We start from the raw sequence: 67,393 nt of genomic DNA, 5'->3' as shown, positions 1-67,393 counted from the left end.
TTTTTGAGAATTAATTAGATTAAATTAGATTAATCTTGTAACGATTCAAGGGCGGGGATGACGCACATGCAGATATTCAAATATTTATTAGAAGAACAGGAAACTAAACACAGAACAATGAGGGCTAATGAGTGATATGGTAAGTAGACAAGGAAAACATAAACTAGACTAAACGGCTAACAAAACCATAAGGAAACCTAACATGAGCCGGGCAGAAAACTATGAGACACTAAACTGAAACAGAGAGAGCAAACAAGGCGAGGGAGACACATATACAACGCACGTAGAAAAACCCGGGAAGTAACAACGGGGAGGACGGCAACTAAAAGGAAGGAGATACTTACAGGGCAAGGAATAAAATAAACAGCTACACGAGACTACTATGAAGAAACTAGGGATAAGTACAGAGACAGAGAGACTAGCAAACAATACAACCTACGTGGAGCTGGGAGGCTGGGTAACAAGGAGAACTATGACAGTAGATTAACACTAGGAGGGAGGTAGACAACAAGAACATGAACACGAAAGCAGGGAAATACAAAAACCATGAACAGGCAGACAGGGAGGTACTCACAAAACCACAATGACCGACATGGGAATGAAACACCACAGGGATTATATACACTGGACAAGACAGAGAAACAAGACTCAGGTGTGCGAGACTAACGAAGAGGGCGTGACGGACAGACGGAGGGACGAATGGGAGCGGGGAGCTAGGCGGGACCAGGGAGGAGGGAGGGGCTGGACGTGACAAATCTGATCAGCTTCATAAAACATAATGGAAAAATGGATACAAATTTTTGCTTAAATCAGTCTGTATTGAGTCACTTCTGTTAGTAGATTTTTTGTATGTGTGGTTGGTGTGTGTGTGTGTGTGTGTGTGTGTGTGTGTGTGTGTGTGTGTGTGTGTGTGTGTGTGTGTGCATGGTGGAAGGTGGGGCGTGGGTGTTAAATGATGAAGCATTTTAAACCTTTTTTTTCCACACAGGTCTAGCAAATATTCAATGTTCAAATGATTCGGTTGAACCAGAGGATAATTTTAATAGATCCACATTAATTATTGATTATTCTAATTAAATAAGGATAGAAATGTCTGCACAAGCATGACTAAATAAGCTTTTCAATATAAGTTTCTTAATGAGGAGAGCCTGTTAATGTCTTTATACTCTCTAAAACAACTTTCTACATAATTGTACTTGGGACTTTTTGACCCTTTTTACATATTAAACTCACTTTTCAAGGTGCCTTTCGAAGGTAGTATCAGTGAATAATGAGTTTGGAAATAAGCTTGTTAATTGACTCTTGGTAAATTTAGATTTTCTAGACCGACATATACATTTTCTTGGCTTTTAGAAGTGAACTATTCCAGATAATAAAGTTATTAATCTTGCCCATATAGTAATTATCTCTGTAATTATGGTGTAATTGCACATACATCAAGGACACTTGCACATACAGAGTAGTTCATCGCGATTAGACAGAGAGCGCACCAAGCATGGCTCTTTATGTTCTTTACGCTGCTATACGCAGCTGCACTGTGATGCACTGACTCCCAAGCCCCCACGTCCGGGCCCGTAAACCTGCTAACAGGATAATGCTGGTTTAATTACCCTTGGTCAGCCCACTTACAAAGCCATCAGTGCTGCAGTCAATATCCCAGAAGATCCATTCATGCTCGGGCTGATGGTTAGCGTGGGAGCATTTTCTGTGCGCTTTAGCCTAATTGATATCCTTATTTAGCAGGGGGCCATGGGGAGAGAAATGGAGTTCAATGGAGCAGTTTACAGTACAGACAGTGGATCCCAAGACTACAGCTCACTCATAGCCAGTGTCACTTAGCTCAACCATTTGATACTGATACCAAATGATACTCATTTGATACTGTTTCGCAGCAAATTCAGTAAAGTCTACCTGAATAAGACCTGAAACAGTTCACCTCCAGACATCTCCTTCAGTTGTGTCCACATCTGATCCGATGTCCACATCTGCAGTGTTTTCATCTGATCTGATGTCCCCATCTGCAGTGTCCTCATCTGATCAATTGTCCACATCTGATCTGATGCCCCCATCTGCAGTGTCCTCTGCTAAAATTTACTGCACATGCCTCATGTATTAGAGTTAATCAAAGAGAACCACATAATGCTATCTTGCACCATAAATGACTGCCGTTAAATTTAACTGGGCTGGATTTTCAGACACAGATAAAGCAGTTTGGGGCTTAATTACACAGTAGAGATTCTCCACTGAAAACCTGACAATCATTTTAGCCTATATTTGAAAGCCCCACACAGTGTGCTCATTGTAAAAGCCACTGTCTTTACACATACTTAACTGATTACAGCTCTTATTTGCATTTATTTATCTATTATTAATTAGCTCACATATTATTATCATCTAAATTGCTGTTGTTATTGTTATTGTTGTTGTAAACATTACATCAAATCAGTCTTTGATCTTCCTGTTGCCAAGATGCTGTAACCTACATTAGAGACATGTGATAGTGACTTACCAGGTCATAGGTAATCATATAAACAGGATTTGATGTCCAAGACAGAGGCGTGTGGGCTGAATATGAATATGGATTTTGTTTTTAGGCCTTGTAGGATGAATTCAGATATCTAATTTTTGGTCAGCATTAATAAGACTGGACAATACACCAAATGTGATGAGCCAAACATAAATTCATTCTCATGCTACATCATATTAAGTGTCAGAGCTGCTGAGCTCCATACATTTATACGTTTGTTACTTGAGTCTTTGAGATTCAAAATGTCTTATTTAGCAACTCAGGCAAAGTGAGTCTGTACTGTGACGGTATTACTATAATAAGTGACATTATGGTAATTAACTCACACCATAAGTATAATTTAAAATGAAAAACAAATTAAAAGTAAAGTCAATAAGTTTAAAAATAATTTATAGTAACACACAAAAAGTTGCACATTTATCTCTATGTTTCAGATTTCCTATGAGTGATATCACACATTCCACACCTCCAGGCCTGCCTATTTATCACAAGTTTGAGAGCCAAACAGCCACAAATGGCTTCCAATTTCCACAGAGTGCAGGCAGGCCATTTGTTTTACTGTCAGGATGAAGAAGAGCCCAAAATCGGAGTCGATAGTCATGTTTGATATGACCATTCGGAGACTGATTAAGAGTTCAATCTGGATGCAGACCCAGGAAGTATGGGTGGGCCCTGGTCCTCACACATGTCATTAGCAGTAACTTTTGAACTGCATTAAGGTAGACAATAATTTACTACTGAATTGACAACATGCTTATAACGCTTTGGGCCAGTTTACTGGAAGCCAATTGTGTCCTAGACATTATTTTTTTTGTCTCGGTTCCCACTGACAATGTAATTTACGCTCACAGTCACTTTGTTCGAAACACAACTTCATTAGAAGCACCTCGTAGGCCCATCTGTTGCCGGGCACAGCTTGTGTGAGCTATCCCGTAGACTGCCATGAGTGGGCATGTTCTGACCACAGCCTTGCTGGTACCTGGATATTTTGGTGTGACGGTCCACTCACGCCTCAGCACTGACACTGACTGGCAACAGCTGAACTCCCACAAGCATGCTGTGTCCCTCCCCAGGTGAAGGCTGCGTTTAGAGTGGTCGCTCCCTAAACGCTGTCCAGAGAGCAGTGCTCCTATGCTCAGAAACCATAGCTAGAGGGCAGACAAATAGTTAATCATGAACTATAGCCAATAATTGCCCAAAATATGTCTATTAGATATGTGTACCTCATGAAGAATCCAGTGCTGTCTATTAGACAGGCGTACCTCACAAAGATTCCAGTCCTGTCTATTAGACAGGTGTACCTCAGAAAGAATCCAGTGCTGTCTATTAGACAGGTGTACCTCAGAAAGAATCCAGTGCTGTCTATTACACTGGTGTATCTCACATGGAATCCAGTGCTGTCTATTAGACAGGTATACCTCACAAAGAATCCAGTGCTGTCTATTAGACAGGTATACCTCACAAAGAATCCAGTGCTGTCTATTAGACAGGCATACCTCACGAAGAATCCAGTGCTATCTATTAGACAGGCGTACTTCACAAAGATTCCAGTGCTGTCTATTAGACAGGTGTACCTCAGAAAGAATCCAGTGCTGTCTATTAGACAGGTATACCTCACAAAGAATCCAGTGCTGTCTATTAGACAGGCATACCTCACGAAGAATCCAGTGCTATCTATTAGACAGGCGTACTTCACAAAGATTCCAGTGCTGTCTATTAGACAGGTGTACCTCAGAAAGAATCCAGTGCTGTCTATTACACCGGTGTATCTCACATAGAATCCAGTGCTGTCTATTAGACAGGTATACCTCACAAAGAATCCAGTGCTGTCTATTAGACAGGCGTACCTCATAGGGCTGGGTATCGATTCGAATTCCAAGAATCGATCCGATTCCGATTCTGAAGATTAAGAATCGATTTATTTCGATTTAATCCGATTTAATCGATTTGATCCAATTCGGGGTTTAGTGTTATTAAAAATGTATTTGAGCTGTTTCCTGACTATGTACAGAAGCAACATGTTAAATCTAGTATTATATCGATATTAATCAGCAAATAGTTACTGGTAGTTGGTAGTTACTGATGGCTGGAAGACTGGTGAAAAGGGTAATCATAAATCTACCTTCAAGAAAGGTAATCCAGGACAATAAACAGAGGACATCTTTGAGGTGTCTATGTCTGCAACAGTGAACTCCTACTGGGACACTAACCAGTGCATTATTATTATGACTGAAATAATTAAGAATTCATCCAAAAGCTGTTGCTACCAAATGCATTTTTATTTTAAAAGTGCTCACACTTAATAAACTGAAAGTATAAAATGTAAACGTGTATTTTTCTTTAAAGTGCGAATATAAGAACAGAACTGTCATGTTACGGTCCCCGACCCCTCCCTTTTGGGCGTGTTAACGTTGTCTGCGTCTACTCGTCTGCGTCTGTAGATCTCCGTGGGTGCGTGTGCGTCTTGTGATAGTTCGTCTCACCTGTGGCTCGTCTCGTCACGTGGGGTTTGTGTGTTTGCGCAGCGTCCTGTGCTCGTCGTTGTTTGAGTCACACACGTTCTATGTAAACGTGTTTTATGTGCGCTGTCTGCGCTTCGGTAAATGTAATAAACGTAACGATTTGGAAAGTGCAAAGGATTCTGTCTCGTCCATCGCATTGCGCCCAACTTACAAGAACATTTTTTACTTTTTTAAACTGTAAAAACACTGGGTAAACTGTCAGTGACATGAATTAACTGTAAATAGTCACTGACACTGGATAAACTGTCCTTCTGCCTTTAGATTGCCGATTTGACTATCGTCGTTACCGTCACTGTCTGACGCCTGCGTGAATTCAGTGACGAGGCGGGGGTAAAAGTTCACAAAAAAATCGATCTTTGGACGTACGAATCGATTATCAGATCATCATATGCGAATCGATTCTGAATCGGAAAATCGATTTTTTCAACACAGGCCTAGTATCTCACGAAGAATCCAGTGCTATCTATTAGACAGGCGTACTTCACAAAGATTCCAGTGCTGTCTGTTAGACAGGTGTACATCAGAAAGAATCCAGTGCTGTCTATTAGACAGGTATACCTCACAAAGATTCCAGTGCTGTCTATTAGACAGGCGTACCTCACAAAGAATCCAGTGCTGTCTGTTAGACAGGTGTACCTCACAAAGATTCCAGTGCTGTCTATTAGACAGCTGTACCTCACAAAGAATCCAGTGCTGTCTGTTAGACAGGTGTACCTAAGAAAGAATCCAGTGCTGTCTATTAGACAGGTGTACCTCACAAAGAATCCAGTGCTGTCTATTAGACAGGTGTACCTCACATAGAATCCAGTGCTGTCTATTAGACAGGTATACCTCTCAAAGATTCCAGTGCTGTCTATTAGACAGGCGTACCTCACAAAGAATCCAGTGCTGTCTGTTAGACAGTTGTACCTCACAAAGATTCCAGTGCTGTCTATTAGACAGGTGTACCTCACAAAGAATCCAGTGCTGTCTGTTAGACAGGTGTACCTCAGAAAGAATCCAGTGCTGTCTATTAGACAGGTGTACCTCCCAAATATTCCAGTGCTGTCTATTAGACAGGTGTACCTCACAAAGTATCCAATGCTGTCTATTAGACAGGTGTACCTCACAAAGAATCCAGTGCTGTCTATTAGACAGAGTGTACCTCACAAAGTATCCAATGCTGTCTATTAGACAGGTGTACCTCACAAAGAATCCAGTGCTGTCTATTAGACAGAGTGTACCTCACAAAGAATCCAGTGCGGGTGCATGGTAGAAATACTGTGAAGAGCTGTATGGTGGATAATATTCTAAATAATTTGAATATGTCAAACACCAACTGACCAGATATTGCTAAATAACTAGAGTTAACCATGATCATTGTTTAGTAATAAGTACATTTGCTTTGTGTAAAACAATGTTGACAGTCTAAATTAAATGACAGTGGTATTTTGATTATTTTGATGTGTGTGTGAGAGTAGAGAGATTCAGAAGTGTCTGACAAGTGTAATAGTGTGGTCTCTGACAGGAGTAATAGTGTGGAATAATAGCATAACTTCAGCTTTTTGCAGTGTTTACAGTGTAAGGATCATAACATGTTTGAAATGTGGTGAATGTGTGGAATGTGTGGAATGTGTGGAATGTTCGGAATGCTTGGATATCACATAACCAATAACAAAAATTATTTTCTATGCATGATCCATCCGATCCGTTTTATGATCCGTCCACTACAAAAAATGGTAAGATATGACAATAGCACTCGTGTTGAATCGATTCATGTATTAAGATCATTCTTCAGTAATTCTTTATATTGTAAATAATTGATCCACTATTTACTTTACTAATTTACCTTACTAATTTATTAGACTAGGGTTTGGTGGTTCTGGTGACCATTAGGCCTATTAAATAATATGAATGTTTTGTTCTGTTTTAATAGACTTTAGATCTGTTAATTTTCAAATTTATGAACAGGCGAGCATTATTAAAAAATAATAATCATAATAAGACTATACCATAAATGATAACATAATGATACCATAAATGGTACCATAAATATTCATTTTTATTACCTTATAAATATAATTATATATAAGCATGTCTAAATACAAAATATATATTGTAAAATGTTAAATGATATTTAAAAACAAAATAGCAGGTAAAAGTTGTATTACATTATAAAACATTTGCAAGTTAACAAAAATAATAATTTTCCATTGATGTCTCTGTAAATAGAATCACTCTGTACTCTTCAACTGTTCCAGGATTTTGAAACCTTTTGACCTTCTCAGTCCCAACTGAGATACAAGGCATAACACCCTAAATACACACAGCAACAGCGGCCTAACAAAGTTACATCTGTCCACATTTTACAAGGACCATATCACAGAGGGCTGCGAATGCAATCAAACATGTAGCCGACACATAATACATAGTAGAAACCTAATGCATTTTTATTGCAGTCAAAAAGATTTATTTTCTTTTGCTGGGTGGATGCAAGGGCTCTCACAGGGGATCACAACATCCAATTTCTGTACATTTCAACAAACATCAGTCATTCTAAGTGGGACCACACAACAAATAATCATATATACACCATTACATCCCATTCTGGTAATCACCATCTGACACTATCAGCCGCTATTTAGAGAAATCAGAGACAAATACACGAGTCATGAGCTTACTGAGTGGTAGACTTGTGTTACATCACTCCATATAAAGAAAGCCTCTCTTATTACTTCAGACTTCAGAAATATATTTGTGAAAGTAATGACCAGGGCTGGGGAGGGTTGTAGCTTAAAGGGAGACTTGCCAGCTCTCAAAACAGCTTTTAGAATTTGCTAGGAGTGACTTCCTGAAGATCATGACATGAAGATTTTTCTTTGTTTAATCTGACAGCCGTTTTACATATAAAAACTTGGCTATGTTTAAATATTTGTTTTCTCTAGGATGTGCTGAGTCCTCATTCAGTATTATTAACTCATGCAGATGACTGTGAGTGCTAGAAGGTCTCAATGAGTGCAGGACATACTGCTGAATACTGTATGGTAGACTTCAGAGGTGTGGAGTATACTCACAAAAACACGACTGTCAAGCATGTAGCGTCCAGAACGAGCATGTTACGTGACTTATATAGTCACACGTGTGTCTGGCCCTATATGTTTATGCGATTGTCAACCACTAAAGAGTTAGAGAATGGAAAAAGTTTGTGTTTTCCTTCAAACCGTCTTTCCTCCCTTAAGGCTAATTGGAAACAGCTAAGACCGGCAGAGGTAAGCTGAGGCAGCGTGGGGGAAAGGCTTGCACTATGAACTTCAGATGCTGGCCATTTTCCTGTGCCTGGGTGAGTCAGCCAGGTTTCTGCGTTTAGCCGTTCGGTGTGCGTTGATCTTCTTAAGTGGCATTTTGTTGGGCTCCATTCTCCTGCAAACAGGGGGTGTGTGAAGACCATGCCTAATTCGCATCGCCACTCAAATTGAAACGGCATTGAGGAGCCAGTCATTCGATTTGCTTTTTTGCTCTGAGGTGGATTTATCAGTGGGGAGATTGCACGAGTGAATGGGGCACCTCAAAGACACCAAACATGGTGTCACCCCCCAGAGGGGATACTGCCATACTCCCGTCCCAAAGTGATGACCTCAGCAAAAGCCACTGACAGCACTGACTGCAGGGACTAAGGCACATGCCACATTTTACAATCATAACACATCTGTGTTTCATTGACCCAAATCCAACTAGAAAAACTGCATGCAGGATGGTTGACTTGCAACCCGAGTGTCTTTACTGCATTTATCTGAAGACCCCTCACAGAAAGCAAAACCAATGATTATGTGTTAAATCATTGATTTCCAAAACTGCTGGGATCAGTGCTTTCACCACAGTCGCTGAGGCATACATATCGGAGCTGAGTTGTATGGGAAGAGGAGAGGCCTCTCTACACCGCGCACAAACACCATGCATACTCACGCGCCTCCCCGTTCAGTCCGTCAGGAGGACCGCTGCTCAGAGCGAGTGTGGGATCCCCAGGATCTCTGTGGACGGTCTGCTAGTCCTGATTAGTGCACTTACCCTGCCATCTGGTGGTGCCGACGCTCCCCGCTCACCCACGTGTCAGATCCCTTTATCTCTTCTTCCTGTTCTCCAGCTCTCTCAGGTCTGGCGTTTCTCACACAGACCACCACCTCCTCTCTTTCCCCCTTCATTCTCTCCCGTGCCGTTTCTCTAAACTGCAGAGAGAAAACGAGAGAGAAAGAGAAACAGAGAGAGAGAAAGAGAGCGATTGTTATAGAAAAATAAGTATGGTGTTTGAAAGCGACTTTAATTGAGGCATTTGTTATATTTGAAAAGGTGAATTCCTCCAGGGCGAATGCAGGAAGCTCGACCCATTTCATAGCCTTAGACATTAATAAAGAATGGCATCTTTTGACTTTAGCTTTCAGACCACAACCTTAAATGGGCTAAATATAGGAGCAGACACGGTAATTCCCTCCACCTTGGGGGATGGGACTTAGGTCAGGACTGTGGAAGAGGGGAGGCCTCCAATTAACAATGCAGAGGATCCCTGTGTTACACTCACAGCCACACTTACACATGTGTAAAGCAACAAGCATGCACATACCCAACACACACACACACACACACGTACACACACGTACACAGACAAACAAGACATGTCCCAAACGGGTCTGTGCACTGCTCTCTTCTGAATATTTGTACCATTAATAATCCAAACAGCTCTTATACTGGCCTAATAGGAGACATCCGGACTGAACGTTTTCCAGCTTATATACAGGAGGAAGTGGGTTTGTTTGTGTCCAGTCGCATGAGAACATGCCACAGAGACTGCTTCCGTTTGGAGCTGCAGGAGTCCTGGTGGCTTTGTGTGTGTGTGTGTGTGTGTGTGTGTGTGTGTGTGTGTGTGTGTGTGTGTGTGTGTGTGTGTGTGTGTGTGTGTGTGTGTGTGTGTGTGTGTGTGTGTGTGTGCTTAATTGTGTTTATTAACTTCTTATTTGACTGGGATAAGTCCAGTAAATGTTGGACCTTTTAAGCATTTTGCATTTTCAGTGAAAGCATCCAGATGTCCAACCCTTTCACCCTTTGTTAAAATGGCAGCTGTAATCATGCCACAATACAACCACTTGAACCACTCGATTAAACTTCTATAACACAGGCTATAACATCAAGGTATTGGAACACAATCAAGTATTGCTCCTGTAATTCTGAGTCCCCTTATTTCCAGAGTGTTTCACTCATTTGTGAGGGAAATCCCCTGTGTGAGACATGTAACCTAACTAAGGATAGGTGTGAATTTATGAGTCAAGCATGTGTCTGAGAAGTGATGTGTGTGTAAAACAGGTCCCTGTGGTATTCAGGACCTGCCAGTTCCTCTTTTTACATGCAGGTATGTTTCAAATGGAACATATTTACTGATAAAACACATGCATAATCCATCTGGTCTTGCTGGTTTGATTACATGATTTATTATACTTTGTCATGAAGGAGGGTGCATTTGTGCATTTGGCTGAGAAAGCTGGACTGCTTATAATGACAAGGTCTTCACAGAGAACATCCGAACCTTCAGTAGAACGGTTGGCTGAGACGGGTTTCTGTGGGAGATATGTAAGTGATTGGGCCCTGGGTCCCGAGTGCCCTCAGAAAGAATGTGAGGTTGCCTTCCATGCCAGGTAAGGCGTGCTTCATCCTCCTCGTGGGGTCGGGGATCACAGAGGCACACAGAAAACCCCTCTACCGCGTTATCCGCATCAGGTCCTGAAGCGTGGCCAATCGTGGCACCTGCAGGGGTCATGTGGGGGTTCAAACTGGTTTTCTCCCACGTGCAGCCGTGTTCGTTGCACGGAGGTGACATTGATGCTAACCTACAGTTGTGTTGGGCACACGCTGCTATACCTGATTGCTGAGAAAGTTGACATTTAACTGTCAAAGAAACAGCGGATAACTTCTGGATCTCCACTGAGTAGGAGCTACGATAACCGCAGCTCATCCTCCCGAGAGATAAGAGAGATATCAGGCTTTATGTGATCCTGACTAAGAGATATTACAAATACAAATATGCCGATAGAGTCATGGCCATCCGTGCCATGAAATGTGTCCACATCGTGCAGACATGAAAAATGACCCTGTTTGCACAACACTATGTCAGTCTCGCGTGAGTGCGGGTAGTGTGTTAAATATGCTTCCTTACACTCCACACCTGCCGGCGTGACTCTCACCTCGGATTTCACTCTGCCTCCAGTATTTCACTACCCGTAGCGTAGTGTGTGTGAGCGTACACTGTTTACATGCGTTAGCATGCGGGTGGCTGAGCACGTGTGCGCGTGTGAGTGTGTGCGTGCGCACTAGGGCGTTCTCGTGTGTGTAAGTGACCAGGTTGAGGTGTGATCTGTTATTCGGACAGGTTCCCTGCACCCTGTGCTGGAGATTTCCCCCGAGGCTGAGTCATTCCTCTCTGTCATGCATTCAAATCCGTACCGCACTGAAGCCCTCAAATCACCGGGCATATATCACGGCAGCAGAGGAAAGCACCTCACCACACGCCCCGCCGGTCAGCAGAGCCAAACCCCACACACCAGCGCATTCGTTCACTCCAACACAGGAGTTTTAATTTTAAAAAGGAAGCATTTCTATTGTTTGCTGTAATCAGAATCTCTCGTGATAGACTGGGGCTCCACAGAGGATACGTCGATTACGCTGTATGGGTTTTGACAGTCAATTCTTCAGAGAAGTCAGAGTTGAGATTCCTTATTCTGTTTATTTATTGTTATATTTATAGCATCTGTTTAACTGATTCATGTTTTATGTTCTCTTGTTATACTGCTACTTATACTGCTGTTTTATTCTTTATTGCATTATTTAATTTTTGACATTTTATGCCATTTCTAAAGTTTCCCAAGCAAAAGAGGGACAGAGTACTAACTGAACACACATTTGCATGTGAACACACACACAAACACACACACACATACACACACACACACACACACACACACACACACACACACACACACAAACACAGAGATACAAAGAGAATGAGAGAAAACACCCATAAATGCTTCCATCGGTTCTTTGTTCCTACCTCATCTTATCAGGATCCATCACGTTTGAGTGACGTTCGGTGAGCTGCAGGTTGCAGGTCAGTGGAGGGAGCAAAACAGAGGAGCACTCGGAGAGATGTTCGTCTTCACACACCTCGTGGAGAAAGCCCCTCCCCTTTCTCTTCACACACCTCGTGGAGACAGCTCCTCCCCTTTCTCTTCACACACCTCGTGGAGAAAGCCCCTCCCCTTTCTCTTCACACACCTCGTGGAGAAATCCCCTCCCCTTTCTCTTCACACACCTCGTGGAGACAGCTCCTCCCCTTTATCTTCACACACCTCACTGAGAGAGCCCCTCCCCTTTCTCTTCACACACCTCGTGGAGAAAGCCCCTCCCCTTTCTCTTCACACACCTCATGGAGAGAGCCCCTCCCCTTTCTCTTCACACACCTCGTGGAGACAGCTCTTCCCCTTTCTCTTCACACACCTCGTGGAGAAAGCCCCTCCCCTTTCTCTTCACACACCTCGTGGAGAAATCCCCTCCCCTTTCTCTTCACACACCTCGTGGAGACAGCTCCTCCCCTTTATCTTCACACACTTCACTGAGAGAGCCCCTCCCCTTTCTCTTCACACACCTCATGGAGAGAGCCCCTCCCCTTTATCTTCACACACCTCATGGAGAGAGCCCCTCCCCTTTCTCTTCACACACCTCGTGGAGACAGCTCTTCCCCTTTCTCTTCACACACCTCGTGGAGAGAGCCCCTCCCCTTTGTGGAGAGAGCCCCTCCCCTTTATTTTCACACACCTCGTGGAGAGAGCCCCTCCCCTTTGTGGAGAGAACCCCTCCCCTTTATTTTCACACACCTCGTGGAGAGAGCCCCTCCCCTTTGTGGAGAGAGCACCTCCCCTTTATTTTCACACACCTCGAGGAGAGAGCCCCTCCCCTTTGTGGAGAGAGCCCCTCCCCTTTATTTTCACACACCTCGTGGAGAGAGCCCCTCCCCTTTGTGGAGAGAGCCCCTCCCCTTTATTTTCACACACCTCGTGGAGAGAGCCCCTCCCCTTTGTGGAGAGAGCCCCTCCCCTTTATTTTCACACACCTCGTGGAGAGAGCCCTTCCCCTTCTCACTTCCACCTATCCTTCAGCTCCAATACACCAAGCATAAATATATTATAATCTCATCATCTGTCCATTTATACAGGTGTCAACCACTGACATGATTTCCAGCGAGTGCGGTCTCTCCGTTAGCAGACAACTGAAGTCGCAACATTATTATCAGAGCAAAATGTATTCATGATAGCAGAAGTCCAAGAGCCTTCTGGGCTTTGTAATATAATACCGGCCTCTTTATCAAATTGAACAGTTTATTGGAAACAGCTTGTACACATGATTTAAAAATGACGGAGGAAGGCTCTGAGGACCTGACGCTTTCTTCCTTTCCTCCCTACCCCTTCCCCCCTTTATCCCCCTGTCTCTCTTTCTCACTTCCTCACTCCTTCTTCCTCTCTCTCTCTTACCCCTTTCTCTTTTTCATTCTGCCTTCATTTCTTTATCTGTCCCCTTCTGCCATTCTCTCTACAGATGTGTGATGTTGGGTTCTGAGGTCTCCATACCAGAACAGTGGGGTGACTGGTCCTGCCGTCACACCAAAGCCACGGTCCTGGTCCTGCCGTCACACCAAAGCCACGGTCCTGGTCCTGCCGTCACACCAAAGCCACGGTCCTGGTCCTGCCGTCACACCAAAGCCACGGTCCTGGTCTTGCGTTCCCACCGAGGCCGCGGTCCCTAGAGCAGTGCCTCAGCTACCACAGGCAGGAGTGTGACATGGCAGTCACTCCTGAATTAGTGCAGAATCTGTCAGCTGAGAACACAGCAGACTTTTGTCTAAGCATCTTCATGTGTTTCTATTTCATGGAGGGGTGCCCCTGACTGAGGAGAGCCAACAGCGCCCCACACTGGCAGTGATGTGTCTGGCCTCAGCGGGGGGGCAGCCTCGGGTGGAGCTTCCGAAAGGGCAGGGGGGTCATGTTCTGTCCATGGTGAGTTTCTCACTTTAGGAATGTGACAAGGGCCGTGTGAATTCCTGGAGATGTGATGTAACCAGACAGACACAGAGAAAGCAATCAGGGGAGAGAGAGAGAGAGAAAGAGAAAGAGAGAGAGAGAGAGAGACAGATGGAGAGAGAGGAGAGGGTGTGAGATAATGTGTCTTCTTGGTGAAAGTCTTCGTCTGGGTGTCAGGTCTCTCTGTGTCACCTCTGTGCTGTGTTATCACCCTTTCCACCCCATGTTTGCCCCCTGCTCCTGGATCGTTCTTCCTCCCACGCGCACTTGGTCTTCACGGTCGGACTCGTGGTGCAGTTACTGGCATCACACCTCTGCCCACGTCACGCCTCTGAAGCACTCGCCATGGCGAAGTCCCTACTGGAGCGCTCTTAGGGCCCGGTGATGAGCTATTGGCACCGATCACATTACAGACTGTTTGGAGAGAGGAAGTAAAGGCAGTTTGGTTGGGCATGTGGAGATGTAACTCTGTCCTTCAGTAGTAAGTCAGGAACCATAATGACTCCTGAGGGGCTGCTAAACACAGCCAGCAGGTGCTTAGCATTGACCCTGCACTGTCCCCCTTCCCTAGCCTCAGCATACACACACACACACACACACACACACACACACACACACACACACACACACACATACACACACACACACACACACACACACACACACACACACACACACACACATACACACACACACACACACACACACACACACACACACACACACACACACACACACACACACACACATACACACACACACACACACACACACATACACACACACACACACACACATACACACACACACACACACACACACACACACACACACACACACACATACACACACACACACACACACACATACACACACACACACACACACACACACACACACACACACACACACATACACACACACACACACACACACACACATACACACACACACACACACACACACACACACACTCCTAATGATTTAAAGTACACAGCAGAGGCCAGAGAACCAGCTATTAATGATCTGCTTTATAGCACACCATACCTATTCCCTCTGTCTCTATCTCTCTATCTCCCTATATCTCAATTTTCTCTCACTTTCTCTCTCTCTCTCTCTCTCTCTCTTTTTCTTTCAAACGGAGTCAGACCCAGCTTTGGGAGTTTACGACTGCAGAAGACCACTGTCTATCTTTATGAGGAAGAGTAAAAACAAGACTGGCTTTAATGTGCTCTCCTGTGAACTCACTCCATCCTTTATGTGTATCACCTCTTGAAAACGAAGGATTGTACTATGACAGTTTGGGATGACATACTGTATAATGATTGGACACACCTGTTTTGCAACTAACAAGGCCCTTATAGCAGCTCAAGTGGCCAAGTCATCCTGCTGTATCCCAGGGCAAGATAAGAGAAATAACGGCACTTGTTCATGTTAATTACGAGACCATGGTAGGCTGTCTGTGACAGAAAAGAGAGATTGGTAGCTGAATCTGCCTCAATCTGCTTTACAATAGGGGAGAGAGTGAGAGAGAGGCAGAAAGAAAGCAAGAGAGAGAGAGAGAGAGAGAGAGAGAGAGAGAAAGGAAAGACTCTGGCAGCGTGATGAAAAGCAGGTGAATGTGCTTGCAGGCATGGTGTTTATCATGCAGGTTTAGCATGCACATGTGGAAATGAACGACTCCGTTATCTGCATAGGCTTGGTGAGCTTAGCTTTGTGTACAGTCATTTGTTGTGTGTAAGTGGCAGGCTGATGGCACCTGCAAGTCCGTGATATATCGGCTCCTGCCTTTCACTTCGGCGGCGAGCGGCCAGCCAGCCGACATGCTCCCCGTCCCCCCCGGAGTCCCCGCACGTTTGGCTCAAACAGGAAAAAGCCGCCATTTGTGTTGCACGTGCTTTGCTATTACAACCAGAATCCCACTGCGATAATCCCCAGGACTGCGCAGAAATATGCTGAATGACAGCTGTTTTGGATACTAACAAGAAATCATGCATTTCTTATTGTCTGCGATATGCCTGCCTTCCCCATTGGTGAGATGTATGCGGGTCCGTGGCATTACTGTCTTCCTTACTGATAGCTACTGTCATGTGTAAATGCATATTTGAGCGATCAGACTGCGGTTGGGAGAGTAGCAGAGTTTCTGTGACTTGTTCTACTGTGACTTGTTCCACTGCACTCTAATGAGGTGGGTCCCACTGTCAAATAAGGGCAGAGAGGGAAAGAGAGCTGATAACTGTCAATCCCATACAAGATTACCCAGTCTGCCAAGCTTGAGGCATTTTAACACAATCACATGTACGCACAAGCACATACTCACAATTGTATTCAGACACATTCACACACACACATACATACACACACAGACACATGCACAGCCCCACACAAAGACATGTGAACTCATATGCACAATCACACAAACCTGCAGACACACACACACACTTGCACACACACACTCACAAAAACATGCACATACACATGCGAAACAGATCCTCATACACCCATACATGCACACATAATAAAGAATGTTTCACATACCTACAAAGAAAACATGTCTCACACACCCCCATCAGGGTGAAGACATCAATGCAAGAATGCTTAATTTAAAAAAAAGTACCATCCTATAGCTCACCTCACCTGTAATTTACGATTGACACCTATAAAAAATGACTTACAATCTACCCCTGTGGTCAACTTACAGTTGATTATAAAAGGTCGATAGTGCAACAGTATAGCTGTTTAGTTACACAAAACATAAAATTTTTTTGGAAAATTCGTTGGATAAAATAATAAAAATTTCCTTGCCTCAAGGTAAAAATCACAAGAACTTTACTGTGACCAATCTCAATTACGAGACCGACAATAAAATGGGGATCTAGACATTATCATATTAGCTAACGGAAATTAATCATTTAATCTGTCTTTCATACCTTTTATTATTTAACATAAAACATTTAACACATTATGACAGAGGAATGATAGGTGTAATGGCTCAGCCCTGAATTTAACACAGCGAAAACTGAGCAAGTCCTCTTCAAACTGTCCATGTCCAATGTAGAGAAACGTAGAGATAGAAAACTGGAGAGAGAGAGAGAAAAAGAGAGAGAGACAGAGAGAGAGAGAGAAAGAGAGAGAGAGAGAGAGAGAGAGCTCATATTTATACTTGCAATGTAATTACAGAATTTTTCATAAAGGTTATGAAAATATAATTTACAATTTCCATAATTTACAACATCATGGAAATGTTCATATGCAGGACATACAGGGCTTCTTTTAAGTCTGTGTATTTGTATAAAGTAAATCTGAAGATATTGTGTATCTAAGCAGACAGTAGGTGAGGCCTGTTGTGAGAAAGACCTTTGGAAATGATGAATGATCATGATTCTCTTTTATATTATTTTGCCTAAAAGAATGATGCTTTACGTCGGTCTTCTGATTTTCTTTTTTGCTCTTGTTCCTCCAGCGGCGGTATGTAAGGCTGTGCAGGTGGGCCTAGTTGGACCCAGGGCTCATGTTAGGGTTCACAGCCCAGCCATCATTCACAAAACAGCCGCCTCCAGCAAACTTAGAGCCGAAAGTTTACAACCAGCAGCCAAGGGTGCGCTATGCTAAGCCGCTAGCGTAAACCCACAATTAATCCTGATTAAGTGTGTTTCAGCACCAAAATAATTAATGATAATGCTACGTGCTACACTCTTGCCATATACTGGATTGCCTGTATAAAAATGTGTTCACACACTAATTAACTTAATTAAGCGCTAAGTGGATATGCTCCTAGCTTAGGACATTTTCTAGACCTTTACTGGTTCACAGATATTTTGTTAGTTGCCAGACTCAACAAAATGGCAGCCACAAGACCACAACCACAAACTTAGTTACTACTTACATAAGGAGGAGGCAAACAAAACAAGACAGTTGTGACAGCCCTGCGCCATAAATTAATTATTAAACTTGGCAAGAGATCAGTTGTTCCAGGGATGTGATTCAATTTCTTCCCAGCATCATATTTAGACACCTACGCAAATATTAACCGTTTACCACAACAGATGAATTATCCCCATGTGTAATTAGTCTATGTATTAATTTATTGTAAATGGGTTCTTTCTAAACAGGCTTAATTATATAGTCACATTTAATTATATTTGGTTTCTTTCAGACTCACAGATGGAAAAACATATTTATTTTGGGATCTGGACGTCCACCAGGGAGCAGGCGGCCTCGGCAGGGCCCAGATCCGTCTGCTAGGAATTTGCCGCATTAGCTCGCTCGCTAAATGTGAGATGAACCGTGTTGTCAATCAGCCTCGGGGTGCAGAGACAGGGGTGGAGCTGTCAATCAACCCGCAGACGTCAAACCTCCTATTTATGTCCTCTCAGCAGGTTCCACTCCCTCTGTCACACACGATCAAAGTTTGTACGTGTTTTCCAAGGTCTTTTATTCTTAAGTAGTAACACCTTCTCTATTTTTTTTAAAAGAAAGAACTACATATTCTTCATGTATGAATACTTAAAAAAAAATCTCTTTCAGGACCATAAAACCAATTTAATTAAATTGTGTATTATGCGATCACACTCTGTGGAATATTTGATCATTTTAATTTTAATCTAATAAACTTTTAACCAAGATTTATTTAGGTATGTGGAATGTATATACGTAACATTTGCCCCAAAGGATCAATAAGTGGTTGCAGACTCATAAAGCATAGCCAAACATGCCCATGGAGGGAATTAACTTACTGTAACGCAGTTCATCAACAATGCACTCAAATCATAAACTTGTTTAGGTGTAAATTCATGGTAATTTTGCAATAAAACAGGGATGGAGGTGGAAGAGGACGAGTGAGCGTACACCGGCTGGTTTGTCATTAGTGCTTCCTCACGCTGATGTGTGTTTGTACATTCCAGGCAGATGCACCATCTTGAATCAGGTACACGCAGTCATTGGTCTTGTGGATCTGTCTGTGACACTTTCTGCCCCCTAGTGTGGTGTGTTTAGCTCCCCTTCTGATCAGCATCTTTATGGCTTATCAGCCCTGGGCTGCAATTTTGGCTGGCTGCTTTTACAAATGAACACAATCTGCAGTGAGCCTCCACTCTCCAATTGCAGGAGGAAACAGTTGAGAAACTTCACTGGATTATCATGCCACTTGAGAACGGAATAAACGCATGCACACACACACTTACACACTCACACACACACACACACACACACACACACACACACACACACACACACACACACACACACACACACACACACAGACAGATGAGAGCTGGCCCGTGGTGTAGCCCTATCCCACTATTGGCACTCTGTGTCTGCACTTTGTCTTATTTCAGTAGAATAATATAATTGTGCCTCATTTTATTGCTTGTAAAGCCATCTCCTTTCTGCAGGCGATGTTGGTGATCAATGTACCATCTAACCGAATCAGTTCTTCCAGGAATACTGTTTGTTTGGAAGATGATCCAGACTGGGAACGATTCTGCTCTGCTTGTATTAGTTTAGTGAGTTGGGTCGCCATGTTCACTACCGACGACGCCATTTTTCACCTTATGAGTGTTTTATACTATAGGCTCTCTGAGGAATACAGTGGATGAGGCATTACTTAACCGGAATAAATAGTCATGTTTGTTAGTCCTGACGTGCTTTGAGATCAGCCTTCACTACAGAGTGTGCAGTGAAGAAAGAACTCTCAGAACCACCAGTAGCAGCGCCTGGGTGTCACATAATGGTGAAGGTTGTAATATCACTGTAATATCTTCAAAATCATGCAAATGTAAATAAAATGTATTCAATGCCTTTTTTGGCTCATTCATATTTACCTGTTTGCCTCTGCGTGTAAATCTTTTATTAGATTGCATCTATTTTTTACAAAGGTTTCCAGTAAAATATTTGGTGCTACACAATCAAGACTGTGAATACTGAAATGTTTTTTTATGCTTTAGGAAAACAAGTAAGACTTGATGTTTTAATTAAATTCTTTAATGTCATTAATAAATCAAAGCGAGATTGCCCTCCTTCAGAAATGCCCTCCTTACATTACACAACGATTTATGTTACACAATGCATTCGAGATTATAATAGTCCCTCGTTGCAATGACTGACAATTTATTTGGATAACTGGTGTAGACATAATTTGATGAAACCTTGTGGTTGATTATGTTCTGTTTATAAAATGCTGTGATCCTGTCAACATGACTTTATTTAAGTTTGGCACTAGTGTACGTACTCCCATTCATGCTGTGTGAAGCATTTCTGTTTGTCAGGATGTCATTGCTCTGCATTACCCAAATCTTGTATTCAACATGCAGTAGAAGTTATTTTTGTAAAGTCTTTCTTGCTGTCCCCCTGTGTATATGTGTGTGTCTCTCTGTCCCCCTGTATGTTTGTGTGTGTGTGTGTGTGTGTGTGTGTGTGTGTGTGTGTGTGTGTGTGTGTGTGTGTGTGTGTGTGTGTGTGTGTATTTGTGTGTGTCTCTCTCTGTCTCCATGTATATGTGTGTGTCTCTCTCTCTGTCCCCCTGTATATATGCATCTCTCTCTGTCCCCAGTGTATATGTGTGTGTCTCTCTCTGTACTCCTGTGTATATATATGTGTGTGTGTCTCTCTCTGTCAATCTTTCTTTTTGTCCCCTTGTTCCTGAAGTAAAAGAGGAAGTGAAACTGTAACATAGAGTTCAGTTGTAATTGGCTACGGTCACGCTAAGCAAACAGGAAGGAATCTGCAACTGATTAGAATTCTTCCTCCCACAAAAATAATAGTCCCAAAATTAATTATACTTAGGGTCTATTCCCACCACTGGCCTTCCTGTTTTGAAGCTGTTTTATAGAGGACAAATCCCCAGACAACAGAGACTGGTTTTCAATTACAAAGAGAGCCAAACAGGGGTCTTGAGCCAGGAGTCACACATCCATCACCTGACCAGGCCCGATCTCAGTCAGCACGCCATCTCCCGAAAGTGTCGTAGCATGGAGATGATCCTGAAAGAGACAGCTCATGGTGACACAGGCCACAACATTATGATGAAACCCCCGGGAAACCCATTTCAGGTCAGCATTTAACCATCTTTTAGACAGTCCCTCATGTGCTGAACAAACAGCACTTTTTGGAAGTGCTGCGGTGTAAAAACGACCAAACCGCTACAACTGGCACAGCAAACTCTTGAGCTTCTTTGGTATAATGCAGGAACCATACAGTATCAATCAAAGCAAGCCATTCAGGCATGTTAAAAATGAGGGCTGTCTGAGTGCAGTATTAAGAGGCTGACTGGATGTGATAGATGGTGCATTTGGTATATGAATGTATTTATTATTTTATTTTTTGGCATTGTTTAAAAACTATTTTGCATTCATATTATTATTATTATTATTATTATTATTATTATTATTATTATTATTATTATTATTCTCACACAGCATTTAAACCTAGCCATGCAAGAATCCAATGAAAAATAAAAATGCAAACACTATATTGTGAAGTCATGCAGAACGGAGACAATCTGAGACTTGAAGAATGTAAATAATTATGATATTCCTCTCATTGTGCAATGCTCAGAGTTACAACAGTTTAGAGCAAAGCAGTTGTTTCTTCAGCATCAATATCAGCTGTTATGGCAGATACAATGATAATGCATGAACTCTGACAACTCGAAGAGAAACCCAGCTGAGCAGTTGTTATTATTATTGTTGTTGTTGTTGTTTTTGATGTTGTTGCTGTTGTTGTCATCATCATTATCATCATCATTATTATCATTATTGCTATATTTTTTTATTCCCAACTGTTTATTTCAAGCATGGTTCAAACATTTTGGATTATTCTGGAAACATTTTGATTTTCTTGTGCATTTGAGGCTTTTGGACACTTTCAGAAGTTTCCTCAGATTACTGCAAGACTAATATAGAGATTTCCTTTAATGCACTTGGACCTGTAGTATGGATCCAACTGGGTGTGTTGCCATGACACTGGAACTGTTGTCATGTTTTATACATCAAAATAACAAATACTTTTTATGGTCATTAAACAAAGAATTATGAAAAGATGTCAGCATTTTGCTGAGGAAGCACTTTGTTCATCAAACGTGGAAAGATGAAAATATTCAGTGAATATAAATACTTGCTAGTTTTCATGAGAACACAGAAGTAATATTCAATCTATTTTAAACATCCGACAGTATACAATGAAATAGGATACAGCTGAAAATATAGAATGTATATTCCTGAACACTCAGAGCAAGAATATATGCTTTTTATTGTTAAATGGATCACATATGACTTAAAACGCCTACAGATATACCTTACATGATCTTATTAAGCGAATACATATCTGCCATCACAGTTCATAAAGGGAACTTCACTGAATGTATTAAGAAAACTTATATTGGAAAATTAGACGCTTTGGGGGAAGAACGTGGTCATTATATCACACATGCTATTAATAAATCCCAGCGTCTGATTCTGTTCAGTCAATGCAAATAGTTAAACTCAAGTCGAATGTTTGTCTTAAAATAAGCTGTTATAAAAAAGTGCATGTTGTTTTGTTTATGCTGGAAATAACATCATATCTCAACGTTATTACTGTTTATTACTGACGCTTGTAAAAGTTCCCATATGTACGCGCAGAACTTCAACTAGATGGATCCCAGCAACTGTGAGACACGCACAACCCAACACAACGTCAGCTACGCCCTCCTGGACTTTAGCTCTGCGCGGTTTATTCCACGCACAGCTCACGTCTCGGACAGCACTACGAATGCTTACTCACCCACACGTTACTTCGACAAACTTGCACGCTCGGCATGTTGAACGCATGTTGTCTCGCTTTGAGGGGGAAGAATTAGAAATCGTAACCGTCTCTCGAGCAGTCCTGGACTAAAAAAATCAGCCTGAAACGAGATCCTGCATGCCAAGCAGCGTTTAACCATGGGGCAAAAAGGAAGAGGAGCAGGAGGAGAAGGAAAAACCACATATGTAGCCTTACATGAATCTATTAAAACGGTGGTTTTGTATATATACCCGTTTTAATTTAGTGTTTTTGTAAGATGACTTGAAAATTACAGTTTCCAGGACATGTATTAACAGCTTTGCTGTCACCGAGAACATTCACAACCGAAGTCTATATTTGTAACTGTTTTTGTTACTGTTAGACTTTTTAGTGTGTTTGTGTGTGTGCGTGTGTGCATAAAGAGCTATTACCGACATTCAATAGCTCATCTATCTTGACTTGCGTTAGAAATGGTACCTCTCAAACTATTAATCATACGAGTCTCAGGGTATTGGATTCCAATGATGCAGCTCAACGATCTCTCACCAGCAGCTTCAAAGAACAGTCTCCTTCACCTGAGCCTCGTCTTCTGATGACAGACTCTGGTTAGAGGTTCGTACCATGATATGGATGGATGTTCCAACTCTGAAAGAAAGATCCGCTAGTTTGGCAGCTGGACCATCCAATTATGAAGTTATGCTGTAGAAGTGCATGACGGCTGCGCTATAGTTCTGAGACTAGGAGGAAACTCTTATTTGCCTTGGCCTTCATCCTGAGATGATGTTCTGGTGAGGTCAAGAGATTCCACAGAGGTCTTGTGAACTTTCAGTAGAGTCCATCTCATGTCTCCCTAATGTCAGTGCGTCTTCCTAATGTCAGTGTGTCAGCAGACACAGAGCAAACTATATGGGGATGGGAACGTGGAGGCAAGTCAGCTGACCACAGGTGTGCGGTGTGTGTGGCGCTACTGGTCTGCTGGACGAGGGTACGACGCTACTGGTCTCTTAGTGTGAGGCTACTGGTCTGCTGGACGAGGGGACGACGCTACTGGTCTCTTAGATGAGGGTGTGAGGCTACTGGTCTGCTGGATGAGGGTGCAACGCTACTGGTCTGTCTCACAGATCCCGTCCTGTGGATCCGTCCCCATGCATTTACATGTAGAGAGTTTGACCAACACCCTTGATCAGCACGAGCGAGGATCAGGAAGTGTCACACACACACACACACACACACACACACACACACAGAACATAATACCGCTCATTATGGGTTATTAGCTATTGTACTTTAATTTTTTTATACAAACTGACTCAAATTTGCTACATAGTTATATATAAAAAGTATGATTATTATTATTATTATTATTATTATTATTTAAAAAATATGATTGGTGTCAATTTTTTTGGTGTTAAATTTTAGTGCAAGATGTATGATGTCACATAACGTCACACAATTCAGAAGTCATTGTATCCATCGCTATTGGAACAATAGCAATAGTCATTGCTAAATAAAAGGCATAGTTATTTTAATGTATGAGTGTCTTATTTATTTTTAGATGGGAATTATTCTTGCCAATATACAGTTTTAAAATAAACACTTAAACACGTCTGTTGAGACAAGCTAAAACGTTTAGTTCCGGTTTCAGGCTGGCATCTGGTTTCTTGAAAGAAGTCATTTCTTGAGGAAGAGTGAACTGTGTTCTGGCAAAACTATCAGGGCCTCAACACAAGAGGACTTGAGAAATGTTGATGCATTATTAATATCTGAATACAAATGTGTCTGAAACCCATAGAATCATTCTAAGAACTCCAGGTAGTTGAAAGTGTTGTCAGCGATAATGGTTTTCAATTATTTAGGACTCCATCTGGCGATTGGAGTTGGCCCATGTTCAATGTATGCAGTGGTAAGGCCAGGATCTATACTGATAGTGGTGTACTTTATAAGATTAAATTTTCTTAGAAGTGGTTAGGACAAGAATTTACAGGCCATAGTATTTCTTTGATTATTTGTGTGTGTGTGTGTGTGTGTGTGTGTGTGTGTGTGTGTGTGTGTGTGTGTGTGTGTGTGTGTGTGTGTGTGTGTGTGTGTGTGTGTGTGTGTGTGTGTGTGAATAAGTAGATGGCTCTCTACACTGATATCCCACTGCGCGGAAGACTTTAAAATACTGTCTCTGTGAAATGTAAAATTTATGAATCCCCCCCCCCCCCACACCCTACTTGATTTATGTGAAATAATAATACACTATTTAATGCTTAAACATGGCTGCAAGCAATCCGTGGCTATCAAGATGTACAATGGAGTAATGGCTAGGGAAGACAAATCACCTCACAGACTGAGGATGCTTGTTTAAGGTTGCTCGGCAGATATATTAAACTATATGTAATTGTACACTAACTCCACGCTGTAGGCAGAGAGAGAAAGAGAGAGAGAGAGAGAGAGAGAGAGAGAGAGAGAGAGAGAATATAAATACACATACTTTACACTCTTTTAAAGTGCTTGAGGTAAGGTAAGCCATTACCTGCTATTGCATTACCAGCAATTACCTCACCTAACTAAACCATGAAAAAGGGACAATGGCTGCTACTCTGAGACAGTTTTAATCATAAAAACCTCAGACGTAAGAGAGGGCTGGTGGAATTTGGCTCATCCTTGGCATGCAAGCCGGAGCAAAAGCCCAGAAGTCAAGGCCTTCCAGGCTGGGCCAGTTTTCTTTCAGTGGCCCTTGCTGGTACTTTACCTCAGTCGAGTCTGCCGTTCCTTCTCAAGTCAGCTGACCACTGAGCTACAGACTTTTCGACGACTTCACTGGTGCGATTGTAATTATGAAAATGCACATTCTGAAATGTCTCGCAGGCAGCTGAACAATAAAACAAGGAGAGGTTTAGGAGTCAGAAAGGAGCCGGATGACAACGACCTTCCGTGCAGCGGCTGATTTGTGGAGCATTGACAGCCATGTTTAATTAAAACTCTTTTCTGTGAAGGATCTGTAAAAAAAAAACCAGGATGACTCCCCTCCTTTTACAGTTTGTGAAACATTTTACTGAAGCTCAGTAAGACAAACAAATAATGTAATTACCAGCCCAAATGAACCCGTTTGGCAGCCTGCTGAACTGTGTGGTTTAGAAGCCTCCAACCCCTCCCAACACATCTCTCCCTCCTGCTTTTTTTCTCTTCTCTTCATCTTTCTCTCCTTCTCTTCATCTTTCTCTTCTTATTCCTTTTCCCCTGTTCTCCTTGTCCCTACCTGCCCATGCCAAGAAAAAAAAAGAAAACCTCTTCTAAATCTTGTGATTCATATGCAATTACAGCTCATGTGAATCACAGGTGTTGAATTCTTTTTGGCACACCATAAAACATTACATGCGTGATTTGCACAGCCGACAAGCTCTATAATTTAATTTTCTTTCCTCCTCCCTGACCGTGCGATATGTTTCAGGGCTTTTCATAAAGAGAGGAACACCCAGCAAGGCCTTCGGAACAGCAGCGGGCCACACTGACACCCTGCTTACCGCACTGTGACCACCATGGGGATGGCAACCACCCCACCCCCCCCACCACACACACACACACACACGTGTCACCGAGCCTCCTGTCAATCAAAATCATGTAAAAAAATACTAATGCAGCTGAGCACTCGGGTTTCTGCCCCAGGGCAAACTTCCCGTGCCCCCTCATGAAGGGCAGTTTCGGAATGTGCATTTGTGTGGGATGAGCCCCTCAAACAAGCTTCACAGAAGCAGAAACAGAAGCGAGTAAATGGAGATCAAAATGAGAAAATGGAGCAATAGTGGTGTATCTCACAAAATGCCTCATAATAGAATATTTTAAAAAGTAGAATGAGAAACATTTATTAAGGAATGAAGTTCAGAATTGGACAATAATATGCATGACAGCATAAATGCTGTGATAATCATGAAAATAATCACAAAGACACATACACACACACTCATAAAGGTATAAAGCAAGCACGGTAACATTATAACATTATTGCTCAAAGCTAAACTTAATTAAAGGATAATTATAATGTGCTTTCCTGTACTTTTCTATATATAGGCTAACCATTTTAAATTAAACTATATCAGATCATGTAAGTCATTCCTTCAAGGTGTGATTTAATATATATAGTATTTACTAACTTTTTCAGAAATTCCTCTCCTGCAATCAGTTGTTAATCAAGGTGAAGTTAATTAATTACAGGCTGCGCGCCCAGTCGGCCCGTCTTGGCTCCCAGATCCAGACTCACTCAGACAGAGGTCTGGTTCCCTCTCCTGGTAGCTACAGAATAAAACGAAGAGCTAAAAAGCAGGTCTGAACAGCTGCTGATCTTCAGATGCTCATATGAAACATGAGGCTGCGTATCACTCGCGAACAGGAACCCAAAGAATGCAAAACACAAATGAAAAACTTCTCAAAGGAGTTCTCGGGAGTGCAACAGACCAGGATACAGCGTCACTATATTCAGGAGGCTACAGTAAAAATAACTTTTAAAATAACTTTTTTTAAAATAAGCTTTCTTTGAATGTGTGTGCATCAGGAGACTTGGTGTTACTAAAATGTTGCACAACTGCACAACTGTGTAAAAGCGTCTTATACGTCAGTGTGTGGCTCCAGACAGGTCAGGTCTGAAGGCAGAAACCTTGCCTCAGTGATGTCTGGGATGTGTTGCCATCTCTTCTTTTAATCATAAAGACATCAAATATGCATCAGGTCAACAGAGTGCAACTCAAAGAAAGCTAGTATATAAACACAGGTAAGCTTCCCTGTTCAAGTGAGATCAGGCCTCAAATAACAGAAAGAGAGAGAGAGGGAGAGAGAGAGAGAGTAAGAGAGAGAGAAAGAGAGAGAGAGAGAAAGAAAGAAAGCAAAAAGTCAGAGCAGCAAGTCTAGCAGATCAAAGGAAATAACATGATGGAGGATATGAGAGCTTAACAGAGTAATATAGCAGAGATAATGCCTTACTTCCATATACACTCAGCAGGAAAAGGACAACAGAGAGTGTCTTTTAACCTGGGATAAGTGGGCCTCCGAAAACCTTATTAAGGAACCTCCAACTTAATATAAGATTGGGAAACATTAAAGTGACTGTCTAGAACAGGGCCCTTCTGCAAATATCAAAAGACTGAAGCATCATATGATAAATGCATCTTATGATTAGCTCATAAAATGGGTGCTGGTGTAATTTCTCCTCTGGTACTTTCAGTTTTGAAGGTGGAACTGTTGGAATTGGGAGACTGAAATCACCCAGAGCGTGTGGTCATAGCGTGTGGTCATAGCACGTGTGATCATAGCTGGACAGGGGGACATGTGAGTTATTACCATGGACAGCGTGGGCCATTGACCAGATACATGACTCTGCAATGTGTAATTCTAACTGAAGGTGTTAATGACAGCTTATCTGGATTGAAATTTCCTTTTAGATAAAAAAAAACGTAAATTTATTTTGGGTTTTAGATCTTCGCATGTGGACATCAGCAGTCATTATTCTGTTGTTGTTGTTGTTGTTGTTTGTTTGTTTGTTTATTCCAGTTAAATTAAACCCATCAGCTGCTGCCCATGTTTTGGTTTTCAAAAAAGAGCAATTTCTTTAAATTAAATTTACTTATAAGAACAAAAATTGTCTTCTTATTCTTCTCCATTAAGTGTTACCTTATAAATTACATAAATAATAAAAAAATTGTTTTTAGATTCAAAAATGCCATTTTAACATGGCAGATGTTTAATCCATACCCACATCAACATGAATGTAGGATGATACAGATTTACGCTCAAACTCTGGCCCCTTCACATATATAATTATTTAGGCATTTTTAGGCCATGTTAAGGCGCTATACAAAAGATCAAAGAGAGTAAACTCATGTCCTTTTGTCTACGCACTTTTGTGATGTAGATAAACGTTCTTGCTGAGCAGCAGTCTGACCAATAGCATTGTGTCGGGTGTGTACATGATTGACCAACTGCAGCATGCAAGAAGGTGGGACCTATAAAGAATGGTCAAAGCAATGGAAACGCAGCCATAGAGTAAGGAGACTATAAAAAGCTAATGTTGAAATGAGAGGAAAACTGGACATTTTTGGAATTTTTAGGAATCTTGGACAAACACAATTTAAGGTTCCAAACAGAGGACATGTCCAGGAAAAAGAAGATATAATTTTGATTGTTCATGGATATACTGCTTCTTAAAATTTGCCTTTAAATGCATTCATAAATTACTCATTTCTTGTCACTGAAACAGACAACAGGTGGACATGCACTCTATTGAATTCTAATCCCCAATTTGAATATTTTAGGATTGGTTGAATCTGTAGGATCAGTTACCTGTTTGAGCATTACATAAGATTGAGTTGTCCCTGAATCACAGTGTAACAGGCCTTATTGGGTCCAAATTGCCAAGAAGCCATTTTTTTCCCATGCCCATTTAATATTTAATTCCTGAGTGGTCATGTGGTGTGCTGTGTGGCCATCACAAGAATATGTACCTCCCTGAATAATCAATAAATATTCATTTCATTATTTAGTATCTCATGAGAAGGAGGGCAAAATGGCAAAATGCATTCCACAAATCCATCACGGCTGAGTTCACTTTGAAAGTTGGGTGAGAAAAGTGCTGTGAGCATGTAAACAGCTCTGTGCATTGCTGAATACTATTAGCGGGCCGTAAAATGGTGCGGCCGTCTCTCTGGGACTATGACTCGGCGAGCAGGCCGGACAGGAAAGAACAGTAAATTCACCAAGATTAATTAAGCCCCGGCTTCATGGACATTTCCAGGTCTGTATCTCAGTGACCCCGTAAACGTACGTGGGACGCGGCGGTCCGTGGTGGTGGGCGAAAGAGCGGGGGCTCACATTCAGAGGAATGAGTTATTAAGAGTATTTTTTGAATAGATGGAGAAATTGTAGCCTGGCTATTTAGTGTCATAAAGCTGGGCTGCTGTGGCAGAGGGGCTCAGCGGGACAGGAGGCAATACCACTCCAATCAAATCTGAGATGGATGAGGGATGGGCCTGTCCACTCAGAATTTTTATATTGGCAAAGGAGCTGGGAGGGAATAATGCCATCCGTGAGTGAATTAACCTCTCGCCACGGATGGAGACGGCCCCTGTCATCCGGCACGGATGGTAGGGGAAATGAATGGGACAGCCGGAGCAAGAGAGTGGGGAATAGCCTCCCTTTACCTCCTCACTTATACTGGATGGGTACCATTGCAGTAAAGGAGCTCGTCTTGGTTCAGGTCACGCATTGGTTCGGTTTGTGGCAATCAGTAAATAAAATCTGCAGAATGGGAAGCCTATCTTTCCTTGCTGACACGTGACCAAAAAAAAAAAACAGTTCCACGTCTTTGTTTAATCAGGGTAAACTGGACAAACATGTTCCACCATGACAACGTCCTGTTTGTAGTGTAAAAAAGAAAAGAAAGAAAGAAGGACTGGTCACCTAAGCGTTGTATTCACTTCATCATTTACCTCCTACAACGTTTAATGAGATTAACCGGAACAAATAATTGAAAAGGTATGAAAATAAACTATTTCCATGTTACTTTCTTATATTAAGAGTTAATGCATCAAAAAGCCAGGACAGCGATCGTGATCTGTTTCCTGTTAATCCGTTGACCACGTTAACCGATGCAGAACGCAGGAGTCACACGTTGCTGAATGTGAGTCAATCACGACGAGAACGACGCGCGCGACCAATGGCGCCGCAGCCTCGCGGGTCAGAGGTCGCGCGCGGAGGAAGTTGTTGGCTTGGCGCGCGCAGGTGTTCGCGCGCGGCGCTGCCGGGAGACTGTCGGTCTGTAGCCGGAAGTGAAGCTGTTTAGCGATGTAGCTCGCTGGCTATCTGAAGTAGCACAAACCCTGTTGCAGAAATGGACTTAAGTTACTAAAAGACAAGAGGCTGACGTTAACGACGGATGTAATAAATGCCAGATACTTACAAGAAAAAAGGTTTAGCTAAGCGCTAGCCTGCTGCAGCCAGTCCCGGAAGTTATATTTAGCCTTGTAGCCAGTTAGCCGTTAGCTTGTCTTGTGTGGCTGTAATAAATGTCCGTGTTCTCTGTACCGCGACGTGACCTGCTCGACATCGTGCGGAGACCGTCGCTGGAGTAGCCGTGTCCTCCATACGGTGATACATGAGGTGGTGAAGATGTGTGAGCTCCGTCATGTTCCTGCCTGGCAGTCCGAGCGCCTCGCAGGCCAGTGAGGGTGCAGCAGGGCTCCGTGTGAGTCCCCCGGTGTCCACCAGTCCACACACTACACTACACGTCTGTTAGTTCAGGTAAGTGTAACACACTGGGCTAATACACTGTCAATAATGCTTCTATAATAACATTTCAAAATGATGATTGCGTTTCATCTGAATCCACAGGATCCTGCAGACACAATGAGCTCCAAATTTGGGCTGATCAACTATAATGTCCGCAAGCACATCTCCATCTCCATACCTTCCTCCACGGAGGTGATGTCCCCGCACATTAAATCTGTCGAGGAGCTCCGAGTGCTCGGGGTCAACCTGAGCAATTTCAGCACCTTGACACAGTTCTTCATCTGTGTAGCAGGAGTCTTCCTCTTTTACCTCATCTATGGTTATTTGCAGGTAAGAAGCCTCTGTGTTCTCACCGGCATTGGTATGGGTTCATAACTTCTAGTACATCTCAAATCTGTGATGTCTTGACAAGCTTTTTTAAATTACAAGTAAGCAAGCGGTTTGGATTGTCCAAACCGTTGGCTTTGTGCCACTGCAGCCAGCATTAATCTTAAAGAACCAGAATCACTGCTTGTCAAAAATCTGATAAAATAAGCATAAGCAATATCCTGCTGTGCTGGATTTATTCTCACATTGACTTGCATTTATGAAAGGACACAAGTCACTGCTCCTTTAAGGCGCTGTCTGTCATGTCATACATGTCTCACAGTCTATCATGTGGAATATGCATTATCATCTGAGGTGTAACAGGAGTTTCAAACTCGGGCTGGAACAGCACACAGTTTAATGTTTACCCAGTTCACCTAGTCAGGGGCTTGGTCTCCCCAGTGACCTGACTCAGCTGTCTTAGGTCCAGCAGAGCTTTAATCTCTGCAGTGCTGAAGCCCTGCAGGCATCTGATGCACCTGGATTATACATCATTTTTTTATATCCTCTAAGTCTATCACACTTTCTCCCTTTAGGAACTGATATTCTCGGTAGAAGGTTTCAGACCCTTTGGCTGGTACCTCACGCTTATCCAGTTTGGGTTCTACTCCATATTTGGACTGGTAGAACTTCAGCTTACACAGGACAAGAGAAGAAGGTGGGTGGAGCCTGTGAGGCCCGGCTTAAAGAAGCGCTGCCCTCATTAAAGGTCGTCATCAAAGATTCAGAATCTTTAATGGGATTCTGTGGCTAGGTCTCTGCTTCAGAGAGCTGCTTTCTGGGCCGAGCCTGTGTTTATGAACTGATCGCAGATGAACATGCCAAGTTGTTAAGGGCCTGTATTGTGTAACATCAATATTGTAACAAGTTATGGGTCTGTATTGTGACACTCTTTATTACAAGGTCCCACTCTTGATTTGATCTTCTGTTTGGAACTAAAATGTATTTTGCTAAACAAAAGCTCTCGATAACATCAAAACCAAATGCAGTTCTTAAAAGAGATTAATTTTAATATTCAGAATGTAATGATGGCAGCAGGTAAGGTGCTTTCTGCCTAATTAACATCTCGTTACACATTTTTAAACAGCAGCCCTCTGAGAGGATTTGCATATCACATTGGAACTTCGTCACCATGGTTATAGCTGTTTGTTTTCCTCCCTGTGTTTTGCCATCCAGAACCAACCAAAACGTTGCAGCTGTGTTTGTTTCTCCTGAATCTCTTCCAGGATCCCTGGCAAGACGTATATGATCATCGCGTTCCTGACGGTCGGCACCATGGGCCTCTCCAACACGTCCCTGGGCTACTTGAACTATCCAACGCAAGTCATCTTCAAGTGCTGCAAACTCATTCCTGTTATGATCGGCGGAGTTTTCATACAAGGTGATTATGGCTTTGGTTGTCATTGGGAGATCGTCACTAGAACCTCCTGTCCATTAATCACAACCCTGGTGGCTTCTCTGTGGTAATGAAAGTACTGGCAGTATGAACACTGTCTCTCTGTGCTGTTTGAGGTCAGTTGAGGTTGAGTATTTATCAACACCCAGGTCTACTTTTAATCATGTCATTACATTGTCCCATATTGCACATGCGGCACTGTAGCTGTACTATCAAGCCTCACATAGGCAGTCTTAATTACCACTGAAGACACTGCAGTTGTTGTTACTGTCTTTTGCATAATATGTACAATCCTATGAGTGAAGTTTTTTTTTCTCTTCATCTTTGAAGAATCGTTTTAATTATATTGAGATGTTCTGTATGTTGCTGCTTGATCTGGCTGAACTGGGCACTGGTTGGTGTAGAAACCACAGTTTTGTGGTGTTAGGTGCCCGTCTGGGGTTAGGTGCCTGTCTACAGCTGGTGTCACACTGTCCACACACTCACTCCGAGCGGCGAGCGTTGTCCGGCCTCTGTGCTACGGACTCGAGCGTCCTGCCCCTCGGAGGGCGAAAGCAGACATCTTTCTGCTGGAGAGAGAAGGGTTGCCGTTGAGACAGCCGAGTTCAGCCTTTCTCCTTTCATCTCCCCATCGTCTTCTCGAGCTTCTCCTTCACTGATCACTTGTTTTATTTCTCCTCCTTGTCTTTGTGGGGATATGTTCTCCAGCCTTGCTGCTGTGGTCCTCTGGTCCCCCGGGGCTGGTGTGTTGCTTCCTGCTGCACGCTGGATGCTGCTCCATCAAAGCATCACCCGAATCAAAGAGTTACAGACCAACCTGCTGCGTCACCTTGTCATCCCCACGGCAACAGACTGCTTCTGAATACCTCGCGTGTCTCTACTTCTATTTTTTTATTATTTCTCTCATGCTCCGTGTTTTTTTTTTTCCTGGTTTTTGTTTTTTCTCACATGTCCAACCTCAAATAGGCTGACTACTTCTCTATCTCACTATCTCCAGTTTGGCTGGTGATTGAATTGAGAAAGTCCCACAACAAGAGGAAGAAATCTCCCCCCTAATCCCCCCCCCCCCCTTGTTGAGATGATGAAGGCAACTTTTTTCACGGGTCTGAACTTGTTCAAAGGTCCGACCTGAAGCCAGTGTCAGTGCAGCTGCCCTCAGTCATGCTGATCTGAAGCGCTGGCTCTCAGCACGCTGACTGGCCCCACCTCACCTCACCTAACCACGGAGGCTGACGACCCAGCCCGGCCCTGTCTGTTGCTCTGGGTCGGTATCGCTGCTTGACATGAGTTGACAGGCGACGAAGTAAACTATGTTCTCTCTGACGACAAGGAATAATTGCTCCTTTTTTTCGTAGTAGTAGTAGTTGTAGTAGTGTTTGTACCTCGAAGTGTTTGTTGTTTACAGTGATGATTTGCTTTGCAGGCAAACGCTACAACCTTGCAGATGTGTCTGCTGCCTTGTGCATGAGTCTGGGTCTCATCTGGTTCACCCTCGCAGACAGCAAGGTCGCACCAAACTTCAATTTGACAGGTGGGGAGCTGCTTCTCCACTCAGTCTACAGTGAAATAAAGTTTTTCAAATGAAGATTCTGTTTAGCGGTGGTATGTACTGTGCACTGCATGTGCTGTGAACCAGAGCATGGCCTTCAGTACTGATAATCGTTGTGGATGTAAAGACAATTTATATAATATATATTTTTGGTGATCATGTTTTGTGTGTGTGTGTGTGTGTGTGTGTGTCTCAGGGGTCATCCTCATCTCCCTGGCGCTCTGCGCTGATGCTGCTATTGGCAACGTGCAGGAAAAAGCCATGAAGCTACACAATGGGTCCAACTCTGAAATGGTAAACCCTCCTCCAGCACCACACCAGTGTTCTGGCAGCCCTCAGGTCCTGAGCCAGGACCCGCTTCTCATATTCAGGTCCATACAACCTGTAGCTCGACCGGTCCATTACACAGTTGAGTGATGTAATGCACCTGTAAAGAACTCTCCTTTGTTCTACAGAAATAAAGCAGCTATTTCAGGATCATTAAGCTTGTTCATTTCACCCTTTTCTGTGCACTCAGCACTGTCCTCCTCACTGTCCTCCTCACTGTCCTCCTCACTGTCCTCCTCACTGTCCTGCTCACTGTCCTGCTCACTGTCCTGCTCACTGTGCTGTCTCTGTTTCAGGTCTTGTATTCTTACTCTATCGGGTTTGTGTACATTCTGCTCGGCCTGCTGTCCATGGGCGGACTGGCACCTGCAGTGGCCTTCTGTTCTCAGGTCAGTTTTTACATCTCCTTTTTTTACACAGTACTCACAGCCACAGTTCTGTTACATATATGCTGTGGAATGTTTAAAATATTTCACATTTCTGTATATGGACAGATTTGTTCAAAGATTAGAGTGTCTTAAGTCTTGTTGTTGTCTCTGCGTCAGCACCCCTTCACCACGTATGGCTATGCCTTCTTCTTTTCTCTGACCGGATACTTCGGCATTTCCTTCGTCCTGGCCTTGATTAAGCTCTTCGGAGCTCTGGTGGCCGTCACAGGTGAGCAACCTGCTCCTCAGCAGCTTCATGTGCTCTTGACGAGCCTGGTTCTGGTTCTGATCCTGGTCCTGGTTCTGGTTGGATCTGCTTCGTAGTTGGATGATTCTATGAATTTCATCTCTCTCCTTTTTTTCCCCCCTCTCTTAGTGACCACGGGAAGGAAGGCCATGACGATTGTCCTGTCGTTTTTATTCTTCACAAAACCCTTCACTTTTCAGTGAGAGCTCTAATCAATCATCATCATCACAGCCCTGCTTGCTCTAAACAAACATTAAATTAACAGCGCTGTCCACATTTGTGTTCCTAGTCTAGCGCAACACGTACATATAAAGTCTATGTGCTTACTGAGTTTTTGTATGCACAATAATTTATGTGTTACACATATGTATTGTTATGTTTGTGGTTGATTAACGTAAAGATGGATTTCAAGGAAGGATGAAGTTCACTATTAGTGCAGCAAAAGAGTTGAACAGTCCCATAACATGATACACAGAAGAGCCTCATTCTCATCATGCAGTCGCGTCTTGGCCAGCATGTGTGCTGCATTCATGCTGCATGGTTGTGTTTGTTGTGTCTGATGCGTTTCCCGTGTCTGCCGCAGGTACGTGTGGGGAGGCCTGCTGGTCGTCTTCGGGATCTTCCTCAACGTTTATAGCAAAAACAAGGACAAAATGAAGCTGCCCTCTCTCGCCGATCTCCACAAGCGTCTGTTCAGCGACAGGAAGGGTCGCACGCTCTCTCAGACCGTGTAGGCACATCGACCTCCGACCTCACCCTCACGGGGCTCCTCCACTCGAGCGACATGGAGGCGTGGTAACGAGCTCGACCCGATGACCTGCGCTCACCCTCTGGCAGGGCTTGGCTAACGGGAACGAGTGGGCGTACGACAGGGAGCGGGACGGTCGTAGCCACACGGCAATTTGTTGCACCAGCCAGAGGTGTGATCCTGTCAGCCCACGGACACCAAAACTGTGAAAGGAGCAAAAGAGACTCCTCACTAATCATGTCTGAACCAGGTGGTTAATCGAAGGGATCATCGCAGTTATAAATTTCTCTGTCATCTGCATGTGCCACAATGTCATCCTTTTACACAGCCAGTAATTTCCTTCGTGTTTTTTTCTTTTATATGTTTTTTTTGTTGTTGTTGTTTTATTTAACTGTGATTAAATGAGGGGGAAATGGGAATAATATGACTGTATCTTAATGGGTTGGAAATTTATCAGTGTGTCAACTGCCATATTTGCCATCCATTAATTTGGTGAAAGGGCAACTCCTTTTCCATTAAAAGCAAACAGGAAAGTTTATCCAAGCGGGCTGAAGTGTTTGTCAGAGCGGTGGTGAGGGCCTTGCCAGATGTCTCTTATCCACTGGCTGCAGCACAGAGAGTTGAAGAGCTGCCAAGCAGCTTCTCAGATGTTTAGCCCTCCGATAGCCCAGGGCTTGTTTGATTAGGAATCCTGGAATAAGATAGCACTAGAAAGAAAACAAACATTGTTCATAGGGCTTGGCCTTAGACCTAATTTAGATGAGCTGTGTGTGTGTGTGTGTGTGTGTGTGTGTGTGTGTGTGTGTGTGTGTGTGTGTGTGTGTGTGTGTGTGTGTGTGTGTGTGTGTGTGTGTGTGAGAGAGAGAGAGAGAGAGAGTGAGTTTGAGAGAAAGATGCTTGGGGAAATCATTATTGTGCAAGCATTACCACTCGCTTCTTTAAAATTGGCCAATCAGTACAGCTGACGATGGCACAACTAGCCAATGACGCCTTCGTGTTAACTCGAGTCAAAACTTGTCAAAATGTAGTGAATCACGCAGGCAGTGCACTTCAAATATTAGCACAGAGGCAACGCCTGGTTTGCAGGCTCTGCTCTCTAACCTTTACCTTCTCAGTTACCAGCTCAAACACAAGTTTCAGTTGTTAAGGATAATGACGTTTTGCTACAGTGTTACTCTTCCTTAACAGAGTGCATTTTTATGACCTCATTTAAATATTAGAGGTGTCAATTCCAGGTTCAGAGATTAAAAGTCCTCACCAGGATTTTGCTCAGGCTTCCTGGATTGTGTTGATTCCACTAATTTTACCGGGATTGCTAATTAGAAAATCTAGCAAGTTTGAGCAAAATCCTGGTGAGGACTTTTAATCTCTGAACTTGGAATTGACACCACTATTAAATATATCTAAGAGATGAGGGGACTCGACTCAAATGACCTATGACCTCAGCAGACAAAGGTCGTTCATCAGTGCAAGAAAAGTGCAGGACATATATGTATATGACACACTGCAGGTGTAACTGACTGCAGTGTGCTGAAGTAGGCTAGTATGTGTGTGTGTGCGTGTATATATATATATATATATATATATATATATATATATATATATATATATATATATATATATATATATATATATATATAACGGATGATATACATATAAAATATAGTATTTTAGAATAGTCTTTATTTCCAACACTTAAGATTAAGTCGGTGAATAAAAAATGCATTTTGTGGTAAAAATTCAGATGCGCCCGGCGTTTTATAATGTTTTACATTATAAATCCACTTACGCCATTTCCATAAAATCTTGAATACCACCCAAATCTTATGAATTCTCCCTCTGCTTTATTGCATTTAAGAAACGAACGCGCTCTGCCTTTGTGTGAAAGTGAAGCGTCCGGAGAGAAGGCCGGAGACGGGGAGATGGCGTTATCTGTCTTTGTGAGCACTTTGTTTCAAATCATAACCCTTTTAAATGCGGCCAATTTGTCTTAAGGGGCAGCGGTGGAGCGCTTGTTATTATCCGGGCGACTGAAAGGTCCATTTGGACCGCGCGAGGTCTGCAAACCCCAGCTGACTGCTGCCCAGCGCGACCATTTGTCTTAGTGTGTGGAGAGAAACGGCGGCCACGCGCACAATGAAGGTTTAAACCCATTTGAAGTGCGACGAGTTTCATCTATCAAACGGCGCTGTGACGCCTCGCGCCCCAGACCCTGCGCACACTCCCAACACGTGCTCCATAGCTACAAGGACTTTCAGGAGGGTTCACCGATCGCGTATGTATTAGAAAGACCATCAATTTGTCTCAGTGCTATAACCGCTAGGCTGGTTAATCATCCTGATTAGGACAGAATGCACAGAGCGCTTGGTAACAGGTAACCAGAATAGCACAAAGCCCCCTATTAACATATATGTTTTAATATATTAGCTGTACAAGCTTTCACCAGCTAGTACCTTTACTTTGAAAATACATTTGACCTTGCTGCAGTGTGACCAAAATTCATTTAACACCCTCTCCATCTTCTGTTTAGTTTCTCTCTTTCTCTCTCATACACACACAAAACACACACACACACACACACACACACACACACACACACACACACACACACACGCACACACACAAGCCTTCCAGCCTGGGTGAGGCTCTTATTAATGTTGGGTGTGCCCAGGTTCACTGACCCCTGTGCCTGCAACTCTGGCCTTCCTTCATAAATAATGAGGGATGTCTGGGGCTCATCACCTCAGTAAATAGGCCCCGCTAGGAGCCCATATAACTGCCCTGGCCCCTCCACAAGCCCAGCAGGGTCGGCTGGCAACCCATTCATTACCACGGGGTGGCCAGCACCACCGTCCTTGGGCCCCCGGACGGCCAGCGCCACACGGGCAGTGTGGTCACGTAAAAATGGCCATAGAGAAATCACGCCGAGAGGTCTAAAGTGGGTCAAAACCAGTTATCGGGACAACAAGCAACTGGGCTCAGGATCGCATGCAGCTGTTGACCGGAGTCAACAGAGAGTAGGAGAATTTCGGACAGAGGAGCGAATGGCCCTGATGTGAACCAGACTGAGTCACTTCTGTGACTGAATTATGCATCATATGACTATTTCTTTTGTAATACATTTATTACAATTAAAAGTACAGGAGTATTGCTCCTAAAGTCCCATTCAAGAGCTCTATGTACATTGGAGCTAAAAGATGGCTATAATGGCTGTTCACTGGCTGTAAACTCACAAAGCAGGCTATAAATATTTTCCTCTGATTCGATGTGAATGCTCAGATTCCATTCAGGACGAGAGATGAGCTCACAGGACAGGGAAGTTTATCCGGGGTGCCGGTGAATCCCGTCCTCATCCCATCCCGGTGTTTGCGGGACCTGTTCGTGGGATGTGTCCCCTGCACGAACCCACACGATGGGGGACAAAGACTGCAGGTTAGGTCCTGCTAAACATAAACTTGGCAGAGATGGCAAATGTCTCTATACTAACAGATGAGCTGGATCAGGTGTGAAAGCAAGAAAATCTACATCATACAGTACATGCACTCACTCACTCTCTATAGCCACAATGTGTCAGGCCTCGCAGGTTTAGAATCCTTTATTAGAAATGTTTCTGCTTTCAACTGTGGTTTGTCAAGTAAAAATTGGTAAAGATAAGTAATTTATTCATCACAATTATAATCTTCATAAAGCATATTTTATGACTGGACGTGTTAACAATAAACATAATTAAGCTTTAAAATTGAGCATGATAAACCATCTGCCATCTTATGAACTATAAATATTCCTCTCATGAATTTTCAAGTTGTGCTAACCGCCGATCCTCCGATGGCTGGGAGTTGTGTGTGTGAACGCACACGTATGTATGTGAATTTGACAGTAATGCATGTGATGTATCTTGCAGTATAGATTTGCCTTGTCAGCACGCTAGCTAGCTATCTCCCCACTTTTTGTGACAGGACTCTGACTGTCAGAGCTCAGAGAATATCCCACACTCAGTCACCAAGAGGAATTCTCAATAATAAATATCACACTAATAATGAATGGGCCACTGGCTGCAGTTGTCTTGAGGGCATAATATCTAATTTCCTCCCTATGTTTCATATTTCCACTCCTTCATGTTCCTACAGTCTGTGATTAAAGCCTGCACTGCTCTCCACAGTTCTTATTTATTTTTCAAATCAACACGTAAATCCGGGTGGCAGACGCTTGTTACACACTGCTGTCAATAAATTACAGCAGACAGACGGACAGACAAATTCAGAATGCTAAGCACCTCCTCACCTCTCTCTCTCTCTCTTTCTCACTCTCTCTCTTTGTCACACACACACACACACACACACACACACACACACACATGCACACACATATTTATGTAAAGGAGAGATACTATAGCTTGTGAAATTTATTCAAAGCTAAAAAATTTACTCAAGAAGTCATACCATCTCCAACACCTAGCGGAAATGTAACGTGTGTGTGAGTTACTGTATGTAACGTGTGTGTGAGTTACTGTAAAATAAAAGGTCAGTTTATGCTTTGGCTAATCAGGATTAGCTGTCACAAAACCTTATAACACTAACAACTCATTTATAGCAACACTGATATCAAGGGTGTTCAGGATGGCGTCATCAGACAGAGAGGAGGATACTCAGGACAGGGCAAAATGGAGACGAATTATCCACTGTGGTGACCCCTAAAGGGAACAGGCGAATTAAGAGGTATAAGAAGGTTTACATTAACGATTAACCTTACATATCCCATTACCTCGTTACACACCTGGGTAGAACGTTCTAAGGTACAGCTGCTCCGTATGGGCACTCAGGCCTTTTGACTTAAATGTGCGGCCTCTTCAGGTCACTGAGGTCAGATAGTGAGCCCTTGAGGATACGTTTATGTTAGCTGGATAAGGGAACAGCAACAAATGGACCCTTCGTGTACCCCTGTTTCTGAAAGAGCTGCTAGAACAGCGGCCATCTTGAACCTCGTCTGGCTCAGCGGAACAACTTTCTCTTCTGCTAATGGAGCATCTGGGTCATGGTTGGTGGAGGTCACTACCTGTTCTGATTAATGGCCTTTATCAGCAGAGAATATGGTATTCAAACCCCTCCCCCCACTGCCTTATTTCCACAACAAGACTCGATGACAGGCGTATACAGACAGACAGGCGTACCTATCAGAGACAGTACCAGTGTGTGGGAGCCCTCTGCAGTGGGGTGGTTGGGGGGGGTTATAAAGCAGTGACCCACAGGAGGGGAGCAGGATGGGCTGCAGAGTCCCGTCACATTACAGAGATACACAGCAAGGGGGCTGCACACAACCTGTAGGCTGTACAGCTCATGAGAGAATCAGAGAGAGTGACAGAGAGAGAGAGAGAGAGCAACAGCACACGGTTGAACAAATGATAAGATAAAATAAGATCCTTTATTTGTTCCACTTTGGAGAAATGTGCAGTGTTACAGCAGCAAGGGACAGTAGTGCGTCCATTAGTGCAGTCTAGGGTGTTGGGGAGGAAGTGAAGAGAATTTTGTAAACTGTGTGCAAAATTAAATATGAGTCTGTCTCCCCCTGTGCAGTGGTAGAAAAATGAGGCAACAAATTACATTTACGTAAAATCATATGAATTATATAAATTTAACATAATACATTTAGGTAAGGTCAGAAGAAGTTGCCTATACAAAGTTGCCAAAGAAGGTGGCTATACATCTGTGTTTATTTACTCCAAAGACAACAATATTAATTTAGAAGCTATTGTCAAAACCCCTTTTAACAATTACATCCTTTCTTACATACCCCAATGTGCAGTGTATCCTTATTCAACTCTCAGTTTCAATGAAGAGAAGGACTCAGACGTTTTCTTGTACTTTTGTATTAACATCATGCAAATTCACATATTAACATAATGCAGATTCTTTGACTATGTAAACCAGCCCTGTGTATAGTTGATGCCTAAACACCTGTGGATTTTGTTTTAAACATTTTACACCCTAGTCCTTAGTATACAGTTGTCAGTCAGATTGTAACCTTACAACACTGCCAGACATGACAAAACTACTTTCATTCCTTTTTCAGAAAAGAATTAAGTTTCTATTTAATTTCGTCGGCCCATGGCCATTTCTGTACATTTGCATTACAGTACGCTTTTCGTAAAGGCCGCGGTTAAGGGTTACTTCACAAAACAGTGGATCCACGCTGGCATTTAATTAGATATTACCTCAACTTAGTGCATAATAAAGACCAAATGCATCTCGGGTCTTTTATGATGTAACATAGGAAAGGAAGCCACGCAAGCCCAACAGCAGAGCGGAGGAATTGCTTTAATCGGAAATAATAAATAATCTGGTCGTCTTCGACGTGAGGCAATTTAACGCACCAGTGGCGGTTGCCTATTAATTTGCGCCAAGATCGAGAGGGGGAGCCTGCGAGTGCAGATTTGAGGCACAACACGCTCGTGTTGTGTATCACCCCAGCTGCAAGCAACACACACACACACACACACACACACACACACATGCTCCCCTTTTTTTTAATTATAGCGCTATTTTCACACAATGTAAATGCTAGCATTGAAGAGGTATATAACGGTGAATTAATAGAGACTGAGATAGGGGCCCATATGTGTGTGTCCTTGGGGGTGTAGCATCAATAATGGTCGCCCTCGGGCTTGTTTCTGCACCGTACCCATGTCTGAATGTGAAATATGTGTATGCAGTAATTGGGTACAAAGATTGTGACCCTCTCTCCTGGATGGTGGGTTTATCTGAGAGTGGTGGTGTTCCGTCCACTGTCTGAAGGGACACACCGTGCCGGAGAATCATTGCCTTGAACTCTCATTCCCCTTTTCGCAGTGTTGAATGCACATTTGCTTTGTGATGTCTGTAGCACAATGAAGATCAGAACTGAATCCAACATGTCTTGACATAAGGTACTAAAAAAAATGTAAAAGTCCTCAGGCCCTTTCTAGTACCCTTCATAGTGAGTAGGAGGCCACATTGAGGTTCAGTTCTAAACCCGAAACCTGTTCACAAATAGGTCTGAGATTGATTTAATACGATTTAATAATTGATTTAATAACTGTTTGCTGGACCTACATCATCCGTACTAAGGGAACCGTGTGTTTTTGTTGTTGCATGGACATAAATGAGACCCATTCGAGGTGGGAATTTAGTTGACCGCTTTGAAGAATTTCCCAGACATATGATTTCTCTGCAATAACAAACTCATAAAAGTCGGTGTGGTAAAAGTAGGCGTGATGCACCCAGGTGACTTATGTTGAGACAGGACGCTCCTGTGTGCCCATCCATGAATGACACATATAATTAGAGCTTTGGTATAGTGCACCACTGTCTCCACTGCGATCATCACCTAATTGTCAAGGGGGAATCTTACAGGGCGAATCCTTATCCTCTCCCTGTCTCTCCCTCTCTCTCTCTCTCTCTCTCTCTCTCTCTCCCTCCCTCTCTCTCATTCAGGGGGAAAGAAATCTGCCCTATAGACATTTTGTCTGTGTTTTCCTGCAATTAATTAATGCATCCCCAGCTAGTTAGCGCTAGCGCTTGTTTCAGGCCGGCGATGGAGGAAGGGCAAAGGGCGGAAGTGAGCCCCGTCTCCATGGCTGCGGGCCCTTGCTTCCCCAGCCACTGTTCCCGCACTATTTTTACCAGAATCCTTTTAAGGGGAGATAAATCTGATTTTATGCAAGAGAAGTCTCATGGGTTTCAATTAACTAGAGGTCATACTGTGGATCTATCAGGAAAAAAGGAGGATAGATGAAGAAGAAGAAGAGGAAGAAGAGGGAGAAGAAGAGAGAAAGAAAGTGAGAGACAGGGAGGGACTCCATTAATTAATATGACCTAATTAAACATTTGTAAAAAAAAATCATGGGAGGTAGTGCTCTTACTTTAAAGGCACGTTCACGTTCACACGTTTACCTCATCATCCTGTAACCTGGCCTGCGTGATGCTTTAACACCGCAAACTGACTTGGACAAACTTTTCATCACGGTGGCTTATAGAATGTCCTGTGGAAAAAATAAAAACAAAAAAACTGGTGGATGATGGAATTCATGGTGGGGAGACTCCAGCGGGCGTTCTCAAAGCCTTCACGCGGAGCGTGCACCATTCATTTCACACACAGCCGTGGAGGAAAACAGAGTGGGACGATTTGAAACGGTGAACACACACTCAGAGGACGTGCCGACCCGGCATGATGGGCCACAGGGTCCAGTTCTACACAGCCACAGAAATGGCTGCCAGGAAAACAGAGAGGATTGTTTGGTCAGAAAGCCATGGTGTGACACGCTGTCTTTCATTCGTGTGTGTTATTGCTCAGGGCCATCGCCTTCCTCCTCTTCCCCGGCGGGGAGGACCATAGGCAGGCCGGTCTAGTCCCCCCCCCCCCCCCTTCCCCCCCCGGCGGGGAGGACCATAGGCAGGCCGGTCTAGTCCCCCCCCCACCCCTTCCCCCCCCGGCGGGGAGGACCATAGGCAGGCCGGTCTCCCCCCCCCCCCCGGCGGGGAGGACCATAGGCAGGCCGGTCTTCCTCCTCCCCCCCGGCGGGGAGGACCACAGGCAGGCCGGTCTTCCCCCCGCTCCTCCCCCCCGGCGGGGAGGACCATAGGCAGGCTGGTCTTCCTCCTCACCCCCCTGGCGGGGAGGACCATAGGCAGGCCGGTCTCGCCCCCCCTCCTCCCCCCCAGCAAGGAGGACCACAGACAGGCCGGTCTTCCCCCCCCCGGCGGGGAGGACCATAGGCAGGCTGGTCTTCCTCCTCACCCCCCGGCGGGGAGGACCCCAGGCAGGTGTATTGTGGTGCTGAGCTCTGGATGGAGGCGCACGGCTTCAGCGCTCTCGCTTGCTCGGGATGTGGGTGAGATTTTTCTTTTTCAGCTCGTCGTCATGTTTGCAAGCGCACTGGGCAAAGACTGAAGAATAACAAAAATGGCTGGTTTTAACAGCAGGATGAACAATTTATGAGTATACAAAAAACCCATTTTAATCACTTCATAGTGTTATTCAGAGGAAAAAGGAGAATTCACGTTAGTTTATTCCAGATTCCATAGGTACATCAGTTTATTTTTGATCATTGCAGTGTTTGCCATTAAACTCAACAAAGCTGCGTCCTACAACATGAAACTTGTATGGATCCTTACAGGTTTTGTAAGAGACTGAGAATAAGGCTTAGAACTGATCTCCATAGACTACAACCAGGCACTGTGTGTACAACGTGCTGAGGGCCTTGAGAAGGTGAATGAGTGGAGTGAGTCATAGTGATTTCATTACCTTTCATTATCTCTCTCTCTCTCTCTCTCTCTCTCTCTCTCTCTCTCTCTCTCTCTCTCTCTCTCTCTGCTCCATTCCTGATAGGAGAGGAAGATGGAGGAACGCCTGTACCACTGGCAAAGTGTGCACACACAGACACAGAAATCAAGAAATAGATCTCGCCATAATCTTTAAAGGTGTGTTTAATCACTCTCTGTAGTGTGTGTATGTGTGTGTGTGTGTGTGTGTGTGTGTGTGTGTGTGTGTGTGTGTGTGTGTCTGCATGTGTTCCATGTGCTGGAAGGTTGTAATTTCTGACTCTGCGGTGCTCTAAGCAGACTGTTGTGGTGTTAATGTGGGTGAGGCAGCTCACACTAATTAGATGAGCTCTCTCTTCAGTGCTATAATCATGGGCATCTGGGTCCAGCAATTACTTAATATGATATATTAACATATTCCTGGCAGGCGCGTCAGAGGAGGCTGCTCGTAGGAGACAAATTATCCAAATTAATTTCTAATTTAAAATCCTATGCCTTTTATTATAAGCTGTGGGCACCCCTCAGTATAAAAGGAGGAAGGGAGGGACTAAGAGAGAGGGGCGAGACAGAGAGAGAGACAGTGAGATAGAGAGAGAGAAAGAGAGAGACAAAGAGAGGGACAAGAGAGTGGGAAAGAGAGAAAGAGAGTGAGGGGGCAGGGAGAAATCAATGCATACGTCTGAATGAGCAGGAATGTGTGGTTAATAGGAAGAAAATGAAAACGAGAAATTGTGATTTCTGAGACAGACGAGGGGTTTCCTCAAGTCCTAATTAGGGCCGAGAGAGCCATCAAGAATAACAAAGATACTCTCCTTAATTTTTGCCAGGAGTGAACATGCCTAAAGTCGTTTCTATAGGTCAGTCTGTGTGGAGTTGCAGTCAGACAATCATTTTCTCAGTGGAGCTTGAGGGAGTGAGAGTGATGTGAACTGCAGGAGATACAGAGTCTCCACTGGCCCGTCTCATGTAGCCACTCTGAAGATCTCATTATTAGACATTTTCATTAGTGTTAGTGATATATGCTGAACTAAGAAGATTCAACATCAACTAATTTATTAAGTTAGAATTTAATATAATAATATAATATAATTTGATATAATAAATGTTCCGACATGTCAATTCCCAACTGTCAAAAAAATATTCTTTTAAATAATCCTTCCACATACCCCCCCAAAAAACACAGTTTACGGTATATATTTTTGGTAAATCTGTTAAATGCTGTTAAATGCTTTTTCAAATAGCAGTAATAAATCACAGAGAACCAAAGATCAGTGTAACAATATCCAATATTTTTTTTGTATTTTCATTGACAAAGGTAACACCGTTCTCATTTTTATTATTGATAATGAAGTTCCAGCCAATCTACTGACCCAACAAATTTAAATAAACCCATTAACTCATTTAAATGAGCACATGACACCACAAGACAATTAAATTTGTTATATGGGACTTTTGGATATGTATGGAGAGACGCAATAATGCAATGTATGTCCACTTTCAAATATGTGATCAGTCTCGGAGAACAACCATCAATGGTCCCAGAACATCAGCAAATTAATATGAAGACTTAATAGAAGCTAATCAAATTACTTGTGGATTACTACAGTGTGAGCAAAGAAAAGATATCGAGGTCACACACATGTACTGGTGTCATTCTCTCTCTCTCACACACACACACACACACACACACATACACAAAGCTTCACATCCTACTTTGGAGAAAAAAAGAAAAGAAAAGCAAAAATCAAAAGAAATTAAAAGGAAAAAGAAAAGTGAAAATTAGATGTTGGACTGCAGTCTGTCGAAAAGTTTTCAGTGGGAAATGTTTTCAGATACCCGTTTTAAAAAAGGCACATGAAACAAGAGTATAAATGTTTGGTTTTCGGGCAAATGTGAGAGGCACTTTGTGAGTTAGCTACAGCAACACTGATGTTTGGAACTTCACGAGCTGCCTGAGCTCAGTGTGGAAGCCACAGGCTCAGAACGTTCTGGAACTTCATGGCTGCAGGCATGGCCACAGGTGCCCGATGTTCACTGTGGCTTGGTATTTTTTAAACTCAGCTTATTTGTATATATTTTTAAACTTCTTTTGCAATAAATTCAGTGAGCCTGTTTATTCTGACTGTTATGGTAAGCTTCAATACCTTTGTACCAGTTTTCTGGTCTCAATATGCTCCAGGGAGTAGATATAAGGGATTGGTTTACCATGCTAGCGCTTAGATGCTGCTCAAAAGTCAAAATAAATGTATTCTATCAATAAGGGGGTTGAAGCGGACGTGCGTTTGTAGAGAAAGGAGGGACCTTATAAAACAATCCCAAACCACCACTTTAATTGTTTTTATGTAAATACTTAACACAGATGCTGTGATGGTAACAAATCCTTCTGGACAAAGAAAATGTAGAAACACACCTACTAGGTATTATAGTAAAGAAAAGAAATACTAGAAACTAGAAAGAGAGGGGGATAGAGAGAATGAGAGAAAAATAGAGACCTATTACACTTTTTAAAATGATGTATGGTAGGAAAAAGGCAGAAGATATAGATGTGGGAGACTGAGATGGAAAATAGACTACGAAAGCCGACAGGAAGAGAGATAGAATGGTGACAGAGGAGAGAGAGAGAGAGAGAGAGAGAGAGAGAGAGAGAGAGAGAGAGAGAGAGAAATACTATTTGCACCAGCCAGTAGCCCTCACCCAGTGACACTGGTAATATGACATTCATCAGAAGCTGAACTCATATCTCATCAGGGCAGGAGAGAGTTGGGGGGGGGGGTAGAAAGAGAGAGGAAGGCAGAAGAAGGGCTAAAGACCCTTAGGGCAAAAGGCTGAGAGAGAGATTGAGGGAGAGAGAGAGAGACAGAGAGAGAGGGAGAGATTGAGAGAGAGGGAGAGTGTGTGTCAGGCCCGGGCACACAGGTATATTGTCAGATGATTTAAGGCGATAATAACCTCCACTTTGCCAGACAGATGATGTTTCGTGGTGGAGGCTGCAGCTTAATGAATGATACATTAGTAAACACTGCTGAAAACGTTATTAGAGGCAGAGGCGGCACCGCTCCGCACAGGAAGGGGTGCTGGGCGGAAAAAAGATGAGCACGCAAATGTGTCTCACGTCCCTCCGCGCACACTCTGTCTCCCTCGCTCTGAAGTGGTGAATCACAGATGAAAGGAGCCCGAGACGGCGGAGAGAGGATCGCCGGCGTGATGTGCGCTCTGTGATGTGTGCTGTCAGCGGCTGCTTGGGAATTTGCACATCACATTTAATGTGGTTTTAGATGGCTGGGAAGATTTCGGCACTAGTATTAAAGAGGTGCCGTCCCGCGCTGGCACAGAACAAATAGGCACCCGCTAAGCAAACTAGCCCAAGTCCTCCGACACAGCCGAGAGAGCAAAAACTCCAGCTGTATCCAGTCACGCTGCTACAACCCAAAATCAACACCAGCACTTATATAAACGCCATTTCAAATGTTATTCAACAAGGTTCATTTTCAAGCCTTACCCACTAGTTCATGCATGTATCACCTGAAGGTTCCACTGATTTAATGACTTACTCTCTGGATGTCCTCATAAGTCTGAACAAGCTCCAACTAGTCCAGAAGACAGTTGCTAGAGGACTGCATAGAACCCAAATGTTACTGGGCCATACTGGGGCCATTCAAATGACAATTGACCAACCAAGCCCATAGTGATCTTGTCCCTAAGTTTCAACGTAATCTAATCCTCCATTTTGACTTTCCTACAACACCAATCAGCTATGGAACAAGCTTCCTGGAAGATTCAGACACATTTTGGGTCTTCATGTCCAGGCTGGAAAATCATGTATACTCTGCTGGATGGTACATGTCCCCCTGTTGCCTGATTGGATGATGCTGTGAAACCACTGTGTCCTGCTTGGAATATTATGATGTCAGTGTTGACAGGGCTCCGCCTCCTGGACCCAGCAGACCCGGTACTTACTTAGTGCTATAAACAATATTCCTTTGTGAATTAAAGGACAAAATAATGCATGGAGCTACTGTGTGTTATTATAATGTACTAGACTATCATTATTTACCTAATCTACTTTGCATCTATGTCTCAGTTTTTTTACTGCTACCCAACATCGCCCAGAGGAGGATGAGTTTTCCTTCAGAGTCTGTTCCTCCAAATAATTTTTTTTTCTTTTATACCCCGAGGGAGCTTTTGCTTGCCACCGTTGCCTTTAGCTAGCTCATTAGAGGTCTGTAATGGGGCTGTTATTGTTAAAAGCATTCAATTGAAATGAATTCAATTGAACTGAACTGAATTCAATTGAATATGCACTGGTGCCAGATCTTTGTGAAGTTGCGTTGAGACTATGATGGCATTCTGATAATGTAAATACTCAGATATAGTGATTTATTCAAACATAATGTTACAAAAACACATTTTTTTCATATTTGCATTATATTATTACGTTATTACGTATATCAAACTTCCTTCATGAATGTTCAGGTTTTCTGCTCTGATCCAATCCTGCAGTTCAAATGTTTTGAGTGAACACATATCTTGTCATTTTTTTTGTCTAGAAACATTTTCTGTGCATTTTTTTTTGCAGTGCTGGCTGCAAAAATGAGAACAGAGTAACCTCTCACAGGTTTTTACACAGCATGTGGAAACAAACAGAAAAGTTGCTTAGATCTGTTACTACCAAAATTGGCACAATATATTTCCACATGTTCATTGAAATTGCTATCAGCTCTTGACAAATAGAATACAAATGTATAGCAAATGAAGATATATTACTGTTATTATTTATAATGGCAAATATAGACAAAGACATCTAAGTCGTATTACTGAGTTTAGTTCAATGACTGGTTATACTTAAGAATGTTTGTATTTGTGTGTGCTATTTTAAGCCAGTCACATGGAAACACTGCATCACATGAGGTGCTCAGTGGGATTTTAGGTGGTGTGCTCTAATGGATACTGCACTGTAGTCATAGTAGTGCATATCTTGGTCTTTGGAAAAATGTCCATCTATTTAGAGAAGAGGTCACACAGCCAGCAAAGGCCATCTAAATAAACCATTAAATTAGATCTTGTAGACTATAGACCTCCATGATCAGGGCAGGACTGATGAACATGCTAGTCAGTGAGAATCCAACTCTCTCCCTCTGACACACTAGGTCACATGTAATGGCCACAGAGGCTAAACCAGAATGGTACAGACCACAGCAAAGAGAAGAGTCTGTGTTCAGACTGACTAGCCAAACTCCACATTTCACGTGTGCAGTGCCACATAGACATGCATGTCCTTGACTGCTCCTCCCATTCTCTCTGTTCAATCTAATCTAAATAGCACACATCACCGAATCCCCACTCGGACATGACTGAATCACCACATGGACATCACTGCATCACCACTTGGACATCACTGAATGTTTGCAAGGGTTCATGTGGATATGCTTCATGCCATCTGCTTTTGGTTGGAGTCTTAGCCTGAGCCCAACTCCACCGTTTGTTTCAACATAACACAATAGTGTTTTTGCAAAGACACAATATGTAAACTTCATCCACACCATCTGTCTGGCCCACGTTCTTTCTGTGGGTTAAACAACATGTCCTTCCAAACTGTATCTCTGCTATCATGAGACCCATAGTGTCCGTCACTCTAATATATGAATAAAATATTTTGTAGTATCAAGCAGTGTGAAATATGAAATATATCCATAATTTTGTCCCCCCAGTTAGGCTGTGGATACTGGTTTGGCTGGGATCAAAGGGCCGTTTTGGTCTCTGCTCACTGGTGTGTATGGGTCTAATGCAGGGCTGACGTTCCAAGGCCGAATGAGCCGGCACTAAAGAGATAATATTTCAATAACATAGTGGCCTGATCATAAAGTAACTCAATGGAAATGTGGTAGAGCCTCGGGCTAGCCAGCAGGACAGTCAGCGGCCAAATGATTTCACATCCCTTTCCCATCTTTCTCGATTCCTCGTTTTCTCTCTTTTTACTCTCTCACTCTTGCTCTTTCTCCCTTTTCATTCTGTCACTCTTACTCTTTCTCGTTTCTCACTCTCACATTTCTAAGAGCACAGACATGAGTATGCCCTTATTTGCAAAGTTCATTTGCAAACCTTCAAATCAGTATGTACTACAAAATAGTATGTACTACAAAATAGTACGGCACACTCAAAATTTAGAAATTATAAATAAAATATTAAATAAAATAAAAGAAATAAAAAATTAATATAGAAATATGTAGAATTTAATACAAATCCTGCCTATGCCATACAAAAAGTCACATTTGAAGTATGTATGCTCAAAAAAACACTCTGGATCTGTAACATGCTACAGGTCAGCATGTAAACACCTCTCCCCATCAGAATCTATTTACATCTAGGTTTTTTCCCTTTCTCTGTCTCTCTCTCTCTCTGTCTCTGTCTCTCTCCTGCCTCTGTCACTTCACCCACACCAGGCTATGTGCATGATGACTTGAAGTCATCTTCAGCAGGTGAATCCGTCATTGCACTTCCTCTCTGCTTCCTCTATGCTTCCTCTCCACTTTCTCTCTGCTTCCCTCTGCTTCCTCTCCGCTTCCTCTCTCTTTCCTCTCTGCTTCCTCTAAACTTCCTCTCTGCTTCCTCTCTGCTTCCTCTATGCTTCCTCTCCGCTTCCTCTCTCTTTCCTCTCTGCTTCCTCTAAACTTCCTCTCTGCTTCCTCTCTGCTTCCTCTATGCTTCCTCTCCACTTTCTCTCTGCTTCCTCTATGCTTCCTCTCCGCTTCCTCTCTCTTTCCTCTCTGCTTCCTCTCCACTTCCCCTCCGCTTCCTCTCTGCTTCCTCTCCTCTTCCTGATTGTGGTTTTTACCCCTTTGATCCTTGTTTTCCTCTGAGAGTGGCGAGTGATAACAGAAGGCTGGGTAGCTCTGTGCGGCGGAGCTGACGGCACTTCCCTTTGACGTCGGGGTGTTTTTGAGGGCGCGCGGCATGATTACGCTGCAGGCCTCATGCAGGTGAATCCACACTTGACGCTCTCCTAAACGAGTCAGGCAGAGGCGTTGCGCGCCCGCATCTACAAACGTCTCGCCTCGAACGCTGCCTCTGCGTGCGGCCGTTCTTGCGAAGGACTTTAATTGGCCCAATCAGGGCCGTCCCGTTTCATCCTGAGTGTCGGAGATGAGAGGAGTGTGGCAGCCATGGTCCTGCTGACGTGGACAACAAGCCGTGTGCGCTGGCGCAGATGAGGAGGAAAAGGGGGCCCGCCCTGAGTGAGGCGTCTTCCTCTTCTTCTCTGTGTCTTTCTTTCTTCTCTCTCTCTCTCTTGTTTAATCTCAAAGGCTCTTTGTCTCCTCTCTCTACCACAACATGCACCAGATTTTCCTAATGGCTTTCTGCTGTTGCTTTTCCAACACTTCTTCCTTCTACCTCTGACAAGTTTGAACCTCTGGTCTTCTCTTAGAGGTGTCTGTGTGTCATATCCTCACACGTAACATGACAGCTGTGAGCAACACACTGCAAACTAAACAAGGCCTTCCTTTTGATCTCCCTTTACATGCGTACACACACTCCAGTACCCGATGCTGATTTTATTGAGTGTATGATACTGCATGGTCTGCCTCTGTCAGCTATTCAGAACACTAATGTGACACACGTCAAAATTCCACCAGGTAAGCAAACTTTTCAACGTCTTTTCTCTGTATTTCACCAATCAAATGTGCATGGCCATTCATATGTGTGAGTGCACGTGTTTCTTTACATGCATGTGTATGTGTGTGTGTGTGTGTGTGTATCAGTGTCTCTCATCAGCTTCTTAATGCTTCATTGTGCTTCGCCACAGATGCCTCACGACACTGACGTCAGCAAAGCGAACGGGGACAGAGTCAGAGGTTTTCTCTTCCAACTCTTCTCTCTCTCTCTCTCTCTATCTATCTCTCTCTCTATCTTTCTCTCTCCCCATGTATCCCTGCTGCATCGTTATGATGTGGAGCAGGCTCACAGAGCTGTTGGATGAATTGTTTGATAGCCCGGGGCGAATCGAGGGGAAAGAGGGGCCGTAAATAGGATTGAAGTTTAAATGAAATAATATGTCCAGGAAAAAAGGAGGGATGGGGACAGAGAAGGGGAAAAGATGGAGAGGTAAGAGGGAGGTGAGAAGTTCGCGCTGAGAGCACCAGCCTCTTTCTATCGCTTTAGAGCAGGAGAGAAGAATAACTGGCCTTGAAATAAAGTTGTTTTGGTCTAAATAGGACTTCTGTATGGTGGAGGTGGAGACCATTCTATCTGGTGCCTATAGATAGAAATGGGGCAATGTGAAGAGCTAAATAATTAGTTCAGGGTAGGTGTGGGTACATATGTGCTCATAACCTTTTGATTTTTCCATGAGAGGGAAAATGTTCTGTGTTGTGCCCGTGTGTGTGTGTGTGTGTGTGTATGTGTGTGTGTGTGTGTATGTGCGTGCACGCAAGCATACCAGCAAATGTGTGTGTGTGTGTGTGTGTGTGTGTGTGTGTGTGTGTGTGTGTGTGTGTGATCTTAAATCAAGAGTTTCACCTTATTAAACTGTCATGTAAAGATAGACATATGAATGAAAAAGACTAATAAGCATACCAGGATCCATTATACGTTGGGTTGTGTCCTACACGCAGGAGACCACCAGCGTCTGCGGATTTAGACTACTCTGCCTTTCCAAACATACTGATTCATTTTGCAGGGAGTCCACACCAATCACTTGAGCCTAGGAGCAATTTATATCATGAACATTCAGAGAACAAACAATCTCTGAGACTTTGAAAATGAGGTTAGCGCAACACCTCAGTGTGATTGCTGCTTTATAGAGCCTGAATTTGCTGAACTGCCACAGCAGGAGGGACAGCAGAACCAGGGTCCACCTGTGGGTCGACAGAACCATGGCACCAAGAAACAAACAACTGGAGGATGCCTGCGTGGCCTGTGTGTGCCGGCGGCTGTTACGATGGGGCCCTCGGACCGGCTCTGCTCTGTTCTTCACCAGGTCAGGGTTAGAAGGATCAGTGCCCTCTGTCATCCGAGGCAGTAGAGCTGTCATGCTTCCATTGCGATGGGACACAGCACATAAGGCTGAACTCACCGTCAGATCTGCCTGCTGAGAGTACCCAAAGGCCCAATTGTGCCCGAGACCCAGTATCTCTCCTGGTCAGCCTATTGCTGCTCCCACTGCCTGCTCTATCTCCGCACTACTTAACTCTGGGGCAACCTGGGCTCTTCCCTTCATGTCCAAACATCTGTGCAGCAGCCTCTCCTGTGAATGCGTCCTCCATGAGAGGACATCCCTTCGCAACACGCTGCCAGAGCTGTCCACACAAGACACATATCCCTTCTAGCGAAGGACTTGCCACGGTGCTCTGGGGCTTCCCTGACCACTAGAGCAGAACTCCTTCAATTCCAGGAATAAACAAGAAATCGCTGGCTGTACCAGGGGGCAGTGCCTTAAGATTCTCTGAGCATTTATATCCTTCCCAAGTGCCCAACAGCCCCTGAATATCCCAGGAAGTGAGGTTGCCACCAGCATACCAGAGACTAGCCACAGAACTGCCTTTGCGTTTGACCTGGTTGGCACTGTATTGCATTCTCAGGTTCATGCACCACCTCTGCAGTAAGGAGGACGCAGCCATATCAGAGTTCATCCAGAAGAGACGTTAAAGGGTTCCTTCTACCTCCCTGACATGTGCCATTTCTTTTCTATGTCAGAAAGGAGGAGGGTGGCACACAGCCCCCACTCATTCATTCAGAACAGAAACAAATGAAGACGCTTCATACTTCCTCTGACTTGTAGTTCACACTGACATCTTGATGGGGAGTTTTATTGAACAATGGAAGTTCCAGGCAGTGCTGGGTTGGCAAATCCCAAAAATCTTGAAAAAATTGTAATATGTCTTAGTTTTTACACACATCTGTCATAGATTAGTAAAGTGGATTCCGCAGTGCTAGATCATCCTGTGTTTTTGTATCTCCATGTGGTACTCCAATAACTCCAATACTCCAATAATAGATACTTCAAGCACTTTGAATCCACAGCTATGGTGTTGTCCTTGGTGCTGCACATACCCAGCAGCAGCCCCGGTTCTGGACTGCTTTGCTTGGGGGGGGGGGGGGGGGGGGGGGGGGGGGGGTGCAGTAAAACATAATGAGGGGGCATGTTGATAGTCATGTTTTTGAAGCCAGAAATATATTCAAGGCTTGATTTGTGCATGAACTATTGATACTGGCTTAAAGTGATGTATTAGGTAAAGAAATAAAAATGCATGTTTTCGAACTTAAACTTAAAACCCAATGATTAAAAAAATACATGTTGATTATGTAAATGGTGAAAAAAGATTATCTAATTGTATTTCATTTCAATACGCCCCCTTAATTATATTGCCATTACTAATAGAACAACTCTATTTCTTGAAAGGCTTTAATACAAATTTAAGTCAAAGCTGACAAATGTACCTACACACAGACTGAGAATATTCAAACGTGGAAATAGGAATGAATGAGAATATTTATGTCACGGGCTGTGTTCGAAATAGCCTACTACATACTACTGGCATACTGATCGAGCCCCAAATCAGTATGTCGTATGCAGTATGTGACCAAAATGAAAATTTCCAGTACGCGAAACATACCCGGATGACCTACTACTTCCGCAAAATATTCCAGTACGCAAACAGAGCTATCTTCGTGGTGTACTGCATCCCATCATGCAACGCTACGTTCACGTGACCCCGTAGTGTGCTTTGCTTTTGTCACATACTGGAAACGGTACTGCATACTACTACGAGGACCAGTATGCAGTATCCAGTGTATACTGAGTCCAGTATGCAGTATCCAGTATGTAGTAATCTATTTCGAACACAGCCACGGTCACAGCTCCGGACCCTTCCCTGTGGGCGTGTCGTTACGTTGTCTGCGTGCTGTTATGTCCATATTAGTGCTTCCGTGGGTGTGGGTTGTCTGTGAGCGTGTTCGTAGTCGCACCTGTGCCTTGTCTCGAGATCACGAGGGTTTGTGTTAATCACCTATTTAATGTGCGTTCGCGCAGTGTCTTGTGCTCGTCTTTGTCTAAAGCTACGTGTCGGCGTGAGCGTGTGTGTGTGCTGCTTGCGCTCCGCACAGAGCTTACTTGTGTAGTGGTCAATAAATGTTACTTGTGTACCGTATACGTCGTGGTGTCTGCCTCCTGCACCCAGCGTTACAATTTATATTATTGGGAAATTAAAATATAAAGAAAACAAAAGAATACAAATTCTGTAAAAAAAAAGGGGGGGGGAGGTATTCGTCACATTTCTATTTTGAAAAAGAAATAAATATGAAAGTACATAAAATAAGGAAAATTTTCCTATCTACTGCACTTTTAATGGTGAAAAATCTGGTAAAGTATAGAAGTTTTTATTGATGCTATGAAACGTACTGGTACAATGCAGTATTTATGCACAGTATAACAATACTGGCTGTGATGGCGAGGAATCGTCTAAACCATGAGCCGCGACGGCTTGCGCGGGGGAAAGAGCACAGTCAGCTAAAGCTAGGTTTACAGCCTGGTTTAAATTAAGCCTGGTTTATACTTGACGCGGCGCGAGGGTCCGCGCGGCGAAAATGACATAATTGCTGTGGCTCCACCCGTGCGCGAGGGCCTTGTGCGCTGTCGATTTGCGAGGTCGTGCACCTCTCGAATTTTGTAACTTCGCACGTGCCGCGCCTCAGCGCAATGAACAAAGTCATGTTTGCAGGGTTCATACACCTTTACAAGGTGGAATTAAAGCATTTGTACATCACTTTAAAGATCCATTTCAATATTTCCCAGCACGATAAACTTAAATAAGTTAAATATTTATACATATACTCGAAATGATTCAAAATAATTCGCTTTTAATCACATTATTTAATGGTGGTTTATTTTCAAAACACCCAATATTAACGTCTTCACGTTCTCTCATGTTTCGTCCTGGAATTACAAGAGAACTGTTCAGTCATACAGCTATTTGTTGTGAAACGAAGTAGTTACAATGTCAAGTATTTTCAAGTACGTTAGCCTAAATTCCAGCACTTTTCACTTTTCCAGCTGAAACACAAAGCAACATTAAAATTGGTCAGGTAAAAGTTCCTTCACCTGTTTTTGAGGGGTGTTTCTTTACACTACCACATATCGTTTCGGAGAACACTGCAAAAAATGTGAAGATCCAAGTTTAAACGCTTCCGCCGTTCGCGCAGGTTTAGGAGAACCAAGTTAGCCTAACCTCTAACGGCTAATAAAATAATTTACGCAACACCTATGTAAGAGGTAAGTAACATTAAAACAACGAAAAACCACAATTAAGCAAATATTACCATGTGGAACTCAGTTTAAACTCAGAAGAGTGTTTACCAGTATACCTGCCTTTCACTAACAGAACATATACTACGGAACTGAACTGTTTGGGGCAGTCTGCCGATTTTTATATGACTATATATATATATATATATATATATATATATATATATATATATATATATATAATATTTAGTGTTGTTGCTGTTGCTGTTGTTGTTAATTATAATAATAATACCAAATATTGGGTAGGTTTCTTGCATAATCATGTTTAGTAAATCCCTTTACTACTATCTACAAGACCAACAAATATTCTCTGCCTTCTCTCCTGCTACTAATAAAATGTTTGATGGGTTTCATTCACTACGCATAGGCGCCATGAGGGAAGTCCCCAAACATTTCCATCCCGAGACAAACTTCACAGTAAATTAGCCACAATTAGCAAACAAGACACTGGTGCTCCGGCCCCGCTAATGCCATTATGAACCCAACCAATCATAACTTACAGTGCACTGGATCATTTCTCAAATCAATGATCTTGGTAAGTACTTGTAAAAGGGCCCTATTGCCAAATCAGCTGGATGCGTCCAATTAAAAGGAAACGGGGGGAGAGAGGGAGGAGGGTTAGGGTTGATTAGCACTTAGCTTCAGGGCAGCAGCATTATTATGCAGCAAATGGAGCCCAGTCAGAGTCAGGTTAAATGCCTTTAATTCACAAAACCTTCCCCCACTGGCTTTCAGAAAGGGAAGAATGATAATGATCAGGGTGGATAGAGCACACAACACTAACAGCAGAACCCACTAGAGGTGGTGCCGGCTAGGATGCGTAGTAAACTCCGGGCCTGCAGTGGCACCAAACCATTATTCTAAAAAGCTTCAGCCTGTTCTTTACTGGGCGTAAGCGTTAAAGCCAATGTGCCCGGCTATAGGGAGGGTGCTTTACAGCCTACCCGTCTCTCAGTAGCTTGATTTTCATAGCTAGAAGCATCCCAGCTGAAACCTCGTGATTTAACCAAACAAGCACACCGCTGCTCTATATTTGTGCTTTCCACATGAAACACTGCCGACAGTGGCACAGGACTCCATAATGACACCTAGCTGTTATTCTTCCCCGCCAGCCTGCTTACAGACACGGACCGGAGTGGCACAGATCTTGCTCTGTCTCTCTCTCTCTCTCTCTTTCCGCAGGCCCATAGCCCCATGGGAGTTTGATTAGGAGGCTAGCAGTACTCCACGCTCTAGCACCCTATCCCGGCACCAGGTAGCCAGGCTGCACCGCCATGAAATTAAGCAGAAAACGTTCATGCCGGCGGATTAGCTTTTAAAAAGCGGCCTAATGTAGCATGAAATGCTGTGGCTATGCTCTGGCAAACAGATGCACGTGCGTATGACCTATTTTCACTGTGTTCTGTCTCTCTCTGCCTCATCCCTGCACCCCCCCCCCCCCCCCCCCCCCACCTTGTCTTCCCCTCCCAATCTCCATCCCTTTGCATCTCAACATCTGGATGTGGAGAACATTTAGCTGGTAATTGGTTTGGGCTTTTATTATTCCGATGGCGACAAAGAAAGGGGTGGGGGATGGGGGGATGGTGGGGGGGTGCTGTTGAACTGGAGAGTCTTGGATTGGTGAATGAAAGAGGGAAGGCTGGGTTAGATTGGACAGATACTGTGAGTTGGTGGGGGTGTGGAGGACAAGACACATTTAAGGACTGATGGAGTAGCTGTCTTGGCATTATGGTAATGTACTATTATACTCTAGACAAGATATTCCACAGCTCCTATTATATCTTACTGCTAAAAGCAGCATACACTTGACCCCTAGAACAACTGAAAAAAATATATTTCTGAACTCTGGAGTACGGCAAAAGGAGATGAAACTTATAAAATATTACATCTATTATATGCTCAGTCAACAAACCTACTTCTACAACTATATATGTTTTGAGTGCAGGCCTTTGTACAAATGGTGTTATATCACAACATACCAGTGGGTGTGGTGGAAGACACAGGGCCTATAGTCCTCTACAGGACAACAGACCAGAGCTTTTATGCTAATTACAAGGAACATGCAGTATTGAGAGCCAGTTTAAAAAGGATGACGCTTTCAAAGTGCAAAAGAAGTAAATTCTCTGCCAAAGGCCAATGGCAGATGCTGTGGCCAGGTAAGTCATATATCATAATATTGTAGATACAATGTGATCTCTGACCCTTCACACACACACACACACACACACACACAAACTGCATATCTGCTCATTCTGTCAACACTGTTTGTGCCCTCAATGCTGTAACTACGTGTGTACATATGCCTGTGTCTTCCCGCGCATGTCATCCTCTTTGTGTGATTCGTGTGATTCCTCACGTGTGGTGAAAGCTGCACACAGCCTCCTGTCACACACGTGCGCTACAGGCACAGGCTCAGCAAGAGCCCGTCATCACTGGCATATGCCAGGACGCCACGGATGCCAGCCACGGAGCTGTCGGGGCAGGCGGGAGGCCGTGCGACAGAGCAGGGAGCCTTCCGTTTGGATCACACGCAGCTCTGGGCCACGTGTGCCTCCCTCCCAAAGAGCGTTCGCCTGCGAGCCACGAACCAACCAGTCTTCACCGCACACACCGTCTGACCTGCTGGCAGACGCTGTCCAGTCACATTATACAGAGATAGATAGGGAGCCTGAGTACAACAATAGAGACAGACCACACAGATGGAGAGAGTGAAGAGAGAGAGAGGGGGGGGGGGAGAGAGAGAGAGGGAGGGAGGGGGAAAGAAGGTGAGAGAGAAGGAGAGGGATGGAGAGAGAGAAAGAGAGAGGGAAGGAATGAGAGAAAAAGAGGGAGAGGGTCAGAGAGGAAGAGGATGTGGAGAAAGGCATTACACAGTACATATGAAATCTAGTTTCATTGACGTATGCATTTCCTTTTCTCTTATTTCAAGACGTTGAGACTTACAAAGTGGATGATTTATTAGATTCAAAAGATGTTCCAAATTTGAAATGATATTTGTGCAGTAGGCTACATCTGAATTCCTAGCATGCTATAAACACAAAATAATTCAAAATGGATTGATCACAAACCAATAAGAATCAGGAACACAGTTTAATAACTGTACACAAATGGCACTTTAGCAGTTTAATGTCTGAAGTTTGTAAAGGCATCAGGTAACTAAAGACCTTAGTGCACTTGTTTAAGATGGCAATGTATTTGTCATCGGTGTCGCATTACATATGTCGAATTTAAGGCAAATGTCAGCTTTCTGCTTACTTGTTTGTATATTTGTTTTAATATTGTTGTTACTTAAACTTATCATTTTAAAGAACAATATGACACTAAGTAGCTAACAAGAGCATTATATACTATAAACATGGGTAGGATATTTCTGCATTATAACACTTTTCCAGATCAGTTACTCTTCCCTCAGTCCTCATTTTTATTGCTGTTGTACACCTTCATTTTATAGTTGAGTTCCTGTTGTGATTCTTTTGTGTCCAGTCTAATTTCTAACACAAGCACTTGTACAGCAGTCTTACGGGGAATAGGCTGCCATGTCTTATATATTTCTCCATTATTAAGAACCAGATACATGGATGTCTTTGTGGCAAACAAAATAGTGAGATAAGCTTTTTTTGTAGTTTGCTCCAGGGCAGTGTTAGACTCTGGGGTTTGCCCTGTATGTAGTTTGCTAACCTCAATAATAATAATCCAATATTGCAAAATATGAAGGTTCTGTGTAGTAAGTCTGGGATATTAGCCTATATTATTTCCCATATGTATAAATAAATGTCTAGAAATGTGTTTGTCTGCTGTGCAATGCTGAAGACTGATTTGGATTGATTTACTTCCCTCAAAGTGTTATTGGCTGCAGAGTGACATTGTGAAGACACGATGCAGGTCAAAGGAGAGGAAGATGATGAAGAAGGTCGTTATGTTTGTTATTGTGTTTATTATGATGTCATTTCAGCTGGACGAAACTTGAGTCATTTGCATCGGTTCTGCAGAACATGACATGGCGTTCCCTCTTCGGTGATGGTGTTGTTTCTTTTTGTTATTCCTTTTTCATCCTTTTTTTTCTTTTGTCTTCTGGTTTTTTGGGCTCATCAGTGCTTTGTTTTCTTACAGAGGAAGCAACTGCATTGTTTCAAAAGGAATGCAGGTCTAATATCGAGGAAAGAGGTTTCAAAAGTTTAGTATTTTTTTTCTATTAAAGATACATTTTAGAGAGTAGAGACTCTTAATGTAATGTAATTATTAAAATGTACGTTTTACTAATGTTAGAACTAACAACATTGATATTAAGGTCTAAATATCTAAAATTATTCTGAACCCTGTCCCATGTGGGTTTGGTTTGGGTTGAGGTGCAAAGGCTTGTGTTGAACAATGAGGATGGTTTATATCGTGCCCAATACATTAGAACAATAAAATAAACAATTTTGACAAAAGTGTTTAACCATTCTGAGGGCAGATTTATTTTTAGGTTTCTTCGGTAGCAAACAGTTAAACCATTTTTTCATTTTTATTTTAAAACAGATTTTAAATTAGGACTAAAATGTGCAAAAGGGGAAAGGTCTTTATTTATGTGCAAATATGAAAAAAATGTATATTATGAGCACATAAACCTGATAAACAAACCTTAGTCTTCTTCACTAACCCTAAAATCTTGCAATAATTGTGGAACTCAAGTTTAAGCCAAGAGGTTCTCATCAGTCAAAGTGCCCATATGGATATGATTTCCTGCTATAAGGTGACAGGGATTCTGCATGGAGCTTAATAGCTATTCCATGCTAATGACGCTAAAGACCCGAGCGGCTCTCTCCGCGGGCTTTCTTATTGTTCCCCAAATGCCATTTCGTTCTCCTTTATAAACAGGCTATACTAATGATGCTCTTTCCCAGAAACCAGTGTGTAAAAGTCCAATGATGAATGTGAAGATTTGGGCAGTATGGTGGAGATAGCGGAGTAGCAGTATGGGTCTTGGAGAGAGAGGCGTGCGTTAACCAGTCTGGGGTGTTCAAATGACATCCACTGCAAATAATTATGATAAACACGTTATTTTGCTCCACCAGCGACTGCACATTACCTAATGATGTTCAGTGGCAGTAGTAAGTGCTAAAGACAACAAATACATTACTGCCACGCATCGCAAATGGGAGTCCCTAAGGAAAGCCATCTGAATTTCAAATTTTGTTGCCGTTGTCATTTTTCATAACAGAAAAGGCGCACAGAGAGGCGCATTGCAAACAAGTGTGTACTTAATGTGCAATGTTTAATATTCTTGATGCAGGCCACTTAGGTATATATGTATTTATTCATATAAAATATACACTACTTACACTTGTCATGCAGTATGTATAGCCAGTGATAAATACAGGCCTACTGCACACTGCTGCTCTGAAGTAGTGGGGGGAGTCCAGGAAGTGCTAAGTAAATCCAAAATGAAATGATACTGAAACGTGCAATTTGATTTGGATTCGAAGGTAAATCCCTCTATTCAGGCTGCAACAAAGGCGCTTTCTTTCTCCGGTGAATTAGTCATTAAAGTAAAACATTTGTGCGCTCTGATCCTCTTTCTGAAGCAACGGCTGGCAGAGCGCAAGTCAAGGAATGATGGCGGCGTGTCCTCAGAGACACAGACCGTGGCCAGTATTAGGACTGGACAGCCATTGTGCAGTGCAATGGAACAGAATCCTGGCAGATGGATATGACATTGGATACAAATGGGAAAAAAAGTTGTTTTGTGTGTGTGGGAGAGAAAGAGAGAGAGAGTTAGAGCGAGCATCGGTTTCCGTCTGTGCGTGCGAGCATACGTACGTACGTGTGTGTGTGTGTGTGTGTGTGTGTGTGTATCTTTTTAACAGAGGATATTTAGGAGTGAATGTGATCTGTAATTAGAGTAAGACTCGGTCAGTACAGCACGTCTTTGTTACAGCAGATCCACACTCCTGTCAGCACTCTTCGTTTAAGCAGAACCTCCCGGATGGAGCGAGGCCTGAACACACAACCCCCTGCGTTTAACCTTAGAACATTCACCTTTGGGATATAGTCAAGAAGGAACTGTAAAATGCTGGAGTGAGTTAATAATTTAAACGGCTGAAAATGTGCACTCACTAACTTTATATTATATAAAGACTAACGAGAAGACTAACGAGACACCCTATCACTATAGGGACAAGGACTGTGAACTTGTTTCAGCATAGTTTCTTACAATTGTCATGTAAAATGCACATAAGTACATTTATTAAACAATCCCACTAAAGTTGACTCTGTGAATGAATATTAATGTTTTTATACTATAACCACAATGCACGATAAAAAGCTAGGTACGTTCATTTCAAGGACACACACAGAAAAAAACCATGTAAAGGTGCAATGCTTTGTTTATTATGGCTAAGTTATATATAGTCCTTGGCCTAGGGTTGTATTATTTATTTTCTGGTAGACCTATCTGAACATTGATTCAGGCCTAATAAGTTATCTTACACCCACCAGTTGATGTGTGGCTGTAGCACTCTGGAATTAGGTGTCCCGCTCCAGGGCATGGGGGGAGTAGCTTTCTCAGCTGGGACCGAAACTCCTGGTCCACTGCCAAGCTCGATGACCACCGCTCCACTGCAACCTCCATGGACTTTGCCAGAAGGAGTGTGGTGGCATCTGTACTGCGGCTCATTTTTGTTCCATGGGTCAGTTGGTTGCCAGTGTTTCACTGTGAATCCCTCCTAACTCCCACAGACCGTATGGACCACACAAAGCCTCCCTGGTGTGTCCCTAGTTGCCCTCGGCACAGTTTAGCTCAAGACACGAATCGAATATTTGAATACACACCCAGTGTCTGTTGTAGTAGTAGCATGATTTCCCTCGTAAAGCTTAAATCACATATATTATCTCATAAGGATTTAACATGAAATGAGACTGCATCTTAACACTGCGTCGTATGCTTACTTTGACTATTATTATATAATGCCAAAAATTATTTTTGTCATTATAGTGGAAAACAAACTTGATTCACCACCTATAAACCCTGCAGTGACACTGACATGTAAAAACTACAGTAGCACCGCCATGACTCGTACACTCACACCAGCAAAACACCACAACCCTGTCACTTCTCCTTCAGGTCCACAGCCATGTTGACTGTGGTAGTCCAACTAACATTAGTTCAGCAGTTGTCATGTGATTAGAACTCAGTGGTGTCTTTTTGATATAAAAGTATCTGCCTAGTGCTGTAATGCTGAATATAGGTAGTGTGATCTTTGACTGAAAATTGTACACACATAAAACATATCTGTACAGGAAATGTACCTAGTAAAGGGTCAGTGATGTTGGTGCAAAGTAGGAGTTTGTAATAATGTACAATAGGTGAGGATTACAGTAGGCTTTTAAAGGTCTACGATGTTGTTATTTTCTAAGACCACATTGTTAGGTGGGTAGACCATGCATGTTTTGTGGAAAGATAGTGAACTGAACAGTAAAAAGCATCACACTGTTGAGTTCTGAGACTCAAGTCTCCATGAAAGCTTATTTTGGTTCTTGACTTTCAAGCATGTGAAAGTCAGAACCCCCAGACGCACTCTAAACAATGTTCCTCAGTCTAATTAACGAAATCCCAATTTTACAAAAATAAAAGGGTGTGAAATGGCACAGTGCAGATTGAATCTAGCTCAAACAAAAGTTGTTGCTGTGGCATGAGCTTGCATGGTTTTTCCTCCAGGACTGCCTCACACAACCCATGCAAGAGTCGGCCCGCTCCCCAAGGTAAGGCAAACATATTACACTCTATATTCTTCTTCTGTTGCCCTTTAGATTGTCCTTGATGCTGAAAGTGTGTCATAACAATACCAAGGGGACAGCTGTTAATCTGTCACTCGGGAAGAGCAAGCAGGCTAAAAACAGTCAACCACTATCAACAAAGCACTCCACCGAATGGCCACTCCAGAGCTCTCTCTTTGTGGACTGCGTGACAAGCTGTGTAGGAAAACATCAGTGGGACTCGTCCCGTCAGGAGACTGTTGTGTGTATTCTGAGACCGGAAAGCTCGTCTCTGACAACATCTTCCTAGTTACCCGCCGTTTCCATGGGGATCACAGTCGTTGCATTTAAACCACTGACAATTGTGGACCTGTCAGAAGAATGGCATAGCAGTAGAGGATTATGGGATGGGATTCCTGTGGTTATGGTGGCCTAACTTGCTGTCGATTTCTCCATATGAAGCATGAATTCAGAAATAACGACAAAATAGCAAAACAATATTGTTTATGTGCATCAGTTTGTAGCATGTTGCTCCTATGTACAACGTTTAGTGAAGATTGCTTTTGCGCCTCAAATATGATGAGCTAAAGTTGTCGTTTTGCTGTAGGACTGTAAGGAAATTCCTATTATATGTATAATAATAACAAAGTTGAACTGAGCACAAAGCACCAAGACTCTGCATGTCCATCTGGAACGATCTGCATCATCATAGCATGAACATGAATTTTCAGAATGCACGTTCTGATGCCATTCATGGTGCCTGCTGTTTACAATATATGACCCAAGACACGAACAATGATTTTTATTAGTGACCCAAAGCCACTTAGCCCTGAGAAGTCTTCCTCCAGAACGCACATGACAGCGTTTGGCTGTGCTGGTTTCCATCTGCAGGCGTTCTATATCTGCACACCTCTTACAAATTGGTGCCCATAACCCCTTCCATCTCTCTCCTTTTCTCTGTCTCTCCACTACGTCTCTTCCCTCCACTAATTATCTCACCATCTGTCCTTTTCTCTCTTTCCACCACCCTCATTTCTCCTCGCAGTAGGACTGAGTGAGTGTACGCATCAATGACGGACTCACAGCTCCTCATCCTGCTGAGGCTCCTCCTCCACATTTCTGGCTCCTCCTCCACACTTCTGGCTCCTCCTCCGCACTTCTGGCTCCTCCTCTGCGCTTCTGGCTCCTCCTCCACGCTTCTGACTCCTCCTCTGCACTTCTGGCTCCTCCTCTGCGCTTCTGGCTCCTCCTCCATGCTTCTGGCTCCTCCTCTGCGCTGTCTTCTGGCTCTTCCTCTGCACTTCTGGCTCCTCCTCCACGCTTTTGGCTCCTCCTCCACGCTTTTGGCTCCTCCTCCGCGCTGTCTTCTGGCTCTCTATACCCTCGGCTCCAAACTGACACAACACACATCAGAAGCAGCCATGTCATCAGCAGATGATTTTTCAAGATTTAAAAACACAAATCGTAGTATCGACACTTATGAGTGTGTTTTACTAGATAAAACTAAGATTTTTTCAATATTTTATGTCACAATTTGAAGTGAATTTCTGACCAGCTTGACCAGATATTATCCAATTTGCATGATGAGATGAATGTAAAATGTTATTGCACCATCACCACTTCATTACTTAATATTCAATGCATCAATAGAGCTACACAAAAAATGATTCACTTGAGTGATGATCCACAGAAAAGATATGTTCAGTGGCTGTGCATAGCATAACTTGATAATCCAGTTCTGAATGTCTTCCTCATTTTTACAATGGTGCAGTGACTGGCTGAACAAAAGTTCGCCCACTTTCCTGTCATTATAGTTCATAGTTCATTATAGTTATTTTACCTAAAGC

The 67,393-nt window shown here is 43.2% G+C and overlaps 1 protein-coding gene and 1 long non-coding RNA gene across 2 annotated transcripts; one reads left to right on the top strand and one right to left on the bottom strand.

Moving 5' to 3' along the window:
- Positions 1 to 7,195: 7,195 nt before the first annotated feature.
- On the bottom strand, positions 7,196 to 12,248 carry LOC143519324 (uncharacterized). Its single transcript, XR_013132412.1, has 3 exons — positions 12,119 to 12,248; positions 9,094 to 9,251; positions 7,196 to 8,448 (listed from the first exon to the last, which is right to left on the bottom strand). It is a non-coding gene; the product is annotated as an uncharacterized LOC143519324 (long non-coding RNA).
- An 18,165-nt stretch (positions 12,249 to 30,413) lies between these two features.
- On the top strand, positions 30,414 to 36,759 carry slc35b3 (solute carrier family 35 member B3). Its single transcript, XM_077012644.1, has 10 exons — positions 30,414 to 31,172; positions 31,263 to 31,490; positions 32,063 to 32,184; positions 32,753 to 32,907; positions 34,346 to 34,453; positions 34,668 to 34,765; positions 35,095 to 35,187; positions 35,344 to 35,455; positions 35,603 to 35,672; positions 36,057 to 36,759. Exons 2-10 carry the CDS (start codon positions 31,278 to 31,280, stop codon positions 36,205 to 36,207), a joined length of 1,122 nt encoding a protein of 373 aa, XP_076868759.1. The 5' UTR covers positions 30,414 to 31,172; positions 31,263 to 31,277; the 3' UTR covers positions 36,208 to 36,759.
- Positions 36,760 to 67,393: the final 30,634 nt, after the last annotated feature.

This window comes from Brachyhypopomus gauderio, chromosome 7, assembly GCF_052324685.1.
Source record: "Brachyhypopomus gauderio isolate BG-103 chromosome 7, BGAUD_0.2, whole genome shotgun sequence".
NCBI lineage: Eukaryota > Metazoa > Chordata > Actinopteri > Gymnotiformes > Hypopomidae > Brachyhypopomus > Brachyhypopomus gauderio.
This window is presented reverse-complemented; position numbering and strand designations above follow the sequence as displayed.

Bases quoted from the DNA above. Each gene is read 5' to 3' on its own strand.
- slc35b3 (XM_077012644.1), top strand. From the start codon at position 31,278: ATGAGCTCCAAATTTGGGCTGATCAACTATAATGTCCGCAAGCACATC. The intron at 34,766-35,094 runs GTAAACCCTCCT...TCTCTGTTTCAG, and splicing joins ATGGGTCCAACTCTGAAATG to GTCTTGTATTCTTACTCTAT. The intron at 35,188-35,343 runs GTCAGTTTTTAC...TCTCTGCGTCAG, and splicing joins CAGTGGCCTTCTGTTCTCAG to CACCCCTTCACCACGTATGG.